At 43.9% G+C, this 70608-nt stretch overlaps 1 long non-coding RNA gene across 3 annotated transcripts; it reads left to right on the top strand.

Moving 5' to 3' along the window:
• Positions 1 to 28793: 28793 nt before the first annotated feature.
• Positions 28794 to 47705, top strand: LOC105260520. 3 transcript variants are annotated; one of them, XR_006597096.1, is made up of 11 exons: positions 28794 to 29139; positions 29649 to 29754; positions 30772 to 30930; positions 31025 to 31158; positions 34536 to 34720; positions 37267 to 37507; positions 43289 to 43422; positions 45327 to 45457; positions 46234 to 46382; positions 46666 to 46772; positions 47278 to 47705. It is a non-coding gene; the product is annotated as an uncharacterized LOC105260520 (long non-coding RNA). The 3 variants fall into 3 exon arrangements; XR_006597095.1 differs by having other exon boundaries at positions 28794 to 29754; positions 46234 to 46378; positions 47278 to 47704; XR_006597094.1 differs by having other exon boundaries at positions 28794 to 29754; positions 47278 to 47704.
• Positions 47706 to 70608: the final 22903 nt, after the last annotated feature.

Genomic DNA, 70608 nt, shown 5'->3' with positions numbered 1-70608 from the left:
CATTTATTTAGTTGTTACTCAACAACCATTTCTCATGTATCAAGTCCTAGGGATACTAATATCACTCATGTTCAGTGAACATTGTGGTAAATCAAATTATGCTTTAGAACTATATTCCTCCCCCTCACCTTCACAGGGGAAGTAGATATTCTCACTGCATTGATGTTAGACTTGACCATGTAACTCTCTTTGACTAACAGGATGTTAACAGACATGATACAGTGGATGCTTGAAATTTGTGTTTAGGGCTTATGCTCTTGACATCTTAGCAATATTGAGTCTTCCAACATGTGGATATGATTACCTCTGTAGTTAGTTAGGTCTTCTTTATACTAATATCTCAGTTATAAAAACTATATTTTATAGTTTTATGTATTTCCATACATTCTGTTAATTTTTTCTAAATATTTCATTTTTTGATACCATACATAGCATTTTTTCTATATCTATTTATAGCTGGTATGTAGAAATGCAATTGACCTTATATTCTGCAACTCTGTAGGTTCCTACACTTTCCTATACAGAAAGTGATGTTATCTGTAAGTAAAGACAATTTTACTTCTTCCTACCCAATTTGGATGCCTTTTATTTGTTTCACTTCTCTTATTTCACTGGCTAGGAATTCCACTACATAATTAAATGGATGTGGTTGATTAGGAAAGATTTTTCCTGCATCTATTGAAATTATCATATACTTATTGCTCACAGACTTTATTTTACTCCACAAGATTCTTAGGACAGTACAACTATTTATCTAAGGTCCTTATTGCTTACATTATCCTCAGGTGTCTTTATCAAAGTGTTCCCTCCCCTGGGGCACCTGGGTGGCTCAGTCAGTTAAGCTTCAGGCTCTTGATTTCAGCTCTGGTTATGATCTCACTGTTTGTGGGATTGAGCCCTACATCGGGCTCTGTGCTAATGGTGTGGAGCCTGCTTGGGATTCTCGTTCTCCCTCCCTCTCTCCCCTACCCTGCCCAGTGCTCTCTCTTTCTCTCAAAATAAGTAAATACGCATTTTAAACAAGTTTCCTCCTCAGATGCTTTATGGCTGGGGTCTCTCTCTCTTTTTTTTAATGTTTATTTATTTATTTTGAGAAGGAGAGAGAGTGTGAACATGAGTGGGGGCAGGCAGAAAGAGAGAGAGAGAGAGAGAGAGAGAGAATCCCAAGCAGGCTCTGAGCTCTCAGTGCAGAGCAGAGCCTGAGGTGGGACTCTATCTCACTAAGTGTGAGATCATGACTTGAGCTGAAATCTAGAGTTGGAAGCTTAACCGACTGAGCCACCCAGGCACTCCAAGTCTTTTTTTGTTCTAAGACTCTTTTATTTTTTTAATTTACTTTATTTTATTTTTTATTAAGTTTTTAATTTTAATTACATTATAGTTAACATACAGTTTATATTAGTTTCAAGTGTACAATATGGTGATTCAACAATTCAACAATGTATTTATTACTCAGTGCTCATCATGATAAGTGTACTCTTAATCCCCTTCAGCTATTTCACCCATCCCCCCCACCTCCCCTCTGATGTGCTTTATTTTAATAGAGTACACACAGTTAAAGCTTTTTTTTTCCAACAAGAATATTTTTTTACTTGAAGCATACTTCAGAATACATGGTTCTAAAAGATATATATAGAACATTCCATCCTTATTCATAATGGATATTGACTTATAGTTTTCTATTCTTGTCATGTCTTTGTCTTAGTTTGTATAAAGGTAATAAAATGGCCTTATATAACGAGTTGGAACATGTTTCCTCCTCCTCTGTATTCTGGAAGAGTTTGTGTAGAACTGGTATTATTTCTCCCTTAAATGTTTGATGTAATTCATCAGTGAAGCCATTTAGGCCTGGAAATTTCTTTGTTGGAAGGTTACAAATAATGAATCAATTTCCATAAATGTAGCTCTTCAAGCTATCTAATTCGTTTTGAGTAAGTTGGCTAGTTTGTGTTTTTAAAGAAATTTGTCCATATCCATTATGAATATATTATAATGTTTATAAATAAATAATAAAGAAAGTTTTTATTACTTTATTACTTTATTACAATATTTTATTACTTTATTACTTTATTACAATATTTTATTACTTTATTACTTTATTACAATAAAGAAAGTTTTTTACTTTATTGGCATGAAGTTGTTGGTAACATTTCTTATTATTTTTTAATATTGTAAGATCTGTAGTGTTGTCTCCTTGTTCATTCATGATATTGATAATTTGTGTCTTTCTTTTTTTTATTGACCAGAGGCTTGTCAATTTTAGGAACAGTTTTGAAAAAAAAATAAGCTTTTGGTTTCATTGCTTATTCTCTAATGTTTGTCCCATTTCTATTTTATTGATTTCTACTCCTTATTACTTCAGGTTTAATTTGCTTTTTCTTTTCTGGTTTCTTAAGATAGAAGCTTAGATAATTTATGTAAGACCTTAATACTTCCTTCTAAGAGTTGTTGTAGATGCATTCTACACGTTTTGGTAAAGTGCAGTATGATATATAATATATAATTCAAAGGATTATCAAAATACAGAGAAAAAAGCTTTTAATCAATCCAAGGAATGTTGCAGAGAAGTGTTTGAATTGGCCTTTGAAAGATCTTTTTCCCCCAGGCAGAGAAGGAGGTAAGAACATTCTAAACCAAAAGAACAATAAGCCAGGATTTATGAATTGACCTTTCCTTTATAAAGTGTGCTCATGAATATTTAATAACTATAATCTACAGATAGAGCATCTCTTTGAAAGACAGGGACAGAGCCAGTCATTCCCATAAACCAAAAATGATGTTGAGGCTGAAAGTTTGGGTCTTGAAGTCATCCTTTTAGTTGATACCATTTCAAATGAGAATAGTATAGGCCCAGTAGAATAAAAAAACAAGTACTGTCATGTGTGAAATTCTTGGGTATTGATCAGAACAAAGGTAAAATGAGGTGGAAATAGGGCAGTGTCTGGTTATAACTCTTAGGTATAGATCATTACAAAACACTCATTTGTCAGAGAGATATTACCTTGGAAATCCCAATTTCTCATCTACTTCTAACAGTCATGAGACCTTTGTCTCTGCCTGATTTCTACCCTCTGCAGCAGATATAGATTGGCTCACTCAACACCTTTCTGTATATTGTTTTTATTGCTTTCTAAAAATACGAATGTTGGAAAACAAAACACTCATTCCCTGGAACCTAGAATTTGGCCATGTGACATGATTCTGGTCAATAAGATGTGAGTATAATTTCTGGGGAGGACTTCCTTATTGCATTAAAAAGGCAAAGATGAGAAAAAGTTTTTGTCTTTCTCACATTGTCCTTCCCACTTCTTCCTTCCTGGAACTTGAAGACACTTCCTAACGTTGTAGCAGCCATCTTTTGACCATGACATTAAAAACCCTAAAAATGGCAGTCCAGGAGACTGCAACAGGTTTCCTGATGACATTCTTCACAGGTGCATTAGCCCTGACCTCTATAATTCCACGTTCTTCTTTTTTTTTTATGCTTTCATGACAAAAAATACATGTTTAAGTGACTATTTCCATGTTTTCCATCACTTGCAATAAATGCACTCATAAGTGATGCAACTTTTTATAACAAGCAAAAATGTTGTGTGGGGACGTCTGTAATTCCAAGTTGTAATATACTTTCTTCACTGGGTTTTCAAGACATCAACCTCTCTTGGTTTTCATCTGGCACTGCTGGTCGGTTTTAATCACTCTTTGCTGATCCTTCTCTTCTCCTGGTCTCTATTTATATTGAAGTGCCCCAGGGCAAATTCTGAACCTCATTTTTTTTCTGGTCTCATCTAAGCTCACGGCTTCACATACCATGTATATGCTGGCAATTCCTAAATGCATATTTCCAACCCAGTCCTCTCTCCTGAACTACAGATTCATGTGTCCAACTGCATGCTCAGCGTATTCATTTGGATGTCAGATAGTTGACCTCTTAACTTCGAAACTTGACCCCCCGCTTCTTCCCTCAAGCTTTGCCCATCTTCAGTCTCCCTCAATTCAATTGATGGCAACCCTAATCTTCCAATTGCTTATGCTCCAAATCTTGGAGTCATCCTTGACAATTCTCTTTCTCTTTCTCACACTCTGCGTTTAATCTGGCAAAGACTTTGGTTCTACCTTAAGCCTAACCAAGTGGATTCAGAATCTGGCCACTTCTCATTAACTCCATTGCTACCTCTGTGCACCAAGTCACCATCACCTTTTGCTTGGATTACTCTTGGGTCTACCTTGCTTTGCTCTTTTCCCTCCCGTAGTACACTATTTTCAATACCACAGCCAGAGTGACCCTTTAGAAATGAAGTCAGATCGCAGTTACCCCCTTGGCTCAAAACCCTGCAACGGCTCTCCATTTTACTCAGAGTAAAACATAAATTGCTGAAAAGAGGTGTCAAGGCCCTTCAAGGTGTGACCTCTGCCACCTCGCTAACTTCTTCTCCTCTAGTTCACTCTCTTCCGACCTCACTGGCCTCGTTGCTAAATCACAAGAACACACTCATGCTATGGCCTTTGAATTGGCTGTTCCCTTTGCCTGGAATCCTCTTCCCCAGCTATGCTTGGATAATTCACTCATTTTCTTCATATGTCTGTTCAATTTCACTTTTTTCCATGAAGCCAAGCCTGACTGCTCTATTTCATATTGACATCGGCACCATCCACCACCTTACTCCCACACTGTCTCTCACCTCCAACACTTCCTTTCCGCCTACCCTCCTCTACTTTTTCTTTTTTCCTCCACTTACGAGCGTCTAATTTACTGTATAATTTATTGTTGTGTTCATTGTTATTTCTGTCTCCTCTGCTGGTATGTAAGCTACATGATTACAGGATTTAAATCTGTTTTCTTTACTGATATATCCCTGGTACCTAGAACAGTGCCTGGTCCAGAGTAAGTGTCTAGTAAATATTTGTTGCAGGATTGAGTGAACCACCTATCCACAGAGAGGGTAGTTACAGGAGGCTTCAGGTCAGCAGAGTAATTGAGAAAGCAACACTCTGCCACAACTCTGGCAATTCTGGAGGCCAAATTCAATGTTGACCCCAAAGCTCCTGCCCGTATGCACCGATCTAAAATGCCTGTCACATAATGGCTATGCTTTTCTCTAGTGAAAAGAGGAACAACAATCATGACAATGAATGTATGGGATGTTTTTAGTAGGACATATTTGCAAAGCGCTGAAAAGTGTCTAAACAGAGCTTCTCTTAAATCCCCCCAAATCACACCTCCTTCTGAATGCCTTCATTTACCATCATAACACATCTTTCAGATTTATGGGAAGAATTACGTTCCTTATTTTGAATAAAACCCAAAGTTCTTAAATAATTGAAGTATAATTGACATCCAATGTTATATTAGTTTCAGGTGTACCACAGTGATTCAATCTTTGTATATGTTGCAAATTGATCACCTCAATAAGTCTAGCTACCATCCATCACCATACAAAGTTACTACAATATTACTGACTATATTCCCTGTGCTATACATTACATTCACATAGCTTACTTATTTTATAACTGAAAGTTTGTACTTCTTGATCCCCTTCACTCATTTCACACCCCAACTCCCGTTCCCTCTGAAACCACCAATCTATTCTCTGTACCTATGAGCCTGAGTTCGTTTATTGTGTTTTTTAGATTCCATGTGTAAGTGAAATCATGCGGTATTTGTCTTTCTCTGTCTGACTTATTTTTCTTAGCATAATACCTTCCAGATCCATCCATGCTATCACAAATGACAAGATTCTATTCATTTTATGGCTAAGTAGTATTCTATTTTGTGTATATATATATATATATATATATATATCACATCTTTATTCATCCATCAATGGATACTTAGGTGTTTCTGTACCTCAGCTATTATAAATAATGTTATAATGAACCTAAGGGTGCATATATCTTTTTGAATTAATGTTTTTGGATAGATACCCAGAAGTGGAGTTGTTGGGTCATATGGCATTTCTATTTTTAATTTTTTGTGGAACCTCCATACTGTTTTCCATGCTGGCTACACAGATTCACATTCCCATCCACAGTGTATGATGGTTTCCTTTTCATCTTCACCAACGGTTGTTATTTCTTGTCTTTTGGTAGTAGCATTCTCACAGATGCGAAGTGATATCTCATAGTGGTATTGACTTGCATTTCTCTGATAATTAGTGATGTTTAGCATGTTTTCATGTGCTTATCGGCCATCTGGATATCTTCTGTGGCTTTCTATACAGATCCTCTGCCCATGTTAAATCAGATTCTTTTTGTTATTGAGCTGTATGAGTTTTTTGTGCATTTTGCACATTAGCTCCTTATCAGATATCTGGTTTGCAAATATCTTCTCCCATTCAGTAGGTTGCCTCTTTTTCATTTTGTTGATGGCTTCTGTTGATGGGCAGAAGCTTTTTAGTTTGCAATCTCACTTATTTCTTTTGCTCTTGTTGCCCTTACTTTTGGAGTCAGATCAAAAAAAAAAAATCTGTAAGACCCATGTCAAGGAGCCTACCACCTATGTTTTCTTCTAGAAGTCTTCCGGTTTCAGGTCTTATAGTCAAGTTTTAATCCATTTCGAGTTAATTTTTATGTTACGGTGCAAGGTAGTGGTCCAGTTTGTTTTTTGGGCCTGTGGCTTTCCAGTTTTCCTGACACCGTTTATAGAAGACCTGTCCTTTCCCCATTACAATGGGGGATTCCTCCTTTGTTGTCGGTTAACCGACCATATATGCGTGGATCAAATAAAACCCAGCACTTTGCCGGAAACCTGTCCCAGCCCGGAGTGAGGCAAAAGGAAGAAAAACCAGAGGTGAAATCCTGAGCACTGTTGGAATTAAGTACATGAGTCGTGTCGAGTGGTGGCTACTTTCATGACAAGCACTTCTTTGTATACGTAGAAGTTGAGGCGAATTTCTCAGAAACACTGACTTTTACCTCACTAAGACGGAGAGTTTGTCCCACTTCCGGTGTGAATAAGCGAACACTGTTTAGTCTCAATTCCTCTTCAAATTCAGGACTCTTAGGTTTTGATGGAGGCTACTTGGCAAAGAACCCAGTCTACCCATAGAGGCATGCTTCAGTGTGGAGGATAGCACACAATAGTCCGCATTATGATTATGCTACAGCTGAGGACTAGCCACTTGATAGAGGTTCTCTATGTTAATGGTGCTAGAAAGGAAATTCTTTATCTGCGGAGCTGTACTGTAGGGTGGGGATCAGGGGGCACTCACAGTCAGAAATCTCAAGTGCCTCCTTAAATTTTGCACCCTTGGCATCTCACTTACCTCACCCTGATCATTGTCCTCATCTGTTCTCATTCTGAACCAAGTGGAGTAAGCATTAAGTGGTCTAGGAAGTCTAGAGTTTCCTCACGCTGAGTTCCCATAAATAGTCACTCGCCATCTTGACTGTGGTACTCTCTGATGAGTCTTGGACAAGCCCTTCCCTGTCAGCATCTTGAAACTCTGGAGGGCTATCTGTGGGAACTTCATTATTTCTTAGAACAACAATAATGCCATTTTGCTTATGGAAAAGACCATTTTCCTTCTATTTACTCCCTTTCCCTCCACAGATTATCTCCCCCTCCTTCCTAAAGCATCATTTATTCCATTTATTGTGTTTGGAACAGCAACAATTAAGAATCTGGTGGGAAGTTTTTATAAACTAGCAATTAGATTTAATAAAGGCTTAATGGTCAAATTCTGTTTAGTTGGACTCCTGAAAAAGTCTAACTAGAATGATCATAAATCCAGCCATCTTTTTATACACTAGGGGAATGCTTTCTCCTGATTTTCCTTTTTTTTAAGGCAGAGTTTTATATATGATACTGCATCATGTAAGTCCAAACAATCCAACTCCTTGTAGCTCTGTAACTGTTGCTTGAATTTATCTGAGTTCTCATAAGATACTCTTCACCTGGACGGGCACGATGCTTCATGAATATGATTCATTGATTATATTGTCAGGGGAAAAAAACATCAGAAGCTGATTTTGCCGGGAAAAGGTACTAACAGATCGGATTTTTGAGGGCTAATTATAAGAATGGACATGTTTATAATGTGCAAAGACTATTATCACATCTTTGAAGTAAGCCTCATGACAATCAGACGAAGTAACTCATTGCTATTATTCCTATATTTTAGTTAAGCAAAAGAAAGTTCAAAGAAGTAGCATGTCTAGAATTACAAAGGAAGAGGTGTGATTATTTTTTCACCTTAATTTATAAAAATAAAGGGGACTGAGTGATGATATGGAGAGGTCAATGCCATTGAAAGAAGATTCTTCTTCCTTACATTTCCTGAGAGGAGGGAGCTCACACCACATCATGCAGGACCACATGGGAAGCATTGGAGTCAGTCAGGAGGCAGATGAAAAGGGGGAAATATGAGTAGTATAGGTTTAAGTTCATTGGGTTTCCAGCCAGGAAGGCAAGGCAGGGCAGGGTAGATGTCTTAGGACTCACTCATTTGAACGAGTCCAGCAGGCTTTGGGGCTTAGGAGCTGTCCCTGGTTGTTTGGGTTGCTTTAGGACGAGGAAATTGACATGGTGTGTGTGAATTAGATAAAGGAGGGGCTGGGGGGTATGAACTTGGGACTGGTTGGGGGGTTTGTAATGCCATTTTTGTGTACCTGTGACATTTGGACTGTAGGGGAGATATAGACAACTCGTTAGTTTGGATCTGTGATTAATGGGTGTCAAAGACAAATACAGCCTCAGAAAATACAGTTAGAACCAGGTGGCATTAAGGCAGGAGCCTTACTCCAAATGCAAGACTCTTGCTACGAAAACCATTTGAAGTTTTCATCAAATTCTCCTTCTTGTGATCTCTATATCCCCCAACTCTTCTCCAAGCCTCCTAAGTTTGCAACATCAGGTATTAGCACTACCAGCTGCTTGGTTGCTTTAGTTAGTAAGCTAAGCCATCTGCTAAGTCCTTCAGTTCTAGTCCCAAGTATCTCTTCAGTGTGTCCTTCTCATTCTTTATGTTTACTACCTTTGCCATGGGTCAGACTCCCTCGGCTTTGCTCTCTCCTCATCCATCTTTTCCTCTGCACCCATGCCCACCCCAGCTTCACCCGGTTTCCAGAATGAGCTTTGGTAAATGCCAGGTGTGGTGACATCACATCCTTGCTGACCTACCACATGTCTCCCTATCTCCTTCAAATTTCTCGGCAGAATATAGAGGGTCTTTCATGATTTGACTCTTGCCTCTCTGCTAGCCGTCTGTCTTACAAAAGATATTGTTGTGCCCATCTATTTACCCAAGCCACAATCATAAGGTTGGTACACAGTAGAAGCTAATTAAATATTTGGAGGATGGAGAGATAGAGATAGCAAATGAGATCAAGAGAGAGCCAGAGGTGGGGAGAGAGATTCTTAACTGAATTGGTTCTCTTAAAAGAATTGAGTTTCACTGGTGTGTAGGAAATAGTGCTAGCTTTATTTTGATTACTGTTAACTTTTTCTTGCAAGGTCTACACGATTCCTGTGCTTGAGACAAGGATTCTAGTGCATTCAAGGTCAAGAGTTGGGAGCTGGAAGGGGTCTGGAACAGAGGCACAGAGCTGCAGATTGTTTCAAGTTCCACAAGGGGATGCTAGAGAGCAATAGAAGTTCTAAAGAAACCTAAATTTCCCCTTCTGTCCACATCCCCATTTACTTAGTTTCATAGAAGTGAGGGGTTTTCTTCCATTCGGGATTATATTTATTTAGCGGATATGGCTCTGCCTGGGTTATTCATATTTGTCTGCTTGTGATACCAGTGTTCTTTTTTTTTTTTTAATTTATTTATTTTGAGAGGGCAGCGGGAGGGGCAGAGAGGAGGGGAAGTGGGGGAGAAGAGAGAGGGAAAGAGAGAATCCCAAGCAGGAGAGTGCAGAGCCCCATGTGGGGCTCAAACCCATGAACCATGAGGTCATGACCTGATCTAAAGTCAGATGCTTAACCAGCTGAGCCACCCAGGTGCCCCAGTACCAGTGTTCTTTAATCCAATCCGTCCAAGTGCCTCATCTGTCTTCTTTGCTGTTTGGAGGGACTGCTAAGATGTTTTCCTATTCCTCAACTTCTTTTAAAAAAATTTTATTTTAGCTTTTAAAAGTTCTAAAAAATTTTATTTATTTTGGGAGAGAAAGAGTGTGCAACAGAGGGGCAGAGAGTGAGGGAGAGAGAGGATCCCAAACAGGTTCTGCTCTGTCAGCGCGGAGCCCGATGTGGGGCTCGATCTCACAGGCCACGAGACCATGACTTGAGCCAAAATCAAGTGTCTGATGCTTCACCGACTGAGCCATCCAGGTGCCCTCCTATTTCTCAACTTCTTAAATGCCATCTAAATAAATGTGGTTTTCAGAGGAAAGGAATAAGGTGGGCCCATGTATCCACAGGGAACCAGCTAATACATCAAACATCTTTGTCTCCATTTCTAAAGGAAGCCTCTTATGGGTGAACAAATGGTCAAAAGTGCCACTGCTTCCTGGCTGACCTGGCCTCACCCCAGGGCAGTCTTTAGGAATTAAATTCAAGCTGGATTTCAGCTCTCACTCATTCCTTTGCTCAGGCAACCTGGAGATAGGATTCTAGAAGAATTAACGAACCAAAGGGAACTGAGAATAGCGTGAGGTGTAAACATATATTACAAAAAAATTCTTGGGGCGCCTGGGTGGCTCAGTCGGTTGGGTGTCCAACTTCGGCTCAGGTCATGATCTCACAGTCCGTGAGTTCGAGCCCCGCATCGGGTTCTGTGCTGACAGCTCAGAGCCTGGAGCCTGTTTCGGATTCTGTGTCTCCCTCTCTCATGACCCTCCCCTGTTCATGCTCTCTCTCTGTCTAAAAAATAAATAAACGTTAAAAAAAACTAAAAAAAAAAATTCTTTTCCAGAAATTTTTCGTGAGGGTGCTTTCTTTGTACAGAATGGATGTGCATCCCAAGCAGCGGAGATGTCACACTATCTAAATGGTGTGAAATATTCTAAACTTTGCAATTATTCAGTTATGGTTGTTAGATCTTACTCACAATGAGCACTCTTTTTGTATTTCGTTTCTGTACACGGAATTAACATTCCTGTGTGATTCAAAGATGTTCGATTGCTAATAGACTCCCAAGGGGAGGAATTTGCCATGATCTACTTTAGCTTTTGCACTGCCAGTTCAAGACATTGTGAGAAATGTGGAAAATTTCCCTGATGATACACGAAAGAGCATTTTGTGCCTTTATGCAGCAGCCTAACATGCTTTATTCTTTCCTGTGCATTCCTACATGATCTTGAATTCACTGTCTTGTCTGATTATCACATGGATGATGTATCGGTTAGATTATGTTTGACTTCATATGCCACAAAATCCACACGCATATCAGTAACTTACACAACATAGAGGCTCATCTTTTATTTCACATCCAAGAAGTCCGGAAATCACCTAGGCTGGAATGGTAGCTCCACAGTCATCAGAGACCCAGAAACTATTTTTCAGTCCATCCCTCCACCCTTCGTTCAAGATTGCCTCATGGTCTAAGATGGCCTCTGGAGCCCCAGCCATCAGGTCCAAGTTCCGGGGAGAAAACGAAGGAAGGCAGAAGAGCGAAAGGACACATCCCTCTTTGTTGAGTCAGCCCCCTTAGGAGGGCTTTGTTAGCAGTCTCAGCCACTTACACCTGTATCCTGCTAGCCATCCCTACCACAACGGATGCTGTTTTCTAGGTGGGAAATACAGTTTTCTAGGTGGACACACTGAGTCTTTTGACAAAACTGGAGTCTGTTACTGAGGCAGAAGAGAGAATGGATGTGGGGTAGGAAACTAACTGCCTTGACTACATATGAGAATTCAATTCTCTGATGCCCAGAAAAATACAGAGATTAAAAGCAAAGTGCAAGAGGAGTTCTGATGCAGAGAGTTGCTGCGCTGTCTTAACACAGTCGCCGAATGCCCGTATATTCAATGGCCGTTAGGTGGAGTCGCTTGGCCTTTCTTATCTTGAACTCGCCTGGCTTCATTTACCATCAATACGTTCTCTATTTCCATTGAGAACTCTCTCTGAGTTCCAAACTCACGTAGCCAATTACTGACTTGATAGCTGTTCATGGAGGACACGTAGGATCCTCAAATTCGGGAGGTCCCCAAAGAAGCCCAGAGACCTGTTCCTCTCCTAGAGTCCATGCACCAGCTGCTCAAGTCCCAGATCTGGCAGTCATTTCTGGCATCTTCTCATACCTCCTTACACTCTCCAAGTTCTGCTTCCTAAGTCACTCCCAAATCTTCCCCCTACTCACCTCCATGACCACCACCAAGGGCAAGCCCACATCACTTTTCACCTGGACGGCCACGGCAGCCTCTTAGCTAGTCTAGCCCTGTCAACCCTTCCCTGCCTCCGATCCATGCTCCCACAGCAGCCAGTGAAATGATTATTTTTTAAACAACGCAAACTCCATTATGTCATTCCATAGCTTCCTACCAATCAATGGCTTCTTACTGCTCTTAGGGAAAAGTCCAGCTCAATGACAAGTACTGAAAGCCCCCGAGTGATCTGGCCCCTGCCCACGTCATGTTGTGTCACTCTCCCTTTTGCTCTGGTTTCCATGATGGTCTTGCTAATGAGCTAAGTTCTTCCCCATCTCAGACCTTGCCATGCTCAGTTCTTGCTGCCTGGAACGCTCTCCCTTGGATCCCTACATCCCTACATCTTTGTTTAGTGACTCTCCATGCAGTCTTTGAGGTATCAGATCCACGCATGCCCAAGCCATGCTGGATTCCTGTCAGCTCCCACAGCACACTGTACTTGTCCTTTGAATTTATCAGTTTTCTAGTTACTTGCTCAGTTGTAAGTTCCTTGAGGGCGAATCTTGTCGCCTTCTGTATTCCCGGTGCCCTCGCTCTTAGCGCCCGTTCATTCGATGACACAATCCTTCATTCATTTACTTATTACCTCAAAAACATTTGTTGATCCCTGTCCTCATTAATGGTGCAGTGGTGGAGAAAGACTTCGTGAAGTAAGTACTCAAATAGTCACCTCATAAGAGTTCTGATTAAGACTGTAAGTAAAAAGATAGGGCATTACGAATGTACACCAAAGAGGGATCTGATCTTGTGTCAGAAGGACAGGGAGAATGGGAAGTTGGTTTTCTATCAAGGACATAAGTAGGCATGTTTTTGCGATCTCCACTCTAACCGTCCTCTGCATCCGCACCCCAGCCTTAAACCTGACCAACAAATATAAACCCAGTGTGAAACGAGTTCACTTGAAACATCTTTTAAGCCATTGGTTACCATAGTGCTATCTTCCTGGAGTTTCTGATTTCAAAGAAAAACAAATCTAGGAATGAGCTGCCGATTCCTCTGCCTCTCTATTCACCATTTTTTCCTGCTCATTTTCCTACCTTCAGACTCTCTCTGCCACCTTAGACTGGTTCTGCTCTGTTGGAACCTACATAGAACAAGGCTCCATGTACCAAGCTAAACATGCCCCCTATTTACCATCCCCTTCGGTCCTGAATTGGGCACCATGGATAAGTGAGGTTGTGGTCCTTATAATCTTGCAGGTTGCGATGGCCCCAGGATAGTGAACAAGAAATGCTTAGAAATGGCAAAGGAGCTGGAAGGGGATCCTGGGTCCTATTGTTTTTTAATTAAAAAAATTTTTTTAATGTTTATTTGCTTTTGAGAGAGAGACAGAGTGTGAGCAGGGGAGGGGAAGAGAGTGAGGGAGACACAGAATCCGAAGCAGGCTCCAGGCTCTGAGCTGTCAGCACAGAACCCGATGTGGGGCTTGAGTCCATAGACTGTGAGATCATGACCTGGGCTGAAGTCAGACACTTAACCCACTGAACCATCCAGGTACCCCAATCCATTTTATATCAATAAAAATAGCAGTTTCAAAAATGCTTTTATTCAAGTTTATATAACATTGAAAGAATATACACATAATGAAAGAATAAAGACACCAAGGAGAGCTGGGAGGCAGCGTTGATGGAGATTGTGGGGTGGCCAGCCACCAACTAAGTCTCCTCCCCCGGCCATCCTTTGGCATCAGCCATTGCTTACAACCTACTGACATCCTCAAGATGTGTTGAGCTTTTGCTGACCGGCAAGAGTTAGCCCTTGAACAACCGTCAAGTTCCCGGCTGGCATTAGGAGGTCAGACACTCCATTTGTGTACTTAATTCGTTGGAGCCTCAGCTTTATTGTGAGCAAACCTCCACCTCCCTTACCCACACGGTAAGGATTTTATGTAAAATCTGTGGGCAGGGAGCTGATGGGGATCCCCCCCAGACCATCAGACTCAGACCCAGGCTTCTGAGTAGGTACATAATCCCTAGCAAGGAAGACCTTTGGAGAGTTCATTACTTCCTGTCCAAAGCAGCAAGTTGGCCACAAGGGGGAAGCATCATACAGAGATAGTGTTCTGGCTGGACCTGCTCTTTGTTCTGGCTTTCCTATTGTCATCCACAAAAGGCAGGCAGGTGAGGCCCACCGCCTGTGGCTGTTGCTCAGCTGTGACCCTGTCCTTCTGTGGTCTTGAACACAGCCGCGCGGCCAATAGACGCTCGATGAATAGTAATTGACATGGATGAATATTCAGGACTTAACTCATTAATGAGAGTAAGCAAATCACCGAAACAGGTAAGTAGAGATGGCAAATTCTTAGATTCCGAAGATTGGTCATATACTGAAAACTGGGAACCAGAAAATCTGGTCCCAGTGCTGGCTTGCAAGGCACTCAGTGTCCCGTGCTTTTAGGCAAATCTCTCCTGGCCGTATCCCTCATATGCTCCCCACGGCCTCTTTCTGTCTATGTTACAGTGCGGACGTGAGGATGAAGCAATAGAACGTGGGGGAAAATGCTTAGGAAAATGGTAAAGCCAGATTAGAAGTTTACCGGCACTACAGTTTAGACAAGCAAAGAAAATGCAGCTTGCTATTTCTCTACAGCGATGTGATCTTTCTGAAGTGGGGAGTGTGTGTGTGTGTGTGTGTGTGTGTGTCTCAATTTAGTGCAACTTGGTTTAAAATCTTAGCTCAAGGTAATCATTTAAACTATCAGCTCTTCAGGCCAAGGTACTGTCTTCATTCACCAGGACTTCCCCAATTTTATTTTTTTTTATTTTTATTTTTTTAAATTTTTTTTTTCAACGTTTATTTATTTTTGGGACAGAGAGAGACAGAGCATGAACAGGGGAGGGGCAGAGAGAGAGGGAGACACAGAATCGGAAACAGGCTCCAGGCTCTGAGCCATCAGCCCAGAGCCCGACGCGGGGCTCGAACTCCCGGACCGTGAGATCGTGACCTAGCTGAAGTCGGACGCTTAACCGACTGCGCCACCCAGGCGCCCCAGGACTTCCCCAATTTTAAACTCAAAGTCCTGTGCTTGAATAGCCCCATCAGTCTGTTTGGGATCATCGCTCAGTCTTTCCAATGTCCCCTGCTCTTTTCTCTTCTGCAAGAAGGCACTGGTTTAAAGGGGAAAGGTGTAGTTCACCTCACTTGCACCAGTAAAGAGGAGCCCAGGTCTTTGGATCCCTGTAAAATTCTCTGGATCCTGTCCACCTACCTGTCTTGGGGGTAGCTTTGGAGGAAGAGCAAGGAGGACTGGGCGGATTTGGACTGCTTGGCTCTTGCTCTGGGCCCACGGCGGGAGTATGGCTCTTGCTTGAGGCCTTTGATCTCAGCGTCTTCACCTACTTCCTCCCCCTAACTGTGCCTTCAGGGCAGGTCACCAGCCCTCAGTGGCCTTGAAGACTGTCTCTCTGGGCGTGGGCACTTCTGAGTCATCCGCTCATCATGGGCTCATTTGATTATTCCCTCTGCCACAGTGTCCATCACTGCTCTTGTCATAGTAGGACAGATAGCCCCATCAGCTGTGGGCTCTTCCCAAAGGCTTGAAACCTTCTCCCAGGATTCAAGGGAAAGTGTGCACTAGCCCGGATGTTTTCCATCTGATTCATATCTGGGTGTTTGTGACTGCCTGTGGTGGGCAGAATTCTAAGATGTCCCCAGAGTCCGGGCCCTTGTGCTCACACCCTTTCCCAGTATTCAGTAGAACACTAGCGTAGGTGCTGCTGTGAAAGGATTTTGCAGATCAGTTGATCGTAAGAGAGACAGATTACCTTTCTCTTGAGCCGGACCCGATCACACGAACTCTTTAATGAGGTCTGGAGGTCAGAGACAGGGTGAGAGGCATTGGAAGTGTGAGACAGCCTATGGAGAGGGACACACAGAAAGGCACTGAGGGCCATCCCTGGGGTGACAGATAGCAAGATAGGGGACCCAGTCCTATACTTGCAAGAATAGGAATTCTGATAACAACTAGAATTGGCTTGGAAGCAGATCTTTCTCTAGTTAATCCCCGGGATAAAAATACAAATACCTTGAGATCTGTCTTGAGAGACCCTGTGTTGAGCTAAGACATGCTGGACTTCTGACCCATGGAAAATGTAAGGGAATAAATTTGTGGGGTTTTAAGCCACTAAATTTGTGCTAATTTGTTACACCGCATGGAAAACAAAGAAACAAAGACAATGTCCCTCTTTAGGGTGAGGGCCCCAAGAGAGGGAGAGGAAGCATGCTTATATCTTCCTCCCTTCTCAACCCTTTTCTCCCTTCTTCCTACAAGTCTTCTGATCGGAAGGGTCAGGCTTTTCTTCCTCCACAGTAGCCAGCCCCGTAGCCTCACTGTCCTGCGGAAAGGATCACATTCTCTATGGTTCTGAGGAAACCTCTGATCTCAAATCCCCACACAGGAAATGACTCTCGCTCCGGATGTTTGAGAACAACTAGAACCGAAGACAGCCAAGGATGAATCTGGTGGTTATCCTGAATAGTGAGCAAAACAATTTATAATCACTATGTTCTGAATAGGTCTTCCAACCTGCTCGAAGTGGCTGGTTCTTTCTTTTCTCTTCCAAGGTAACCAGTTTCACAAATAGCGTCTCAACTCCCTGATACAGTCAGTGCTGTCGGGCCTGAACTACCAGACAGATTTAGTATTGGCAAGTCACCAGTATTTTTGAAACACGGGCCCGTTAGTAGGGAGCACTCAGCAAAGTGTTAGAGTCTGTTAGAAGTCATGGAACCAAAGTAGTGCTTTATACTGGCGAGTCAGTTTTATTTAGAGATTGGGAGAATCAGCTAAGTACTTTGTATAGGTAATTTAAAACTGATTTGTAATATTTAAAAGACACAGTCATTGGTTTTGGAGGGCAACGGAGCATGCACATGAATCTGCAAGATGAACACAAGTTTTCAAGATTTCAAACAATTCATAGGCTTGTTTTAGGCCGTGATGCAGACCTCAGGAGCCATGCGGCCATTCTCTTCCCCTACTGACAACCCATTGGAAGAGGAGTTTAGAAGACCATTGCCCAACCATACAGAGAAAATGGAGAGGGAGGGAGAGAGTAGAGGAGGTGCCCCTCAGGAGTTTATGGGAAGAATGAAAGATTGGGGGTCGTGTGACCCACCACCACGGGAGGATCACTGAGCACCCAGGGCTGTTTGGGTTCAAGTCATAGAATCATAGAATGTTTGAGTAGAAAGCTTTAGTGTATCAGTTAGTTTCTAGATATATAAATGGCACTATCCTTTTCTTGTGTGTGAGTGGGAGGAGACATTATTTCCAAGTATTCAGCCAGAGGCACATCTCCAGAGAGGACCAGGATTTTTATAGTTGGAATACAAGAAGAAATAAAGCGTTGAAGTTGAAGTACTTGCAGCCCAAATAGACTCTTGATGCCTATTTCAGCAATAGTAGCTGGGAAAGCCATAGATTGATTGCCAGAGCCAGGCACTTGAGAGAAAAAAGAATCTATTTCTCCAAATTCCAAAAGCTTTTCTTTAAATATTGAGGACGAGAGCTTGGAAGACCAAACGTAAATTTTTCCCTTTATAAACTAAAGAGAGAAGAGTGTAGCATACGACAAATTCAGTTTCTTACTACACAGAAAGGACATTTCAAACTTTTGAACTGGAAGGAGGAATTGGGGCAAGAGGAGAGAGCCAGACAAAGGACCCTGGGGTAAGGTGGGCCGTGAACACTCCGTAGGTAGGTTTGGGGATGAGAGGATGGAGGAAAGTTCTACCCCGTATCCTGTGGGAAGGGAGCTCATTGAACACCCTGTGCCCATTCAACGATAGAATTACATCTTCAAATTCTGCAAGATATTCCATGAAATTCCATGAAGTTCTATGATTCTAAATCTTCCTATGCAGATTGGGTGGATATTTTAAACATCCAGATTATCATCTTTGCTGGAATGTTCTGAGTTTCTTCTGAGAAATGCTTGTCGTATTGGGATAATCAGAACTACAGGGAGGTTATGAGGTGAGGATCAGAATGCTTCTGCTCACAACTCCCTTTTCTATCATGAACTGTGGTGTGGTTTTTCGGCTTCAGAAGATAACTTCCCCTGACCTCTGTGAGAACTCTGAGCCCCATGAGCCTTTGTATTTCCTTCTTTGCACTTAGAGCATAGTTACAGGAAGTAAAACAGTGACCCGTGGAAAGAAAATCCTGATGAGAAGACCCACAGGAACTCTTGATCACTTCTCACCTGCATTTTTAAAAGATCTTTTTTTTAATGTTTATTTCTTTATTTTGAGAGAGAGAGAGAGAGAGAGAGAGAGAGAGGAAGGGAGAGAATCTCAAGCAGGCTCTGCCCTGTCAGTGCAGAGCCTGACTCAGGGCTTGGGGCTCCAACCCATGAACCACGGTATCATGACCTGAGCTGAGATCGAGAGTAGGGTGCTTAACCAGCTGAGCCACTCAGGATCTCCTAAAAAGAGCTTCATTGAGATACAGTTTACACACCATACAATTCAACCACTTAGAGTTCACAATTCGGTGGTTGTTAGTATATTTACAGGTAGGCACAGTGATTACCACAGTCAGTTTTAGAACATTTGTGTCACCCTAAAAAGAAGCTCTGTATACTTCAGCTTTCATCCCAACTTCCCCACCAGAACCTTCCTCCCTTAGCCCTGGCAAGTACTAATCTGCTGTCACTATAGATTTCCCTGTTCTGGACATGTCATATGTATGGAATCATATGACACGTGGTCTCTTGTGACCACCTTTTTCACTCCTCACAACCCTTCGAGGTTCATCCATGTTGTAGCATGTATCAGAATTTCATTTCATCTTACGATCAAATAATATTCCGTTGTATGGATATGCTATGTCTTGTGTATCCATTTATCAAATGATGGACATTTGGATTGTTTCCACCTACACTTCATGTCGTGGGTCCTGTAGTGTTTGGGGTTCTACTACTAGGCACCTAACAATGAGACCCACTTCCCTTTCCTGAAAACATAGGTAGACTAAAACCTGGTGTATCTGGGATTCAGACAAATCAAGTTCTGTATGTGTTAAAGTGATGTCAAACAGAGAGGCCAGGGGCTCAGGACCTTGTAGTGGAGTGTCAAGATGGCATCCAGGACAGAACCTCAGAGAGGACCAGGCCCTCACGTTCCTTCAGAGACGATCAGGCTCAGGAGACCTGACTCACATTTACCCAACTTATAAGAACTCCTACCCCAAACTGCCTGATGAGCCAAGGATCCAGTTTAGGAATTTACAGTGTCTCCAAACAGACCTGGAGTCCGGAGTTGGCTGGTGTGTACATAACGTCTCTGTAGGAAGGTCTGCATGAGAAGTCAAATTACTATCAGAAGCTTGCCTTGTAAGCACAACTGTGGGCATAGGAAACTGGACAACTTTAAGGAATTGACAGTTAAGCCATAATAGCTGGACGCACTTTGAATATGTGGGCGAATAAACACCCTTCTAGTCAAGATATCCTGTTTCTCGGTAGTGTTGGATAAACACTGATCAACTCTTGCTGTTTTCACGGTCTCCTTCTCATTACGAGTTGACCACCGGCTCTTAATGTACACGGAGGTTTTGTAAGTACTTAGCATAGCAATATCCCAGCTTTATTTTATTGTTCACCCCCATGACTAAAACGTTTTGGCCACTAAAACCACATTTATTTATTTACTTATTTACTTACTTGCTTATTATATACCCATACTGCCATCAATTTGTATGTTAAAATGAAGATCATTGGGGCACCTGGTGACTCAGTCGGTTAAGCAGATGACTTCAGCTCAGGTCATGATCTTGCAGTTCATGAGTTCAAGCCCTGCACTGACAGTGCGAAGCCTGCTTGGGATTCTCTCTCTCCCTCTCGCGCTCAGCGTGATCCCCCACGACAGCGGGATCCCCCACTTGAGCTCTCTCTCTCTCTCTCTCTCTCTCAAAAATACATAAATGAACTTAAAAAAATAAAATGAAGATTTATTTATTTCTATGAATTAAGTTGAATCTAAATTGAAGTGGTCAATTTTTTCTCTACCCCAAATGGTCTTATCCTCCCCATCAAAAGAACACTGTTTTTGTTTTTGCACTAAATCCAACACAGATCTAAAGTTATACTCTAATAATCTGCTCTGTTAGTTGTGTTTACTCTCAACTGCACCATCTTACAAACCTATCTTTTTTTTTTTTGACAATACAGTGATACCTTGATTTATTTTTTTAATATATGAAATTTATTGTCAAACTGGTTTCCATACAACACCCAGTGCTCATCCCAAAAGATGCCTTCTTCAGTGCCCATCACCTACCCTCCCCTCCCTCCCACCCCCCATCAACCCTCAGTTTGTTCTCAGTTTTTTTTTATATATGAAATTTATTGTCAAACTGGTTTCCATACAACACCCAGTGCTCATCCCAAAAGATGCCTTCTTCAGTGCCCATCACCCACCCTCTCCTCCCTCCCACCCCCCATCAACCCTCAGTTTGTTGTCAGTTTTTAAGAGTCTCTTACGCTTTGGCTCTCTCCCACTCTAACCTCTTTTTTTTTTTTTTTCCTTCGTCTCCTCCATGGAGAAACCTATCTTTTAAAGTAGATTATTTAGATGAGATCAGAAAGGCTACTTCAGGTGTTTTTTTAAAATTAATTCTATTACTTCTCATTTCAGCTAAGGTGTCATTTTCTGTTTATTTCCCAAGATTCCAGGGGGCAACCTACTGCAGCCTTCTCACATGGACTAAAACCTTGCAGGGGAGCTAATGTTCTGCACTTTGGCTTCTCAGGCAAGAGGAATGGTGAGAGACGAGTGTCTGAGGGTGTCATTCCTAGCAGGAACGAGAGTGAATGGCACCAAGAAGGGAAATTGGGGTGAGCAGAACTTGGGAATTGGCAAAAATCTTTGAGAACTAAAGCTTGTCAGTGGTTAGCCTCCTGGAAGCAGGCCCTGTACTCTGTCTAATTATGCTCCCTGATGTATACATTGGATTGTGGAGATGCTCCAAGAAATACAAGTGACGTCTGATACCCAGAGCAGAGAACATGACTGTTCCAGAAAATTCTTTGGTCACAATTGGAAGACACCAGTGAATTAGGATTTGAGTACCCTAGAGAGAACACTTTTGGCTCAAAATAAAAGATGGGTTGGGTTCCAGATAAAAGGGAGAAAACTCCATTCTTGGACTATGTCGGTGGTTCTTAACGTTGTTTGCCAACTGCAGTCACCTGAGGGTCTGTTAAAATTCCTGAGGCCTGAGTCTCATCCCTAGAGATTCTGATTTCATTTGTTTGGGATGACGCTTGGCCACTGGGGCTTTTTTTTTAAAAACTTCTGATGTGCACCCAAGGTTGGGAACCATTGGGTTAGAGGGTGGAAGAATGGAGTGACCTTGGAAGTCACAGGAGGAAACTTGGAGGGAAGAGGAAGGGCCTGGAACAGCCTAAGTAATTAGAGAAGTTCGTACTGCAGGGCCTTCTGCGACCCCATCCTCCAGGCTGCCATAAACGCTGTGAAGAGAAGAGCGAGAAAGAGAAGGAAATAGGGAAAGGCTGGGATTTCAGGACGGTGGCGTGGAACTGGGTCACGGAACCTTCTGTTTGGGGGCTGCTGTTGGTCTCGGTTACAACAATAGCTGTGACGCAGCAACTCCCCGGTGAGGCCGGTACAGGAAGCAGAGAACATGCAAATGGCGTCTCTTGTGGGCGTTTTTTTCCTTCTCGCTCCCCTCTGGGCCTCTCTGCACAGGGTAGGCTGCGCCTAACATCTTTTTTCCCTTGCATTCTGCATTTTCCAGGCATGGGAAGGAAGGCAAAGAGAAGGCTTCCTGTGACCGGCAAGTATCTGGCAGAATCTGGTATAATCTGGCCTATGGTCTGCGGAGTGGATACTCTGGAGCTGCATTTTCCCCAGTGCGTTCCTTAGACACTGGCTCCTCCGGGTGTCCTTCCCCGGGGCCACACAAGCTCGGGAAAGGCAGCGAGCCTCAGCGCCCTCACTGACATTCGCAGTGCGTGGTAGTCATGCTCTGAGACCTCCCGCAGAAAGAAACCTGTTTTGTTTTGTTTTGTTTTGTTAACCCTCCTGTCCCTAACTCATCTGGCCGTGGAATTGTGTTGTTTTTTTTTTTTTTCTCCTTAGCACATTAACATCTTGCCTCTTTCTCATGACACACTTTTGGGAAACTGCCCCAGGAACCACGATCAGTGGCTTCATTCACAAGGGACAAAGGCGGCAGCTGCATCCTGCACTCGCGAAACGGGGCAAGAACCCCAGTTGGGCCCTGGCCTCTCACTGTAACTGTGCCCTTCTTCCACCCCTTCTGCGGCTTCCTCCCGGTTGCCATGGCTACGCCCCTGGAGAGTCAGGACCAGGCCTTCTCTTTCTTCCCCACCACCCCTCCTACCCACCCCTTTTGTGTCTCCAAGGGCGCTGAACACTGAGTAGGTGATGTTTTGAAACACTGATTGATTGAGAGTTTGGGATTTCATCTGGGCCATCTGCAGGTGAGCTGGGAAGGAGGAGAAGGCAGTGCCGAGGCTTTGCTTCTATAGATCCGGTAGAAGTGCGGGGCTAGAGGGTGGGAGAGGGCACGTCTGGGAGCTCACACAACCTCCGCGTTGCCTTAAAAAAAAAAACAACAACGCTATGATCACAAATATTTCACCAATTAGGAGTGGCAAAGGGCACCATGGAAAAAGAAAACATTTTGGTTTCTTGGTATGTTTGGTTCAGGGGTGAATTTTTCTTTCAGTAATATTTCTGGTCATGTTTCCTGCTAGGATGTTGTTTTTGTAATAAGTAATTTTCTTTTAAGTTTGAGAAGAAAAGAATGTCCTACTTTCTCCTCCGTCTTTCACTGGCGATCATGTGTTCAAAGCCCCAAACCAGACACATGGCCTGATGCACAGCCTGACAGGGTATTTGAAATAGGGGCTCTGATGAGACAGAGTGGTTGAAATGAAGGTGCCCGTTTGAGAAAATTTGGTCTCCTGGCTGCTGACATTGAGTAGGGTCATTTCTAAATTATAGAGACAGTGAAGCCCATTTTGGTATCCATTGATGAAAACTGGGTGCCCATGTATTTTCTAAATTGATACCCACATTAAAAAGAATCTATTTATTGCTACAATGTCAAGAGCGGCCTTCTCAGAGGGGTGGGGGGAATAGAAATTCTATTCAGTGCCTAAGTGCATGAAAGACCTGGTTATTTCTAGTCTGCTCTCTACCCAAGGCCGGGCTTGGGTGTTTTATGAATGAAAGGTTTGTGGACATCTGTTTCATGCAAACCAAGTGCCTGGGAAAACCTCACACTACTGGTTCTGTCTCCCAGACGGCTGAGAAGGCTTCCCAGGGTCTGAAAGTATCAATTCTTAAGGCGTGAGCACCAGCGGAGGATTATAATTTAAAATAGCTGGTTCTTAATTTCTTAAGTGTGGAAAAAAAGTGGGTGATTAGGAGGATGGGCGTGTGTGTATGTGTGTGTGTGTGTGATGGGTTAACATTTGTGGAGTATCTGCTATGTGCTGAGAATGTTATATATCTATAGTAACATAAACTGATATCTATCTCTCTATAGATTTGTATCTGAAAGACATGTATACTTATATAACTAGTATTTATATATCTGGTATATGTATAATGGCTATATACATATAAATTGATAAAACTGTGTATCACTTTCAGATATATATCTGAACATACGTCAATATATATCCATATATCTGACTATATATCAGTATGTATTGATATATGTCTATATATCTATATCTGTCTATATACATCACTTTATTTTATTTTTACAGCTTTGTTTGATACTGATAAGGAGAAAAGGAGCTAGAGGTCAAAATTGGGCAGATAAATAGGCTTGCCCAGGGTCACACAGTGGAGCCTTATTCTCAGCTCAGGTCTGTCTGACTCCAAAGTATTCTTTCTGCTGCACGTTTTTTTTTTTTTTTTTTTTTTTTTTTTTTTACCATATCAACCTTTATAATCACCAGAAATGTATTCATTAAGACAGAGATGAGGTGGCAAACACGAGCCAACGATTATGCAGTGATCTCAGTCCCCATCTGAAACTCTCCATTTAAAATCCCACTTTCCTGGGGCACCTGGGTGGCTCAGTTGGTCAAGCATCTGACTCTTGATTTGGCCTCAGGTCATGATCTCACGGCTCGTGAGATCGAGCCCCACGTCGGGCTCTGCACTGTCAGGGCAGAGCCTGCTTGGGATTCTCCGTCTGCCTCTCCCCTGCTCTCTCTTTCTCTGTCTCTCTCAAAACAAATACATAAACATTATTTTTAAAAAATCCCACTTCCCTGACATGACTGTCTATTCTTCTGCTGCCTTTTTCAGGCCTTGTCCCTGGAGCTGTTCTTTGACCCCAGCTGTGCCCTCCAGTCCATCAACCTCTCTCTTGTCCCACCGGATTTCTTGCCTTTCCTTAGTGCATCTTTATGGTTCTTCCCTTGCCCACTGAATATGGCCGACCCCGTGTGCTGCCCACTGTCCTTCCTGTCTTCTTGTTCTGGAAGAACCCAGTCCCAACACCTGCCTTCTCTGTGCCTGCCTCCCAGCTGATAGGGGATTTGGGAAAAAATCTCACAGATTGGTATTATTTCAATAATGTTCAACAATCTCGACACTGCCCAGTAATCTTATTGTGTCTTTCTAATTAGCTGGCTGCCCCCCGCTCTGCAAACACCTGACTTCCCCTTCCTCCGGCCCCCTCACTCTGAGCCAGCGACTTCGCTTTCACACTTCTCGGAGAGAGTAGGTACCACCAAGAGGAACGCACCCTCCTTCCCTCTGCCGAATCTGCACGCCTCCCGGTGTTTGCACTTCACTCCCTTTCCTTGGCAAGGTTGGCATCCGCTGCCATGAATCCAGCCAGGGCCAAGGACGAGGGCCTCCGTTCTGCTCCATGGGGGCCTCTCCGTGTGCCCGGCTTCCCAGGGCAGCTCCCAAAAGAAGACACTAATCGGAAGCTGCATCGCCTTTGAGGCCCTACCTCAGAAGTCACGGGGCATCTTTTCCAAAGTGCTCTATTGCTTAAGGCATTCACAGAGACCTGCCCCGGGGGCAAAGGGACGAGACGAGGAGATGCACACTCGGCCACTTGATAGAGGAGTAGCAGGTTCTGGAAGAGCATGTGGGACGGACGCGTGGTCCTGACCCTTTGAGGGAAATACAATCTGTTGCAATTTATCCTTTTCTTTTTTTTTTCTTTTAGAAAGAGAGAGTGAGAGAGCAAAAGCATGGGTGCATGTGTGCATCTGAGCAGGGGAGAGAGGCAGAGAGAGAGAGAGAGAGAGAGAGGGAGAGAATCCCAAGCAGTCTCCACGCTCAGCACCCACGATGCTGGGATCATGACCTGAGCCGAAATCAATAGTTGGACGCTCATCTTACGGAGCCACCCAGGTGTCCCTGCTCTTTTTCTTCTAGTTCTCGTGTAGAGTCTGGGTTCCATGTCACCCATCTGTCTAGATTAGTTGCCCCAGACAAGTCAAGGCATCCCCTTCCCGCCTTTGCGGTTCTTATAAAAATTTTGCATTACACAATTATTCCTGTGGCAGTTTTGTTTACCATCTGTTATCCAGTGTCTTGTCGCTAGTGTAGACTGGGTGCTTTTCAAGGACAGGACTATGTTTTTCCTACTCACCCCTGATCTTCAGCGCCTCCCAGTACCTGGCATGCAACAAGCCCCAAAGAAACACCCACCCATGAATAATCTGACGAGGGGTGAATAAAATCTGCCGCCCCCACCCCCTGAAATAACATGAATTCAGATGGCGTTCGGTCGTGAGTTCATCCTGAACTCACACCTCAAGTGACTGCAAACGGAAAAGGGTGAGATGCAAACTGCAGTTGTAACGTGGTAAACGGCATTGATTCCGCTGGTGTTGGTAGATTGTTCAGCCCAGAAAACCACAGAAGCAAGTAGGCGTTGCTCCAAAGGAGGCACTTTCAAAACCAGGGGCACTTTCAAAACTTCTCTCGGAAGTTTCATCTGAGAGACTGGCTACTACTCAGAGGGCTGATGTTCTTCAGCCAGAGGGGATCTGGCAAAATGCACAGAAAGGAGAACTCCTCTCCCTGACTTTAACCTGTCCGCCTTCAATCAGAGACTCTGGGCTCAAATTAAATAAAAGAATGGTAAGTAATTCATCGAAACTCAGAATTCTAAACTGTTAGAGAGCCAATGGGTGCAGTTTTTTTTTTTTGTTTTCATCTATAACAACATACAAATTCTTATTTTCCTAAGGTAATTGGTAGGAAGGTTCACACTGAACAAATTAAGAAAAGATATGAAAGTCTGGGAGCCTTGGACTGTGTCGATTTCTGAAAGAAGGACTGGTTAGCTCAAAGTAATGAATAATTAATGGGCTTTCAGTGCCCTCCCTCAGGAGTCTAGACTAGGAATGTAATGAAAGCCACAAGTGTGAGTCACATATGTAAATCAAATTGTCTAGTAGCTGCATGAACAGAGTGAAAAGAAAAAGGTGAAATTAATTTTAACAACGTGTTAATTTAACCCCATCTATCTAAAATATTATCACTTTAGGGGCGCCTGGGTGGCGCAGTCGGTTAAGCGTCCGACTTCAGCCAGGTCACGATCTCGCGGTCCGTGAGTTCGAGCCCCGCGTCGGGCTCTGGGCTGACGGCTCCCAGCCTGGAGCCTGTTTCCGATTCTGTGTCTCCCCCTCTCTCTGCCCCTCGCCCGTTCATGCTCTGTCTCTCTCTGTCCCCAAAATAAATAATAAACGTTGAAAAAAAAATTAAAATATTATCACTTTAACTTATAATAAATATGATGTTATTAACGAGATATTTGACATTCCTGTTTTTGGCACCTCATCTTGGAAGCACGGTATATATCTCACACGTACAGCACATCTCAGTTCCAACTAGTCACCTTTCAAGTGCTCATTAACTACAAGTGCCTGGTGGTTACATTTTGGAGATAAGGTTCAGGCCGAAAGCCAGGCCTCTTGTACCAAGACGCCAAGCTGAGAATGTAAAGGAAAAGTTCTCGAAGGGAATTAAAAGTGCTCCTCGAGTGAACCCACAAATGATAAGAAAGCAAGAGTCTTGTTGCTGATACGGAGAAAGTCTGAGTGGTGTGGATAGAAGATCAAAGCAGCCACAACATTCCCTTAAGCCAAAGGCTAATCCAGGGCAAGGCCTTAACTCTCTTCAATTCTGTGAAGGCTCAGAGAGGTGAAGAAAAGTCTGAAGCTAGCAGAGGCCGGTTCGTGAGGTTTCAGGAAAGAAGCCGTCTCCATAACATAAAGTGCAAGGTGAGGCAGCAAGTGCTGACGGAGAAGCTGCAAGTTACAGAAGGTCTCGCTCGGATGATTCAGAAAGGTGGCTACGCTAAACAGACTTTCAATGCAGATGAAACAGGCTCCTATGAGAAGAAGATGCCATCTGGGACTTTCACAGCTGAAGAAAAGTCAAGGCCTGGCTTCAAAGTTTCAAAGGACAGGCTGACTCTTTTCTTGTTAGGGGCTAATGCAGCCGTGACTTCACACTGAAGCTAATGCTAACCATTCTGAAAGTCCTAGGGCCCTTTAGAATTACACTAAATCCACTCTACCTGTATCCTATAAATAGAACAACAAAGCCCGAATGACAGCACATCTGTTGACAACGTGGTTTACTTAATGTTTTAAGCCCACTGTTGAGACCGACTGCTCAGAAAAGATTCCTTTCAAAAGATTACTGCCCGTCGACAATGCTGCTGGTCACCCAAGACCTCTAACGGAGAGGGACAATGAGATTAATGTCATTTGCAGGCGCTCTAATACAATGTCCATTCTGCAGCCAATGGATCAAGGAGTTGTTCTGACTTTCAGGTCTTATCATGTCATAAGGCTATAACTGCCATAGGTCGTGCTTCCTCTTAGATCTGGGCAAAGTAAATTGCAAACCTTCTGGAAAGGATTAGTGATCCAGGATACCATTAAGAACATCCATGATTCATGGGGAGAGATCCAAATATCAATATGAACAAGAGTTTGGAAGAAGTTGATTCCGAGCCTCGTGGATGACTGGGAGGGGTTCAGGACTTCAGTGGAGGAAGTCACTGCAGACGTGGTGGAAATAACAGGAGAACTAGAACGACAAGTGGGGCCTGACGATGTGACGGAATTTCTACAATCTCAGGGCAAAACGTGAACAGATGAAGGGCTGCTTCCCATGGACGAGCAAGAAAGTGGTTTCCTGAGATGGAGTCCACTCCTGGGGAAGATGCTGTGAAGACTGTGGAAATGGCAGCAAAGGAGTTAGAACACAGAATATGACATAAACTTAGGGCAGTAGGGGTGCCCGGGTGGCTCAGTCGGTTAAGCGGGCAGCTCTTGATTTCAGCTCCGGTCATGATCTCACAGTTTGTGAGATCGAGCCCCACCTCGGGCTCTGTGCTGACGGTGTGGAGCCTGCTTGGGATTCTCTCTCTCTCCTCTCTCCGCCCCTCCCCTGCTCACTCTTTCTGTCTCTCTCTCAAAAAAAAAAAAAAAAAAGAAAAGAAAAGATAAGAAAAAGAAAATGAAAAAGCAACAGCAGAGTTTGAGAGAACTGACTTCAATTTGGAAAGACGTTCTGTTGTGGGTAGAATGCTATCAAATAGCATCACATGCTACAGAGAAATGTTCTGTGAAAGCAACGGCCAATCGATGGGACAGGCTTCACTGTTGTCTTATTTGAGGAAATTGCCACAGCCACCACAACCTTCAGCCATCACCACCCCGAGGAGTCAGCAGCCTTCAACATCAAGCCCCCAACCAGCAAAATCATTATGATTCACCGAAAGCTCGGATAAGGGTTAGCATTTTCTAGCAAAAAATTATTTTTCCATCAAGGTATGTACATTGTATTTTTTAGACATAATGCTATTACACATTTAGGCTACAATATAGTGTAAACCAACTTTTAATATGCACTGGAGAACCAAAATATTCATTTGACTTGCTTTATTGCAATATTCCCTTTATTGCCGTGCTCTGGAACCAAACCTACCATATCTCTGAGGTATGTCTGTGTGCCATGATACATGTGCCCATTTATTTGTTTAACTTACGTTTCCCCCTAGAAGACAGAAAGTCTTGCGTAGAAAACATTATTCTAGTCCCTAGATCTAAAGCACTGAACCAGAATTTAAAGTATGTCCCTGCTTGTCTAAGGTTTAATTTGTAGTGGAGGGACACTGAAAATAAACACATGAATGAGCACGTCGGCCATATCATGTATCACATCCTTCCATGGTCTATCATCTCATAAATCACTTAATGAGAAAAGCAATGCAGAAAAACAAAAGAGGTAAGGGAATAAAGAACAATATGGGAGAGGTAAGGTCTCTTGTTTTAAGCAGAATGCTGGGGGAGGAGTTCACTGCTGATGCCTGAACAGACATGAATGAAGTGAAGGAGCGAGCCATGCAGGAATCTGGAGGGAGTGAAGTCTCGGCAAGAAGCATAGTAAGTACTAGGATGTTCATTAACATGGAGAAGTACTTGGAGAAAACTGAGTAGTGGGAGGTGGGAATCAAGATTTCAGTTGGCCCTTTTAAAAATTGAGTTGCCTACCTAGTAGGGGTGATATTAAAACGTATCAACAGATAGGGGCACCTGGGTGGCTCAGTCAGTTAAGCGTCCGACTTCAGCTCAGGTCATGATCTCACGATTCATGAGTTCGAGCCCCGTGTCTGGCTCTGTGCTGACAGCTCAGAGCCTGGAGCCTGCTTCAGAATCTGTGTCTCCCTCTCTCTCTGCCCCTGCCCTACTCATGCTGTGTCTCTCTCTGTCTCTCAAAAATAAATAAAAACATTAAAAAGTATATATCTCAGCAGATGGGACACCAGGCTGGCTCAGTTGGTGCAGCATGTGACTCTTGATCTCACGGTTGTAAGTTCGATCCCCATATTGGGTGCAGAGATTACTTAAAAATAAAATCTTAAAAAAAAAAAAATCAACAGATGTTCAACAGATGCTGGCCAATCAGAAAGGATTCTCCACTATTCAGAGCTGATGACACTTATAAACCAATGATAATACCATAGTGAAACTTGCCAGTGAGTGTTAGCTCTGCCTATGAGATGTCCAAGTGGAGACATGTGATTCTGGAGTTCAGGAGAGGATCAGGGCTGGTGATGAGTGGTTTAAGACCATGGGATTATGGGAGGTGACGGGGAGGGGAAAGTGGGTGACGGACATTGAGGAGGGCACCTGTCGGGATGAGCACTGAGTGTTGTATGGAAACCAATTTGACAATAAATTTCATATTAAAAAAAAAAAGACCATGGGATTGATGAGATCATCAACTGAGTGGGTGTAGAGACATACAAATGAAAAGGTCAAGCACTGAGAAAGATAGCCTGCAAAGGTGAGAAGTGACCATTGAGGTAGAGGAAAACCAAGTAGGGGTGGTGTCCTAGGAGCCAAAGGGAGAATGTATTTCAAGGAGAGAGCAATCTATGGTGACAAGTGCTGTTGCAGGGTTAAGAAAATCACCGAAGACCCATCGTTGGATTGGAAACGTGGAGGTCATTGGCTTTGACCAGGACGGTTTTAGTGGAGTCGCTGGGATAGAAGCCTGCTTGGAATGCGATCAAGAGATGACCAGAGCTGGAAAGCCTGCTTAACTCTTTGAAGACGGTGTGCTGTAAAGGCGAGCCGAGACATGGGGCTGGAGCAGGACAGGGATGTAGGGACGACCAAGATATGTCCGTTATTTGTTTCTTTGTTCCAGATGAGAGAAATTACGGTGTTTGCTTACTGATGGAAACGATCCGGCATAGAAGGCATCGCTGAGAAGCTACTGCAGAGCAAATCTTTGAGCAGGTGGAAGGAAATTGAATGGAGCGCAGAATAGAACATAGACAGGTACATAGTTCATCCTTTGCACCAGGGAAGGCAGAGTTTGTGGGCATGGATGTGGGGTTGGTAGGGTTGGTGGGGGAGAACGTAGAAGTTCTCTTCTTCTTGCTTCCACGCGCTCAGGGAGATACAAAACAAGATCAGTGTATTTGGAAGGCACTGCTCCAAGATGCTAGAAGTGTTCCGCTCTCATACGTGGAATTAGGGGCATTTTAAACGATCTCTTTGCCTTTTGTAGTTTTGATTCCGATCCAGTGTGTAATATTATACATTTTTTCTGAGTAACATGTGTCTTCTCCCACTGTCCTCCTTTTCTGCCGCTCAGAAAGATGATCCTGACCATCCTGCCACTCACCAGTTGTATGTCCTTGAACTCGTTACTGACATTTCTTTGTGTCTTAATTTCTTTATTAGCAACGTGGAAGATGATAATGTCTGTGCTATTTAGTCTGCTGGGTTGGAAGAGTATTAAATGAGAAAATGCATGCAAAAATAATTTTAAAAAGAATCAGCATGGATATAAAATGTTCCTAGTGTGGTTATTTCTGGTCTGTGTAGGGAAGTCTGAGGCAGGGGCGGAATCTAAGAATAGGCCGATCATCCGACCACCTCTTACGAGCTAAGTCCTGAGAGCAAAAACTACTTTTCTGATTCCAACAGCGCTGCCTCCTTTTATCAAGCGTCTAATTAAGATTAAAAGCTTTGTGCCGACTCTAGAAAACAAAATAGGGAGCATGTTTCCTTTGCTGTTACGTTAAGTTAACTTTATTACTTGGCACTCTAAGTGAAAATGTTTCCTACTGGGCCAGGTTTCTCTAGTTGGCTTCAGATACATTAATGGTGACATTTACCACAATTTTTGCATTTGTATTCAAAACCACCCAGAGAATATATGGCCCTGATTATCCTTTTGTTATTTTTTTTCTCAAATTACCGTCATCTCATTGTGAGATATGCTTCAGCACATGGGTCCTGCCGGCTTGTCATCATTAGACACATTCATAGAAATCTATAAATAAAAAAAAAATCACAAGATGAAGATAAAACCACTTATTTAAGACACTTTGTATGAATTAAGTAATGATAGTGGGGTCGCATAACTCTTCTGCAAGTGCAATCCTGAAGTGCTTTTGTGTTTCTTGGCATTTGAATATTTCATTGTGAGCCTCGAAGATTATAAAATGGAAAGACAAGGACTGGGTGGTTGTTGTTGTACCGTGTGGACACGATTGAAGATAAATGCTCATTAATCTTTGCTTTCAACTTATTTACATCCTCTCCGTTTTTACTGTAAGACAGTATAACCCCAGCATTAAAGAACGTTTTGAAAAATAAGAAAAACACCACCGTCTATCTCATCATCTGAATGTAACAATTTTCCCTTTTGTGTATTCTTTTTTTTTGTTTGTTTAAAAAAAATTTTTTTTTTAGCGTTTATTCATTTCTGAGAGGCAGAGTACAAGCGGGGAAGGGGCAGAGAGAGAGGGAGACACAGAATCCGAAGCAGGGTCCAGGCTCTGAGCTGTCAGCACAGAGCCTGATGCGGGGCTCAAACTCACGAACTGCGATACCATGACCTGAGCCGAAGTCGGATGCTCAACCGACTGAGCCACCCAGGCGCCCCACCCCTTTTGTGTATTCTTGGCGCATCTTTGTTCTTCCACGTACATAGCTTTTCATGGTTGCAATCATAGTATGTATGCAGTTTTGAGTATAAATTTCTAGTGTTGCATTTATTTATTTATTTATTTAAGTTTATTTATTTTGAGAGGGAGAGAGAGTGGGTGAGGAGTAGAGAGAGGGAGAGAGAGAGAATCCCACACTGTCAGCATGGAGCCCAACGTGGGGCTCGAACTCATGAACCACGAGATCATAACTGATGAGGTTTTGGGGGGGTGATAGTGGGTTCATGGAGTCCAGAGCCAATGATCAAGAAATAATTTTTGAAGATGTCTTTGGTGCAAAAAGGTGATTTTGTTGAAGCATAGGGACAAGACCATGAGGAGAAACTGGGTCTATACTATGGGGGTGGGGGAGGTAAAGTCCAGGGGAAGTTTCTAGTGAGATTTTTATATGCTAAAGAAGAGTCACAGGATCCTGGAGGCCTAGCCATTGTCAAGCTAGGATTGTTTTTCCCTCTAGCAAAGTGTTAACATTAAGACAGTAAGGAGTTCCTGGAGAAACACTTTACTCTGCCAGCCTCAAATATTTGCCAACAGGCTACAGGTTGTAAGGAAATTTAGTTCTATCTGCCATTTCCTTCTGCCTCTGTTTCCCGCATCACTATGGAGGGGTGATGGAGACTTAGGTCCTGCCTGACTCTGCTCTCTATCAGTTAACCATTTGTTTCCCCCCTTTCTTTGTTCTTGGGCAGCCAGGAGTGCCTGAGGAATATCACACATATCCCACCTGGTTTGGGGGGGGTGGGTGTTTGTGGCCTGTGAGCTTGCCTTATACTCCCTCGTCAATAACCTGAACCAAAATCAAGAGTCGAATGCCTAACTGACTGAGCCCCGAGGTGCCCCTAGGATCGCATTTAAAAGAGGGTGTTCTGGGGTACAGAAAAATTGCCCAAGTTATGTTTCTACCTTCTGTTAAAACTAGACTGTAGTAGAAAAACCCTGAGGTCAGACCTTACAGAGAGAGGAAAACCCTCTTGGTGGGGGGGGGGGGGGTGGTTGGAACACAAACTGGCTGGTTATGGCTGATGTCTTCTCAGGCGGTCCTTGATTAAAATTTTGAGTACTTTTGGCTTTGATGTTGATGAAGATCTTATGGTTTATACTGTCTCAGAACAAATTTCAACAATGAAATATATTTCACAATTGCCGTCTCTAATTTCACAGACCATCATGCTTCACGATTGTGTATGGTAGATTGATTGCAAATGTGGGGCCAAATTTTCATCCCTCCTTGGACCCACATCCTTGCCACATGACTTTGCCGCCATTCCCTGGAATGTGGGTGGGCTTCTATTATGCTTTGGCCCATGGAATGCAGTGGAAGGTGATGGAATGTCAGTTCTGAGCTTAGGACTCAGAGCGTGTGCGCACATCCACTCCAGCCTGGGCTAGCCTGATGGAATTTAAGAGACCGAGTGGATCAGGGCCAAGGGAGCCCAATGGAGGCTCAGCCCCGGCCAACCACAGCTGCCCACAGAGGCATGGGTGAGCCCCATCAAGGTGAGCCGATCTCGCCCAGCTGAGCAGAACCACCCAGCGGAGAAGTCATCCCAGGCTGTTGCTTTTTTTCAGCCACTAAGCTGTGGGCGATTTATTGTACGGCCTTAGTTGGGTAATATGTAACCGATAAAAAGTTCTATCACATATTGACCTTTCAGACAACTCTAATTTCTCCCCTTGGGTTTCTGCTGTAACATTAAGTTGCAGAATTGGAGTGGAAGAACACGCCCTATTGCCATTGCCATCACCCTTCTTCCACAAAAGGCTAAAGATTTGTGAAGACTGTAGATTGACTGAAAAGGACTTCGACTCTCCATTGAATGCTTGCGCTCAGACGATCTACCCGAGGGCTTGTGTCCTGCTTTCTTCAATGAGGTGAATGGGAGGTAAGACTGCTTTTATTTTATTTTATTTTCTCTCTTTTTATCCAATCTATCAAGCCTACAATCTGTCCTCGATAGATTTTCAAGCGAGCAGGAAACTAGAAAAGATAAAGGTTTGAGTGGTATTGTTACAGGAGAAATGGTCTGGATGGCCGCAAGGTAGCATCTAATTAACCTCAGATGCTGGCCCCGAGGCTCCTGATAATAGAAGTGCCCAATGCACAAAGAACTAACAAACTGCCTGAAATTCAAGCAATTCACCTTTTTGTAGGGGCGATCCTGCGGCTGTTGTTATTTATTTTCATTCCAATATTAAATGATTTAGGATATAAATGTGGCTTTATTCCCATGCGGTGTTTCTCAACACAGCAGCGGGTATAAGAAATTCCTCCTATGAAATTATGCTGTTGCACGGGCTCGGGCAGCTCACAGGTCAGGCGAGTTCCCAGGGAAAGCAACAATCCTTCAGCAAACAGCAAGAGTGACATAGCCAGTCTTGTCCCCTCTGTGGTACTGAGTTCCTGATTTCTTCTTCTTCTTTTTTTTTTTTTAATTTTTTTTAAAATTTACATCCCAATTAGTTAGCATATAGTGCAACAATGATTTCAGGAGTAGATTTCTTGCCCATTTAGCCCATGCCCCCCTCCCACAACCCCTCCAGCAACCCTCTGTTCTCTATATTTATGAGTCTCTTCTGCTTTGTCCCCCTCCCTGTTTTTATATGATTTTTGCTTCTCTTCCCTTATGTTCAGCTGTTTTGTATCTTAAAGTCCTCATATGAGTGAAGTCATATGATATTTGTCTTTCTCTGACTAATTTCGCTTAGCATAATAGCCTCCGGTTCCATCCACGTAGTTGCAAATGGCAAGAGTTCATTCTTTTTGATTGCCGAGTAATACTCCATTGTATGTGTGTGTGTGTGTGTGTGTGTGTGTGTGTGTGTGTGTGTATATATATATATATATATACCACATCTTCTTTATCCATTCATCCATCGGTGGACATATTTGGGCTCTTTCCATACTTTGGCTATTGTTGGCTATTGTTGATAGTGCTGCTATAAACATGGGGGTGCATGTGTCCCTTCGAAAGAGCATACCTTTATCCCTTGGATAAATACCCAGTAGTGCAATTGATTTCTTCTTAATACACCCTGATGAGGAGGATGATTAAGTTATTCAAGGAAGAGGAAGAATGGACTTAATCTTCTCTTCCTTCAGTTTTAAACATTCATTTTATATGTTCCATTACAAAAATACACACAATTATTTCTAGAAAATTGCAAAATACAGAAAAAATAGGTAGAAAAGTAGTCCCTCAAAATCCGATGAGTAACTTTGGGATATTCTTTTCCAGTGTTTTAAATTATTTTTTCTTTTTAAAAAAATTTTTGATGTTTATTTATTTTTGAGAGGAAGACAGAGCATGAGTAGAGGAGGGGCAGAGAGAGAGAGAGAGAGAGAGAGAGAGAGACAGAATCCGAAGCAGGTTCCACGGTCTGAGCTGTCAGCACAGAGCCCCACAAAGGGTTCCAACCCACGAATCATGAGATCATGACCTAATGCTGAAGTCGGACGTTTAACCGACTGAGCCCCCTAGGTGTCCCTCCAGTGTTTAATTTTCTATAAATGATTGCAAATGCAAATAAATAAACAGAAGATACTCATAAATAAGGGTAAGAGCAAAGTCAGAAATTCTAGTGGATTTGGAAGACAAGTACAGGGCCATTCCTTCCTCTAAAGAGTAAGGGCAAGGGGTGCCTGGGTGGCTCAGTCATCTAAGCATTCAACTTTGGCTCAGGTCATGATCCCACGATTCGTGGGTTCCAGCCCCGTATTGCACTCTGTGCTGACAGCTCAGAGCCTGGAGCCTTCAAATTCTGTGTCTCCCTCTCTCTCTGCCCCTCCCCACTCACACTCTCTCTGTCTCTCTTTCTCTCTCTCTCAAAAAATAACTAAACATTAAAAAAAATTTTTTTTTAATGAAGAGTAAGGGTAATCATGATATCATGAGGTGGGGAGGAGGGGAAAGTACAATGAAGACTTAGGCTGGTACCTGGCAGTAAAATTCACTATTAATCACAATAAATGGAGCAAACAAACATCAATCTGGAGCTTTGTAAGTGCCAGGCACCGTTCTAATCGCTTTCTCTATATTAACTCATTTAAACTTGGCAACAACCCGGCCATTCAGGTGTCACTATCATCCTCACTTACACAGGAGGATTTGTTAGCTGGCTTGCCCAAGCGGGGAACTGCGATCCAAATTCACATAGCCTGTTTAAGGTGTCCTTGCTCTTAAAGGCTATGCGATTATCTTATTATTTTCTTTATTATAATTATCAATCTGGACTCCCCAGAGGACTCCAACACCTTGACCATTCAGAAGGGGCCCATTTGGCACAGCTTTGGAGAATTTCATGTCACCATTGCAATCATTTATTGGCTTAAAAGCATGTTCCTTTGAAACTGAAATCTGAGTGTCATTCGTCACCATTCATTTGCGCTATAGCCTGTCAGTACCTTTTCTTTTTGCCACTTTTCTTTCAGGACACAATAAATTATATTCAAATGGCAGCCATGGAGGAAACTTCCCTTTCCTTCCTCATCCACCAAGCTGATCGATGGGCGCTAAAGCCCCGGGGAAGCAGCATCTGTTGTAACTCAAGGATCCCTGCTCGAGCTGAGTATGAAATTAACAGACACAGAGCAGTTAGCAGCTCAACATTTGTTCAAGTCTGGCACATGCACACATCATTAGCAACTATATTTGAGGAGCAAGATCAAGGAGGTGAGGAAGAGGGTGTATCTGATTAAAGGGATATTCAGGAAAGAGGAAATTCAGAGCATTTAGGTAAAGCTTCATGGCTAAAATAAATGAACTGGAGAGCAGAGCAAACAGCCAGGGACATGGGATAATTTTGCCTGTGCAACTTCCCAAACAAAGTCATTTCACGCAGTGGATCCCCCAGAGTGGCTGGCTGCCTCGTTTACTTCAGCTCCATGGGCTGTCTCTCCATTAAAATTCGAGGGCAAAGATTTTGCTGTCCTGTTCACTGCTGTAATCTGGGCTCTTAGTAGATAAAATTAAATATTCATGGAATAAGTTAACGTATACTTGCTCAAAGCCTGCCTTGACCTGAGCTAGGCAAATAAAGCCTGAGATGTTCGGCAGGAATCCAAGGCAACGTGCGTGCCGGAAGAATGGCATCTTCCAACCAAAACTTGAGTGTTAATTAAAGTGTACAGAATTAGCCGGGAAATATTATGGGACTGCCTCTCACGTGCCCAACATTACTCTAGGCCCCGGAGGAGATACAGTAGAAGCACAATCACAAGGAACAGTGAATATTTGCTGAGGGCTTGCTATCGGCCAGGCATATGCTAAGCTCATTCCTCCCATTAGCGTGCCCAATTCTCCCAGTACCACCTACGGGGCAGGTGGGCAGCAGGCGATCATCTCCAGCGGGTATTCAAGGCAACTGGTGCCAGGTCAATTTCATAATGCGCCCAGGGTCCTACAGCGAGTAAGCGGGGGGGGGGGGGGGGGGGGGGGGGGGGGAGCTGGGAGTCCCTTTGCTGTGCTCTCCACCTCCATTCCCTGGGGCCCTTTAGGAACCTGCCCCTAATCTGAGGACACGAAAGGGGCATGTGTGAACAACGAAGCCTTAGCCTCGGTGGCCCTGGCAACCGAACGTGGGGGAGTCAGTGTAGACTTTGACACAGAGCTCCCGGAAGGAGGCTGTACTTGGATCCGTCTTGAATTTCATCATGGGTTTGTTTGTATGCCCGTCTCTCTGTTCTCCATCTACTCCTCGGCTCATCCTCCCTCCCACCCACCCAACAAACATGTCCTGGGTTCCACTGTGCACCAGACGCCGAGCGCCGAAGAGGAATTTGTGCTGAGGTAGTCGCATGGGAGCCGCGTGTGCTCCTTGGCACGAGAGGGCCAAGATTAACCCCCACACACACGCCAGCAGAGGGGCTTCCCCAGCACGGGCGGTTTGGTGCTGTAAACACTGGGAATGCTCATACCCTTGACCCAGCAATCTGATCTGCTGGAGTTGGCCCAGAGGGAAATGATCCGTGCCAAAGTCACTCCCTATAGCGCTGTTTGTAACGAGCACGTATTGGAAATAGCCACGTGTTCGTCCAGAGGGAACTGCTGAGAAAAACAAAACAAAAAACTCCCCAGTACCCCCCAAAAGATTACTAAGCAGCTGTGAAAAGGAGTGAAGAGGCGTAATGAAGTGATCTTTAAGACATTTGAGTGAAAAACGCAAGGAACATACGAACGGTAGGCTACCGTTTGGGTCAAAGGTGGGAAATAGGAACACGCTGGGTAGGCTATCTAGAAAATACCGCTGGAAGGATACACCAGGCACTGATGATGGTCTGTGGGTTTCAGTGGAAGGCACAGGGACTTGAATGGCAAGAGGAGCAGGAGGGATGTTTGATGAAATACCCTTTTGTGTGTTTTGAATTTTGAAACTTGCACGCGTGTTATCTATATTCCCCTCTAAAAAGTAAACAAAAAATCATGGGCAAAGACCAAGTTACCAGTGGTTTATCTATGAGTGATGGAGTTTTAATTTTGGTCCTCCACATCTCTCAAGGCACTCAAGAGGGGAATCCTGTGTGCCAGGATGGGTCGGCAATCTGGAACCCTCCCTGCCTGACTCACGCCTGAAGTGCTGTGACATTTGCTTTCTGTCCTTGGCTGGACCGGGTACCTTTCCCAGGGTTCTCTTCCTTAGCAAGGGAGCTTATCCCCAGACCTGGTGTTTGCGGTTTGGAAGAGGGTGGTCAGGGTGGGCTTCACGGAGAAGGTGACATCCGTGCAGAGCTTGAAGTAGGTGAAGGAATGGTTCCCCTAAGGGCATTCAGGGGAAGGGAATTCCAGAAATACAGAAGAGCAAAGTCAAAGAATGTGAAGTCATAGGGTGTTGGGCTGGGCAGCAGACCTTCCAAGAATGGAGTATACAAAAGGCAGAGAAGACACAAGACAAAGGCATAGTCCACAGTTGGTGTGTGGGTGAGGAAGGTGGGGATCATAGACAGCCTTCTACCCCTTTCCTGGAGATTCCACATCCAGACATCTGCCCATTTCTTGACTCTGATCTCATGTTCCAGGTCTACTGACTGGCCTGCTCCTGGGTCCCTGAGACCCGGTCCGTTGCTGTTGGCATCCCGGCCTTAAGCCCTCTTTCTGTAACCATCTTTGTGATCTGGTCTCTCCTGGCTGCCACCAAGGAATGGGGACCTGAATTCCATTCTGGGATGGAGACTGCTGCCAGTTCAGTCCCTGTGGGGACCACGGGCATTGTGAGGAGGGGAGACAGGAGTAGGGAATCCGTCTTTCAATCCCTGCTCTCACCGGTCTTCCTGCTACTTCAAAAACGGCACACCTTTTCTTCAGGTGCCTTTGAGCTCCCGAGTCCTCATCCTCAAACACTCCTCCCCTACTTCGTGTGACAAACTAGTTCTCTTGTTTCACTCAGAAAATGAGTGGTCCTCAAATGTCCTCTTTGGAGAAACGTTCCCTGACCTCCTGATGGAAGATGGCTGCCTCTGCCCCTCTATTCCTTTACCCAGTTGAACGTCTTCACCCCGTATATGGACGTGTTTAGTCTCTGTCTCTCCTCTCTTAAATACAAGCTTGAGGATAGTAAGAACTTTATCCAGAATCCCAACCCTGGCAGATGGTTGGGCCTCCTGGAACTTGCCTCGGTGAATGGGTCTGGTTCCAGATTTTGGTCCCTCCAAGTCAACTGTGTCCCACTAGAGAGCCAGACTCTGCCTGTCGGGGGGGATGGAGATTCCTAGGAGTTAGGAGGAGATGTGTGGGTGAATAGAATGGCATTATGGGCAGGCACCCCAGGAACACCGTTCCCCATCCTGAAGCAGAGGGTTGCGGAGGCAAGGGCAGCGTTTGCCAACATTTTACATGAAAAAAAAAGAAAAAATACAGGGACCTTTTACCTTCTCAGAATCATGCTTCTCTTGGTCTTATCAGCTTTTTTTTTTTAATTTTTTTTTCAACGTTTATTTATTTTTGGGACAGAGAGAGACAGAGCATGAACGGGGGAGGGGCAGAGAGAGAGGGAGACACAGAATCGGAAACAGGCTCCAGGCTCCGAGCCATCAGCCCAGAGCCCGACGCGGGGCTCGAACTCACAGACCGCGAGATCTGACCTGGCTGAAGTCGGACGCTTAACCGACTGCGCCACCCAGGCGCCCCGGTCTTATCAGCTTTAAGGTGAGCGTAAAGTGCTCATAATTTTAAGGTTCACAACCGTTGTAAGGTGGCAATCTACTTTTTTTAAAAATGTTTATTTATTTTTGAGAGAGAGAGAGAGACAGAGCATGAGCGGGGGAGGGGCAGAGAGAGAGAGAGGGAGACACAGAATCTGAAGCAGGCTCCGGGCTCCGAGCCGTCAGCACAGAGCCCGATGCGGGGCTCGAACTCACGGAGTGTGAGATCGTGACCTGAGCCGAAGCCGAACGCTCAACCGACTGAGCCACCCAGGCGCCCCTGTGGCAGTCTACTTTTAATCTTACTGATTCTTCATTCTTTTTTTTTTTTTTTTTTAATTTTTTTTTCCAACATTTATTTATTTTTGGGACAGAGAGAGACAGAGCATGAACGGGGGAGGGGCAGAGAGAGAGGGAGACACAGAATCGGAACCAGGCTCCAGGCTCCGAGCCGTCAGCCCAGAGCCCGACGCGGGGCTCGAACTCCCGGACCGCGAGATCGGGACCTGGCTGACGTCGGACGCTTAACCGACTGCGCCACCCAGGCGCCCCTGATTCTTCATTCTTGAGAAGCAGCTTCGACACCAGTAGACTGGGTTTCAAATTTGGGCTCTGACGTATGGTGACTTTGGGCAGATCAAACCTTTCTGAGCTCATTTCCTCATCTAACACAAGGTGGGGGGAGTGGGAATGGGGGACCTATATTTACTTCCCATCGTTGGCAGGACATAAAGTATGGAGTCTTCGGTACACAGTAAGAGCTTAATTAATGTTCCACCATTTCCTCCGTCCTCAGCCCTTCTCCACATCTCCTATCACGAAAGATCTTTTCCATGTACTCTGTGGTCCAAGAGATTAATACTCGCCTGTAAGCCGTGAGGACTGAGAAAAGGAAGCACACGATCTTTGAGATCATCAAAGATGATCTTTGAAGCGCAATGCCCTGGCCACAGGTCTGAGAGCTATGAAAGCTGATAAAGTCAAAACAATTTCTTTGCTGGTGGAGTCGTACTACATTTCAGGCATATTTTCACAAATGCACAGGTGTGGCTTAGCTGATATAACAAAAATACCCCCAAATACAGAAGCTTACGTACGCTAGGAGCTTGTGTCTTTCTTATACAATAATAATAATTTGGAATATTATATAATAATAATAAATTCTATAATAATTCTATAATATATAATAATAATTATTATTATATATGGCTGCGAGGGTGCTGGGAAGATTTTATTTCTACCTCCATGGCCACAGGCTCTGCTGATGCTTGGTACGTGGGGGTCTACTGCTAGAAGAAGAAGAAGAGAGTGGGTGTGAGGGGACGGTGATCTCCTCAACACTGCTGGTGTGAAGGCGAGAGTGCAGCTGACTGGCTTGGGGGGAGCTCACACCCACTGGAGTGAAGCAGCTGCCGAAAGGTGCCTTTTTACCTGCAGATGGTGGGTTTTAAATAAATGGGGAGCATGCATCTTTCTCCCTCCCATTTAAAAAAATAGGTGTTGGGGCGCCTGGGTGGCGCAGTCGGTTAAGCGTCCGATTTCAGCCAGGTCACGATCTCGCGGTCCGTGAGCTCGAGCCCCGCGTCGGGCTCTGGGCTGATGGCTCGGAGCCTGGAGCCTGTTTCCGATTCTGTGTCTCCCTCTCTCTCTGCCCCTCCCCCGTTCATGCTCTGTCTCTCTCTGTCCCAAAAACAAATAAACGTTGAAAAAAAAAATTTTAAAAAAATAGGTGTCATCCAACAAAACCAAACCTAAGCAGCTTCATGCCCACATTGTATTTTTAACGGATCCGTACCATTCTGAGCAGTTCTCGTTGTTTCGGAAGCCAACTGAGGGGGTTTGTTTTGAAACTCAGAATCAAGGGTTTACCTCAGCTCCTGGAGGTTTTGTGACCCGTGGGGATCCTTAGGGTCAGTGCAGAACCTGGGCAGCTGGTGTGGCCCACGGTCATGCTGGAAGCTGGGTGGTCGCGGTCACAGCGTCTCCACTGGGATGTCAGGGCTTGTGACTTGAACTGCACTTCCCTCAGCGTCCACGCTTTGGTTTCCATTTCCGCTAACAAGAGCCAGAAGAAGCAGAATGCTACAGGATTTGGGGGAGAGAATCCCTCTTAACACTGATTATTAAGTTCTCTGCCAATGTCAACTGCAGCTGCATGGTCATGGCTTCACCCCTAGGATCTTTAGACACAGAGGCTCGTAAAATTAGCTCACATTTTTATTGTTGAGTGAGTTGAAAGAACAACTGTATACCCTTTCTCTCTTTTGGCCCTCTCATTTGAGGGGGATTCATATTTTCTTCTTGTTATTATTACCAGTTTACAGATGAGGAAACTGAGATACAAAGAGCTGATGGGTATTATTCAAGGACACAAAGCTGGCATGTGGTTCTCTGTTATTAAATGAGATCGATTTTAAAAATTACATCAAGGCGTGTTTGTTGTATGAATGGGTAAGTATTGGTAAAAAGTATGATCGTATCAGAAACTGTTAGACTCTGTCATAGAAAAGAGAATTCTTGGGGGCAGTTGAATGGACTTTGTGCCTACTCCTGCTTTGTACCTCAACCTAGTAATGACATTGGCACAACGGAACAGGGTTTTGGGGCAGATTTTCACCTCTATTATCTCTCTAGTTCATGGAGCAGATTCACAAAGATCAACAGGTCTGTAGGCTAAGTATGGTTAGGACCTAAGTCTTATTTATTTTTGTAGTCACTGTGGTGTTTTGCACGTAGTAGGTGCCTTCTAAAATTTTTTTTTTAATGTTTATTTATTTTTGAGACAGAGAGAGACAGAGCATGAATGCGGGAGGGTCAGAGAGAGAGGGAGACACAGAATCCGAAGCAGGCTCCAGGCTCCGAGCTGTCAGCACAGAGCCCGACGCGGGGCTCGAACTCACGGACGTGAGATCATGACCTGGGCCGAAGTCGGACGCTCAACCGACTGAGCCACCCAGGCGCCCCAAAACTTCCATGGGATAAATGCTCTCATTTGGTCCTCAGGACAGCTGAGGACAGTAAAGACAGATGGTCTCCCCATGGAAAAGACTTGGCCCCTGAGGCTCAGGGAGGCTGGAGTGACAGGCTGTGTGTCACAGAGCTAAGAAGTATGGTAGTAGGGAATGGGCCAGTAGTTTCCAGGTTTCCTGCCCCAGCGATCCTGGTGTCATCCCACAGCATGCTCAGGCCTTTAGCTACTTTATCTCTGAATCCAAAGCATGCACTCATAGGCACTCCAGAGGTCCATGTAAGTAACATTTTTCTCTCCGAAGAAGCCTGTCTTTTTTCTTCAAGGAATAAATTCAGAGCTTGAGACAATTGGTCTGGTTCTTTCTCTCTTTCAGTAAACGTGGAAATGCATCCTTTAAAACATGCACCTCCCGCCCTTGAAAATACAAGTGTGCTTTCTTCCCCTGTAACCCTGCAACAGAGAATTTGGTCACAGGTCTATTTTATCACTTGATTTTTCTAAAAAAAAAATGAACAGGACTGGGAAAACTTCCTTCAGAGTCCCCAGTGGCCTAACCTGATCCTTTGTCCCCCAGACCTAACTCTCTCTTTACACAGTTGGACTGAAGTCAATTCTAAACTTCTTGGGAGACAACCTTCTGTTCGGATTCCCACTGACCCTAAGATTTACTACACCACTCTTTTCCCCTCAAACCCGATTCTCCTGTTCTTCAATTCCTTCTTTTGATCAATGGTACCATTTATAAGTAAAAGTCTGAGGAATGACCCCTCCTTCTTCCTCCCATAGCAGGCAGACTATAAAATGACCCCCAATGATCCTCACCTCCTGATGTTCCCACTCTGGTATAATCCCCTCCTGTGAGTGTGGGCAGGACTTGTGATTTGTTTCTAACCCATGGGATATAGCACAGGTGATGGAATGTCACTGCTATGATTCGGGTCCATATGATTGTGACTTCTGTCTTGCTAGAAGGCTTTCTCCTTCTTACTGACTTAGATAAAGCAAGCTGCTATGGTGGGGAGGCCCAGACGGAGAGATGCTGAGGGCACCCACTGACTAGCAGCTGGCAAGGAATTGAGGCCCTCAGCGCAACTGAATTCTGATAACCAATGACCATGTGAGCTTGGAAGTGGATGCTTCTCCAGTTGAGCCTTCAGATAAGATCTGAGCCCTGGCTGGTAAGCTGAGAGCTCTTGTGTCTCTATGTTTTTCTGCACTCCTTCTGCCTCTGCTTTGTGTCAGTCCTCATTTGGATAAAACAACTGCCCCCATATCAATCAGGGTCCCAGCAGGGAGCCAACAGGTACTCCCAAAGGATTTAACTGAGGAGCGGTATGGACAGGGTTGAAGGACTGGTAACAACAGGACACCATTATCATCCCAGGCCTAAAAGGGCAGGAGGAGTGAATCGTGATGCCAGAGGTTGATGAAAGCAGGAATACAAAAAGAGTTGTCTGGCCAGAGCTGTGACTTTAGGTGGAGAAAGAACACAGCTGCTGTCTGAACTGCGGACAGGTAAATAAATACCTTAACCTCTTTCTCCTTTTGTCCTCCAATCCCTTGCTATGGCTTCCACTGGGCAAACTCATTCAGAAGCCAGATTAGTGTCCTGCCCTTGGGCTGGGATTTACACCGTGGTCTGTCCCGGTTGTCAGGCCTTCTGACTTAGACTGGAACTATACCACTGGCTTTCTTGGGGCTCTTTCTCGCAGATGGCAGAGCATGGAACTTCTCGGTCTCCATAATTGTGTAAACCAATTCCTCATAAGAAATCAATGTCCTTCTCTCTGTATTTGTATCAGTATCAGTATCTGTATCAGTATCTGCATCTGTATCTATAGTATCTATATCCAGGAGACCCAGCACTGCTGATTTGGTTCCAGTGTATATGATTGCTTTGACCACCTCCTTTTCCTCTCAAGAGCAGAGACTTTGGTTTATTTACCTTTTTATCCCTAGGGTCCAACGCAAACAAAAAAGCACAGTTAATGTAGGTTTGAATGAGGTTTTTCCTTTGCTAGCCAGTGTCTTAGCTTGGATTCCTCTCAAGGCAGACCCTGAGACAAGACTTGGGCACAGGTATTTTATTTGGGAGATGATCCCAGGAAGCAAAGCCAGGGTGTAGAGAAAGTAGGAGTGAAGAGAGAAAAGCCAATGAGTTGCTGCTGTGGGCAGGGGACCCAGTCACGCTGAGGGTCCTGAGAAAGCACAGGGAGCCATCACAGGGCCATCCACCACACTACAGGGAGGTGGGGGCGAATCCACTGACTCCTGTTTCCTGTTGGTTGAAGGTTGTCTCCCAGGGGAGTTAATTTGCCCACACGGCTGGTTGTTCCGGCATCAGAGCAAGCCCCGTGGAGTGAGAAAGTCCCCAGGAGGAGCAGCAAAGAGTGACAGGCACCTGAGTTGTCACAAGCTGAAGCTGTCTTCCCAGCTGTAGGTGAATGCAGGTGGTGCTGGTGGGGGTGGGAGGGGATGTGGTGGGGGTCCCGGAATCCAGTCTCCTGGATCGGAGAGGAAGGGAACATGAAATCGTTGTTTCCCATTTATAAACACCTGCTTCTAGATCAGTCTGCTTCTTTAAAGCAGGCTTGTGAAATACTTTTAGAAGGTTACAGGAAAAGTCAGTTTTTTCGTTATTAGTTTTAGTAATTATTGATGACACTTCCTCTTCAAAAGAGTTCTGCTTTGGATAATAAATTAATTTGTCATCCAACCCTTAGAAAATAGCTGTGGCACTACCCACCCCCTACTGCCATCATTAAGAGCACATGGGCTCCGTGTCTACCTCTGTCCTGAGCCAATGTTCAGGACGACGTCCAGGACTGTGGTATGTTGGGATTCCCTCTCTTCCCCATTTGCACAGGGGAACTGGACATTTAGAGGGTGGGGGATGGAATGGACCTCTCTTTCCACTCAATGGTCTTCAGCTTGCCTGCCTCCCCGCCCTTGAAGAACGTCTGGTTTGTCCACTTGTCTGGTTTTCAGTTCATCCTCACTTCCTGGTTGCATTCCAAATTCCTCTGCCGCAGAGGGTACCCCAGATCTCCACTAAGCTGGGACCCTGACCTCCTCACCTTCTTCCAACCCCTATTTCCTGGGGCTGGACCCAGCTTCCTGATCCTTTCTGACCTACAACAGTCATGACACACTCAAATTTTTGCCAAGAGGCCCACTCCCTGCCCCACATGCTTGGCTTAGACCTTGAGTCCCAGAACTGCCCTGGTCTGGAGTTCACCATGCCCCCTGGCCTGGGGGCTGAGCTGCTAGACCTTCTCGGAAAAGGTTTGCCCTTTGCTGTCTCAGCTGATTTTCTCTCATTTCCATCTGAGCAGGCCCTGGAATTTCCAATGTACTCTGGGACCAAGATTGTCTGGATTATAACAAATTTTGGCACAAGTGTGTTGAAAACACATGAGAGAAAACCAAAGGGATAAAAATGGTGAGTTCCGTACAATTCATTCATTTGTTCATTCATTCATTCATTCACTCATTCATAAATTTACTCAAATATTACTGATCTAGCAACACAGTTCTAGACTCACGGTAGGTCCTTAGTGTTTGTGGGATTGCCCAGACAGGGACAGGTACAGAAGCATGTCCCCCAGGGCTACTGAGAGCCAGGTGGGGAAGACTGGTGTACTCCACCCTTATTTTCCTCCCACTCAACTCAAGGTGCAGACTCCTCTCATGGCTCGGGATGGATGGAGTTCAGTTGGGAAAAGCGCATTCTTTTTTTTTTTTTTTAATTTTTAAAAATGTTTTATTTTATGTTTGAGAGACAGGGAGAGAGAGCGTGAGCAGGGGAGGGGCAGAGAGAGAGGGAGACACAGAATCCACAGGCTCTGAATCGTCAGCACAGAACCTGACGTGGGGCTCAAATTCGTGAACCGAGAGATCAAGACCTGAACCAAAGATGGAAGCTTAACCACCTGAGCCACCCAGGCAACCCAGGAAAAGTGCATTCTAGTGTATCAGCTACATGACCCTAGGGCTAATAATAATGTTGAGATCTTTTTTTGCTCTGGGTTCAAGTTTCCATGAAGCAGGTGATCCTGGCCTCTTTCTGTTCCCTATTACTCCTTCCCTGACCTCCATATCTGGCTGCTCACGGAAAGACCATATTCAGCTCTGCTCTAAGCTTTATGGGGCCAGGCTTCTGGGGGTAATTCTGTGCTGACCTGGTGCTATGTGGGACTAGAAGGTGAGTCCGATTCTGGGGTGCAGAATTAGGAAGCCTAAACCCTAAGCCATGTTCTCCCTCATCGACTATATACAGTAAGAACATTTTGATCTCTATTTTCCAAATACCCATGTCTGTCTCCCAATTAGTTCTTCGCTCCAGTGGGAAACAACGATGGAAGTTACTGGGCCTCATCAAAACCCACCATGTAGTTCCAATTCATGCGGTTGGTGAGGATTAAATGAATATTTAGAATAGGACCTGGCACTTAGTGAGAGCTGTTGTTATCGTTGGTAGGAATAATAGTAAGAGCAACCCGATTCCTCACCCCACCTAGTTGAGGAAAACAAAAGGAACACTATTAAGTATGTAGTTCAAGCATGGGCAAATAATGTTTTGGACAAGGGAAGGAGAAGTGGGTGGAAATGCACACAGCAAGGTGGGGATTGTGAGAAGAGGAACGTGTGATGTGGGATCAGTCACACCCAAATCTCCACAGGCCCAGACAGCTTCCCTGAAAGCAGGCTCAGAACTGGCCTCCCCAGGGGAGCCTGGGCAGCCTTGGATTGCTGGTAGGCTCCACCAGAGGCAAATCCTGAAAAGGATCACTCTACCATGGCCCTGGGCAGGAATGCCGCACCCTTCTTGCCTTTGTTCCATTTCTTGATCGCGGGGTGGGGGTGGGGGAGTGGAGAGAAGGAGAATGCGAAGCAGAAATATCAGACCATATTAAGTTGAGGCTGCCTGAGTCTGAGGGGGTGGGCCATCAATGCAGATACCTTCATTTGCTTATTCAAAGTCCTGTTGATGAGCAGGTTAGTCTTTTCTCATTACTTATAATTAAATTATTGACTGGATAGCTACCACATATCTATTTCAACTCACTGTGTTTATTTTGGGTGTTAACTGGCCCAGGGAATACCTCGAGGAAGATGCCAATAACTCTTTAGCAGCTTATATAGGATCCTTTTTCTTTTCTTCCAAGTTATTTTACATTTATTTCTTTTTGAGAGACAGAGAGAGACACAGCTCAAGCGGGGGGAGGGGCAGAGAGAGAGGGAGACACAGAATCCGAAGCAGGCTCCGGGCTCCGAGCTGTCCGCACAGAGCCCGACGCGGGGCTCGAACCCTCGAACCGCGAAATCATGACCTGAGCTGAAGTCGGACGCTCAACCGACTGAGCCACCCAGGAGCCCCTCTTCCAAGTTATTTTAAAATGCAACAGTTGGGAGAGCTATCCAGCATTTTTAAAGTTATTACTGGGTGTTTCTTACAACTTGCCTGAGGTGGTAACGAGTAGGGGGATCTCCCTAATTTCCGATGGCTCCCTGAATGCACACTAGTACTTCCATTGTCATTTTGAAGGAACAAATGTGATGACCTTACGTGGGGTGCAAATGGTGGAGAGGTGGATATCCTGCAAATGTAAATGTTCCATTTTACATTAATAATGAAGACAGCTAAAGAGCCATTCTGGCAGCGAACACACCTTTTTGAGTGTCTTAAGTATGTCGGTGCCAAGAGCAGTGAATGAAGGGAGAGTGGGTGTCCCTGCCCCTCTACTAGTCCATTCCCAGGACATCCCAGCCTCACACGTGGTCCCAAGTAATCCAAGATGGAGCAGGGTGAGAGGGGATCTCTTTCTTGCCCTTAGTTGCTCTGATCACCTGACTTTTCCAGCCCCTTGAACAAGATGGCTGAGGTAGGTCAGAGGACTGACTCCAACAGCCAAATGACCCAGGTTTGGGGACCAGGGCTCTAGGAGTGTGGCCGGGTTGAGTTGGAGCGGGAGAGTCCAACAAGCCTGATAGTACATATTGGACCCCTAAGTGCATCAGCACTGCCTCATTTATGAGGATTGTTGCCACTGACTTAAACTAGCCTCTTCTATTATGGTGAACCTCCCAGACTTGGTTGCCGTTGACCTCTTTCATGAGATGATTTCCTCAAGGTGGGTATTTAGTTTCTTGAATGCGAAACCTTTAAAGTTCAAATAATTTGTTAACAGTTTTCCATTGGAGCCACCATAAAAAAATTCTCTAAATTGGATAGCAGCTAACATTACCTTGATTCCAAAACCAGACAAAGACCCCACTAAAAAGGAGAACTACAGACCAATTTCCCTGATGAACATGGATACAAATTTCCCTGATGAACATCATCAATTTCCCCGATGAACATGGATACAAATACAGACCAATTTCCCTGATGAGCATGGATCAGCACACCGGATCCCACAATATATTAAAAGAATTATTCACCACAATCAAGTGGGATTTATTCCTGGGATGCAGGGTTGGTTCAAACTCTGCAAAATCAATCAATGTGAGAAATCACATTAATAAAAGAAAGGATAAGAATCACATGAGCCTCTCAATAGATGCTGAAAAAGCATTTGACAAAATACAGCATCCTTTCTTGATAAAAACCCTCAAGAAAGTTAAGGAGAGAAGGAACATACCTCAAGATCATAAAGTCCATATATGAAAGACCCACAGCTAATATCATCCTTAATGAGGAAAAACTGACAGCTTTCCCCCTAAGGTCAGGAAGACGACAAAGATGTCTCTCACCACTGTTGTTCAACATAGCGTTGGAAGTCCTAGCCTCAGCAATCAGACAACATAAAGAAATAAAAGACATCCAAATTGGCCAGGAGAAAGTGAAACTTTCACTCTTTGCAGACAACATGATACTCCATGTGGAAAACACAAAAGACTCTACCAAACAAACTGCTGGAACTGATCCATGAATTCAGCAAACTCACAGGATATAAAATCAATGCACAGAAATCAGTTGCATTTCTATATACCAATAATGATGCAGCAGAAAGAGAAATCAAGGAGTTGATCCCATTTACAATTGCACCAAAACCCATAAAATACCTAGGAATAAAGCTAACCAAAGAGGTGAAATATCTATACACTGAAAACTATAGAAACCTCATGAAAGAAATTGAAGAAGACACAAAAAGATGGAAAATGATTCCATGCTCCTGGATAGGAAGAACAAATATTGTTAAAATGCTGATACTACCCACGGAAATCTACATATTAAGTGCAATCCCTATCAAAATAACACCAGAATTCTTCACAGAGCTAGAGCAAACAATCCTAAAATTCATAAAGAACCAGAAAAGACTCTGAATAGCCAAAACAATCCTGAAAAAAAAAAAACAAAACAAAAAACACCAAAGCTGGAAGCATCACAATCCCGGACTTCAAGCTGTATTACAAAGCTGTAATCATCAAGACAGTATGGTACTGGCACAAGAACAGACACTCAGATCAATGGAACAGAATAGAAATCCTGGAAATAGAGCCACCAATGTATGGCCAACTAATCTTTGACAAAGCAGGAAAGAATATCCAGTGGAATAAAGACAGTCTCTTCAGCAAGTGGTGCTGGGAAAACTGGACAGTGACATGCAGAAAAATGAACCTGGACCACTTTCTTACACCATACACAAAAATAAACTCAAAATGGATGAAAGACGTCAATGTAAGACAGGAAGCCATCAAAATCCTCGAGGACAAAGCAGGCAAAAACCTCTTTGACCTCAGCCACAGCAACTTCTTACTTGACACGTCTCCAGAGTCAAGGGAAACAAAAGCAAAACTGAACTATTGGGACCTCGTCAAGATAAAAAGCTTCTGCACAGCAAAGGAAACAATCAGCAAAACTGAAAGGCAATCGACAGAATGGCAGAAGATATTTGCAAATGACATATCAGATAAAGGGTTAGTATCCAAAATCTACAAAGAACTTCTCAAACTCAACACCCAAAAAAATAAATAATCCAGTGAAGAAATGGGCAAAAGACATGAATAAACACTTCTCCAAAGAAGACATCCAGATGGCCAACCAATACATGAAAAAATACTCAACATCATTCATCGTCAGGGAAAATCAAATCAAAACCACAATGAGAACCACTTCACACCTGTCAGAATGGCTCACATTACAACCCAGGCAACAACAGATGTTGGCGAGGATGCGGAGAAAGAGAGACCTTTATGCACTGCTGGTGGGAATGCAAACTGGTACAGCCACTCTGGAAGACAGTATGGAGGTTCCTCAAAAAATTAAAAATAGAACTACCCTACCACCCAGCAATTGCACTACTAGGTATTTATCCAAAGGATACAGGAATACTGTTTCAAAGGGGCACATGCACCCCAATGTTTATAGCAGCACTATCGACAATAGCCAAAGTATGGAAAGAGCCCAAATGTCCATCGACAGATGAATAGATAAAGGAGATGTGGTATATGTAGACAATGGAATATTACTTGGCCAATAAAATAGAATGAAATCTTACCATTTGCAGCAACATGGATGGAACTAGAGTGTATTATGCTAAGCGAAATAAGTCAGTCAGAGAAAGACAAATATCATACGACTTCACTCCTATGTGGACTTTAAGATACAAAACAGATGAACCTAAGGGAAGGGAAGAAAAAATAATATAATAACAGAGAGGGAGACAAACCATAAGAGACTTAAATACAGAGAACAAACTGAGGGTTGCTGGTGGGGTGTTGGGTGAGGGGAAGGGCTAAAGGGGCGAGGGGCATTAAGGAGGACACTTGTTGGGATGAGCACTGGGTGTGATACATGAGTGATGAATCACTAAGTTCTACTCCTGAAATTATCATTACCCTATATACTAACTAATTTGGATTTAAATTTAAAAACATTGAATAAATCAAAATAAATAAAGTGGCTAGCAAAAGCCTTCACTATTTGCCCCAGTATTTCTACCTCAAGGACATAAGTAAGTACCTGGGGAAAGACTCCAACTAGGGTGCTTATCCACACTGACAGAGGGGAAAAAAAAAATCAGGATCAACCTAGTTATTCATCAATAGGGGATTGGGTTAAATAAGTTATGATGTAGCCATATGATGAAATACCGTGGAGCCACTGAAAATGTCAGAGGGTTATACTCGCGGATACACAAGTATGGTCAGAAATACTAAGTGAAAAAAAAACCAAGCAAGATGCAAAACAGCACATACAGTCTGACAATAAAAGCCCCCATTTATGGAGTGCTTCCTGTGTGCCAGGCATTGTGCCAGCTGCTTTTCCTGCATTATCCTAAATAATCCTTATAACACTTCAGTGAAGCTGGAGGTATGCTCTTCATCTCCCAAGACGAGAAAACTGAGGCTTGAGCAAGTGAAATCGCTTGCTGCTATGGACTGAATGTTTGTGTCTCCTAAAATTCAGATGTCGGAACCTATTTGGGGGTGGAGCCTTTGGAGAGTGGCTAGATTATGAGGGCAGAGCCCCTGTGCAAAAGAGCAGCGCCCTTATAAGAGATCCCAGAGAGCTGCCCTGTCCCTTCCGCCACGTGAGGACAGAGCAGGAAGACATCTATGACCCAGGAAGGGGGCTCTCAGCAGACACTGAATCTGCTGGAGCGTTGATCTGGGACTGCCCGGCGTCTAGAACCATGAGAAAGAAATGCCTGTTGTTGAAGCCACCCAGTCTGTGGTTTTCTGTGGTAACAGCCTGAATTGACTGAGATGCTTGTTCAAGGTCACATGCAAAGCTGGGATTCAAGCTCTGATTCTCACAGTCTGTTTTTTGGCTTAAAATACACACATGCTCAAAAGAGACAGAGGGACATCTGAAAGATACATAATGCGGTGTTCGTGGTAGTTAATTCAGGATGGTGGGATCACAGATGATTTTAATTTTCTTCTTCTTCTTCTTCTTTTTTTTTTGCCTATTTGTATATTCTAATTTATCTTTAGTGAGCAGGTATTCTTTCTTTCCCTTCCTCCCTCCCTCCCTCCTTTTTCTCTCTTTCTTTTTCTTCCTTCCTTTCTTTCTTCTTTCTTTCTTTCTTTCTTTCTCTCTCTCTCTTTTTCTTTCTTTCTTTCTTCTTTCTTTCTTTCTTTCTTTCTTTCTTTCTTTCTTTCTTTCTTTCTTTCTTTCTTTCTTTCTTTCTTCTTTCATTCCACAAATATTTATGGAAAGCTCCCTGCATTCCAGGTACTGGTTTAGCCCTGGAAATAGAGAGGGAACAGAATAAACAAAAACCCTTGCTCTCATGGGGCTTCCCTTCTAATGGAGGGAGGCAGGCAATTAACCAAATAAATACACAGTGAATTTGAAGGCGAGAAGTGCAGTGGGAAAAATAAAACCGGAAAGGGACATGGGGAGTGCAGGACAGCAGACTGTGATTGTGACCTTGAGCAGAGTGGACCAGTGTTGGCTTGGCTGAGGATGTCACACTTGAGCTGAAAGCTGAGGGCCGCCCCCGGGGGGTTGGCCACGCAGAGAAGCGGGAGAGAGCTGGAGGAGGTCAGGGTGCGGCCGTGACCGCTGGCCGGCAGTGGGCAGCGAGCGGGAGGCTCCCCACCCCTCCCCGTTCTCACACATCTGCCCTGCCCACCATTCCCAGGTGGGAGCTGTAGCAAGGACAGAGCTTTGAGAGAGCGAGGAGTTGAAAACACCTGCACGGTAGATGAGACTGAACCTCTTAAGGCCTCCGTGGAAACCTTTAAGATTCTGGTGAGCGGACGCGTAGAGCTGCTCCTGCGGCGCCCAGGATAAGCCTGTCAAGTGAGTTCCCCCCATCTTTAGCTGCCCCCAACCTGGACTGGCTGCCTCTTGCGTGGGCCTCTCCTTGCCCTCCGCGCCCCGGGCCAGTTTCAGATTTCACCCAGAAAGCACCTGAGTTTATGAAGCAACACAAGGGTTCTAGGCAGCGGGAGGGAGAGCAGGGCCTCCAGACAGGAATCTACCTGGAGGTGTCGAGGAGTAAACCCGGAGGCTAGGGTGCCTGGGGTGCAGGGAGGAAGGTGGGAGGAGAGGAGGTCAGAGATGTAGCAGGGGCCACAAGAACTTTCCCTCGTTGGGGAGACTTGGATTTTTGTGAGCAAGACGGAGAGTAGAGTGAGTGTTTTCGGCGGAGAGGCGACATGATCTGACTTATTTTAACAGGATAACTCTGGCTGCTGTGTGGGGAATAGCTATGGGGGAGGAGGCCAGAATAGAATCAGATAGAACAGTTAAGAGGCTGCTGAAATCATCTGGGCAAGAGAGATAGTGGTGTGGTCTAGGGCAAGGCTTCTCCGGCACAACACTAACTGATATTTTAGGGATGTTAAATCTCTTTTTTTTTTAAGTTTTTATTTTAATTCCAGTTAGGTAGCATACAGTGTTGTTAGTTTCAGGTGTACGATATAGTGATTCCACAATCCATACATACGGGTGGTAATTCTTTGTTGTGGGGGGCTGTCCTGTGCATTGTAGGATGATTGGCAGGATCCCTGGTCTCTACCCACTAGATGCCGGTAGTGCCCTCTCCGTTGTGACAATCCAAAGTGCCTGTGGATATCGCCAAAGGTTCACTGGGAGGTGAAATTGACAAATGTGGTTGCAACTCACAGAAGAACCAGGTTGAGAGCAGTGGAGATGTGAGAAGTGGTCGGATGCAGGATTTGTGGACTTTACATGTGGCCAATGAGAGAGAGAAGAGTCAAGGCTGACGCCAAGGTTTTTGACCCGAACAACTGGAAGAGGGGATCTGCCATTGACTGACATGGGAAAGTCTACTGGTGAAACAAGTCGAAGGGCAGGGCTGCCTGGAACTCACAGGAGAGGTCTGGACTCAAGTGCATGTAGTATTGATTGCTTATGTAATCTTGGAAGAGGCAGGAAGGAGTTGAGATCACCGAGGTATTAAATGGTGTTACAGTGACCATACAGAAAGGAAGTATTGCCAAGAGGTCTAAAGACCTTGAGACGGAAGTCATGCATTCTCAGGAACTAATGCATTCTCAGGTTTGAGGCTTAAGGTCAAGAGTACCTTACCTCAGTGAGGGCAGATGGTTACTCAACACTTTGGATTTTTCTGTTAGGAGAGGACACCAGGCTATCTCTAGACCTTTAGAACCGAAGCAGTGGGCTAGAGCTAAGCCTCTGATCTCCATAGCCTTGAGTCAATATTGAATTATTTACTGTCGTTCATTGCTTCAATTATTCGGTGTTTGATTTCACCCCACCAGAGAGGAAGGCGTGGTTCAGGGAAGAGCCTGTCACCCGAATACCTTGCATACTTGATTTACCAAACTGAGAAGAAAAAAAAATTCTCTGGTTGCAAAAATTCCGTTGCGCTTTACCTACAGTTCTTTGGCTATAGCTGGAGCTGAAAAGTATTTTGCTACAGCACAGCTATATATAGAAATTTCTCATCTGTCTGAACATATAAACAACTGCAGGAAGTTTGGAATCTGTTGCTAAGACTGTTCTCTTGGCTTCTTTGTCACAGATTGTCTTGCCATTCTGTAGGGGATGCGTTGCTTTCTTTCAGTTTGGTGGGTTGTCTTCCCTACTCCTCTCTCCTTAAACTTTTGGCAGAAGCTCTTACTTCGCTGTTGAAGAATTTGCCTAAAAGAAAATGGCGCCCTGTTTTCCAACTGAATGAGCAGATCCCTCAATGTCTGGGAAGACAGTAAAATCTCTCTAATTCAGAATGGAGGTGGCAGGGGAGAAGGGTCTGGAGGGAGGGAGAGGAAAAGCCCTGACTTTAAATTAATGAAAATTCTGAGCTGAAGAATTTTGTTTTTACTTTATTTCTCTTAAGTAAATACAATGACAAGGAGTAAGTTAGTAAAAATTCTTTAAGCAGAAGTCCTACCGGAACACACTTTAATGAGTATAAGAGATACATAACGTGTGAACATTATTGCTAAAGTGCTTCTTTAAAAATAGCCTGAAAAGAGACTTTCCTGAAGAGTTTCCATATTATTAACTAAATTGGTACAGTTGAAAAATTGCGGTTTTATAAAGTCTGCCTTGGTGGGTAACAGTGAGGATGATGTTCCCTTGGCGTTATAGGGCTTGCCCACTTGTCTGATGAATGCGATCCCGGTGGCAGGTTGATGATGTCTAAGCAGAAGTTAGGGTTAAGAATAATAGAAATAATGAATCATAAAGGGTTGTGGTTTTTTTGGTGTTTTTTTGGGGTTGCATTTTTCTCAAATTTATGCTGTAGGTGCATGAACTCATAAGATGTTACCTTCGTAAATTCAGATAAACTAAGCATCTCTCTGTTATTGTTTTTTGCAACTGATCTTAAAGAAACACAAGTAGAATTGCCTGCAGCATATTCAAGGTCTACCAACTGGAGTCTTCACTTTCTTCACATCCTTAGCAAAATCACCATGGAACATTTCCCTATTTCCCCAACACTAAATGTTTATGGGCATTTAGGAGGCTTCTAGAATCTGTCCAATAGAACTTTCTGCAGTGATGGAAATGTTCTATATTTGCTTTGTCCAATCTGGTGGCATTAGCCATATGTGGCTTTTGAGCACTTGAAATATGACTAATGCTGATGAACTGAATTTTAAATTAATTTTAATTTTAATTTTTTTAATGTTTGTTTTTGAGAGAGAGAGAGAGAGAGAGAGAGAGAGAGAGAGGGACAGAGCGCAAGCTGGGGAGGGGCAGAGAGAGAGGGAGGCACAGAATCCGAAGCAGGCTCCAGGCTCTGAGCTGTCAGCACAGAGCCCGACGCGGGGCTCGAACCCACGAACCACGAGATCATGACCTGAGCTGAAGTCAGCGCTCAACCGACTGAGCCACCCAGGCTCCCCTTAAATTAATTTTCATTTTAACAGCCACATGTGGATAGTGACTACCACCTTGAACAGTTCAGCTCTAGACATATTGCACAGCTTCAGATATAGAATTCTGTATAACCTAAGACCCTCCCTTACTTCTCTCCTCTCCATCTCCGTCCTCCTTCCCTTCTCTCCTTCCTTCTATGAAACATGCTCTGAGTACCTACTGCATGCGGGCTCTGTGGTTGGTACCAGAGAGTAAAGATTAAAGACATGCCTCTGCCCTCCAGGAATTAAAAAGGTTGAAATGACAGTGACAGGTTGTGAGAAGAGCAGTTGTGTGGTCAGGGCCCAATGAGCATGGACGTATGGATCTCTTCCTCAAATATATCCATGTGGCAGGTACTCATTTTTGCTAAACCTCATTTTTTTACATGTTGAATATTCATCAAAATATTTATCAAAAGTAGCCCAGTGGGATTTATCAAGAAAGCTAAATGAAATATGCATGACTTTGGTATCCTGGGGATGTGGATTGAGGAAAGACATAAACAGAAAAATGGGAATAAGAGAACTGGGGGTTAGTCGGGGAGGGAAAGAGAAAGGGAGGTTCTGGCAAAAGGCGTAATGTGGTAGTTTCCAAAGAGCGAGGATGGCGAAGGCCAGGGAAGAGCTGGTGTGAGAAGGCCTTGGAGCGTGAAGATGGGGGGATCTGGAGGGAGGGAGGAGTGCCTGGGTCACTGTTAGTCTCAGCTTAGGATTTGGGCTTAGAAAAATAGCGAGGAAGGATTTTGGCTTTTTTGTATATATAGTTTTTTGTATATATAGTTGCCAAGAGAAGGTTCTGGTTAGACCCTGCACAGCTGGGAAATAAAATAGAGGAAATAAAATAGTTGGCCACAAAGCAGAAGGAAGCCTGGATCATGTTCATTATTATCCCTGAAACATACTTCTAGCTCTAATTATGATTAACTGTCTAACTTCTACCTCTCTGTTTGAACGTCTCCACTTCTCACTCACTCTGTGCTTTCCCACACCACTCTTCTTTCAGATTCTCAGAGCTCTAAATTCCTTTTCACTTATGAGCTTCCACACATGATACATGTTATATATCCAATAGGTTCTAACTGAGCACCATATATATATATATATATATATATATATATATATATATATGCCCTACCTGAGGATTCCAGTGCTGTCCTTGTTCCTTACATGCCAGTGACGGAGTGTGGTGCTTCCAGTGGGTCATCTCTGAAGGAAACTAGTCAACTAGTCTGCCTTGGGGCACACGTTTATGGAATGAGGGAATAAAAAGAAAAGAACTGGGTTCCTGTGACTAAGTAAAAGCAGGCATTGCACAGTACTTGAGCAATGACAATGAAAGACGCGGGAAGTCCAGACAACCGATGTCATGCTGCAGTTTTCTAATCATCATTCATGCATTCTATCCTTGCATTCACCTATTGCGTCAACTGATAAATGTTTAAGAACTTAAGATGCAAGCAATAGGGACACAATAGGGAAAAAGACTTATGATACACTGGAGGAGATAAATGTTAAGCAGATAATTGTAAAAAAAACACAAAATAGGGGCGCCTGGGTGGCGCAGTCGGTTAAGCATCTGACTTCAGCCAGGTCACGATCTCGCGGTCCGTGAGTTCGAGCCCCGCGTCGGGCTCTGGGCTGATGGCTCGGAGCCTGGAGCCTGTTTCCGATTCTGTGTCTCCCTCTCTCTGCCCCTCCCCTGTTCACGCTCTGTCTCTCTCTCTGTCCCAAAAATAAATAAATGTTGAAAAAAAAAATTAAAAAAAAAAAACCACAAAATAATTTAAATTTTTGATGTAAGCTCTGAAGGGAAGTTACAGGGCACAATTATAGAGAATTTCACCTAAGCTAGGAATCGTGGAAGGATTCTCTGAAGAGGTGACATGGTAGCTGAATAGTTGGAGAAGAATATTTTTTAAGTAGAGGAAACAGCGTATAGCACTCTTCCTTGCTGGCCCCCTTTGCAACAGGCGTTATGTAGCCATTTATTTCATTGTATTTACTAGTCCTTCTCTCTATCTGACCATCTGCCCTAAGAGATCAGGAGTTGTCTTGGTCTTGATTCCTGTAGCACAGTCAATATTCAGCCCAATTCCTGCCACATATCGGGTACTCAACAAAAACCTGTTGGAGCTAGAACATGTAGAACATGCAGAAGCTCAGAGGTGAAAAGGATCTTGGAGCTCTGAGACTCTGAAAGGAGCCTGGGGTGGGAAAGCATAGAGTGAGGGATGGAGAATTGCAAATAGAGATGTAGAAGTTATCCTGGGCCTTGTGGGCTACATGGAGGAATTTGGGCTCTGTCCTAAAAGCAATGGGAAACTATTGGAAGATATTAAATAAAGAAGTGATGGAACTTGTGGTGAGCAGAGCATACTGTATAATCTTGTTCAATCACCGTGTTGTACACCTGAAACTAAAGTAACATCGTTTGTCAAATACAGTCAGATAGGTAAAAACAAAAGAAGTGATGAAATCAGATTTTCAGTTTAAAAATATTATTCTGGCTGCTGTACAAAAAGCATATTGGAGGGGCGCCTGGGTGGCTCAGTTGGTTAAGCGGCCGACTTCAGCTCAGGTCATGATCTCACGGTCCCTGAGGGCTGTGAGTTCGAGCCCCGCGTCGGGCTCTGTGCTGACAGCTCAGAGCCTGGAACCTGTTTCGGATTCTGTGTCTCCCTCTCTCTGACCCTCCCCTGTTCATGCTCTGTCTCTCTCTGTCTCAAAAATAAATAAATGTTAAAAAAAAAAATTAAAAAAAAACCAAAAAACAAAAAACAAAAAGCATATTGGAGGGGTACCTGGGCGATTCAGTCCGTTAAGCGTCCGACTCCTGATCTCAGCTCAGGTCTTGATCTCAGGTTCATGACTTCAAGCCCTGTATTGGGCTCTGTGCTGGGTGTGATCTACTTAAAATAATAATAATAAAAAGCATATTGGAGGGGAGCAAGAATGGACACAGGAAGGCCAATTAGGATGCTTATGTAGTGTTCTAGGTGAAATATGTTGTTGACTTAGGGAGATGGGGAGAAGTGGATGGATAAAAGAAGTCAACTAAAAGACAAATAACCCAGTTGAAAAATGGTCAAAAGATCTGAAGAGATATTTCTTCAAAGAAAGGAGGCAAATGGTTAATAAACACATGAAAAGATGCCCCATATCATTAGCCATCAGGGATATGCAAATCAAAACTACAATGAGATACCACTTCACAATTGCTAGGATGGCTCGAATAAAAAAGAGATAATAACAAGTGTTCATGATTATATGGAGAAATTGGAAACCTCATGCAGTGCTGATGAGAATGTGAAATGGTGCAGCCACTTTCGAAGCTGGCATTTCCTCAAAAGGTTAAGCATAGAGTTACAATATCACTCAGAAATTCTACCCCTAAGTAGAGACTCAAGAGAAATGATAACGCATGTTCACACAAAAAGTTGTACACAAATGTTTATAACTACACTATCCGTAATAGTCAAAAGTGGTAACAACTCAAATGTCTATCAGTTGATGAATGGATAAATAAAATATAAGGAGTAATCCTCATGGTAAAATAAGAACTTTATACTGTTTTGCTTCCAAAGAACCCTGATTTTAGCAAATACCTACGAGAGGGAGGCTTTGTGGAAGTCCAGAAGCCCAACAGAGAAGTTCTAGCATACCTGATGCAAAGATCGTTCAACATTCACAAATCATTACATGTGATACAACACATTAATCCAATGAAGGACAAAAATCATACGGTCATCTCAATAGATGGAGAAAAAAGTTTTTGAAAAATTCACTTCATGTTAAAAACTTGAATGGTGACTACAGTTAACACTATATTGTATATCTGAAAGTTGCAAAGAGGGCAGATCATAAAAGTTCTCATCCTAAGAAAAGCAAATTATAATTATGTGTTGTGATGGATGTTAACTAGACTCATTGTGGTGATCATTTCACAATATATACATATATCAAAATCATTATTTTGTATACTTGAAATGAATATAATGTTATATGTCAATTATATCTCAATAAAACTCTTAAAATATTGGGTATAAAATGTATATAATAAAGGTCACATGTGATAAACTCATAGCTAACATCGTACGCAATGGCAAAAGGTTGAAAGCCTTTCCTTTAAGATCCAGAACAAGACAAATGTGCCCACTCTCACCTCCTACTCAGTGGAGTACTGGAAATTCCAACCAAAGCAATTAGGCAAGAAAAAGCAATAAAAGCCATCCAAATCAGAAAGGAAGAAGTAAAATTGTCTCTGTTTGCAGATGATATTATCTTATATAGAGAAGACCCTAAATATTACACACACACACACACACACACACACACACACATGAACCTATTAGAGCTATTCAACAAATTCAATAAAGTTGCAGGATATAAAACATACAAAAGTCAGTTGCATTTTTATCACTAACAACAAAATATTGGAAAAGGAAATAAGACAATTCCATTTACAGCAGCTTCAAGGACAATTAAATACTTAGAAATAAATTTAACCAAGGAAGTAAAAGATACATACACTGAAAACTATTAGACTTTGATAAAAATGAATAAGACACAAATAAATGGAAAGATAACCTCATGTTCATGGATCAAAGAATCAATACCATTAAAATGTCTATACTACCCAAAGCAATCTATACATTCAATCCAATTCTTATCAAAATTCCAATGGCATTTTTCACAGAAATAGAAAAAGCAATCATAACATTCATGTGGAGTCACAGAAGGTCCCAAAGAACCAAAGCAATCCTGAGAAAGAAAAACAAAGCTGGAGACAATACACTTTCTGATTTCAAACTACGTTACAAAGCTGTAGTAATCAAAACAGTATGGCACTGGCATGAAAATAGACACATAGACCCATTCGGCAAAATTTAGAACCCAGAAATCAACCCGTGTGTATGTAATCAACAAATATTTGACAAGGAAGCCAAGAATCTTCAATAGGGAAAGGTAGTGTCTTCAATTCATGGCGTTGGGAAAACTGGGTATCTACGTACAAAAGAAAAAGAAATTAGACCCCTATGTTATATCACTCACCAAAAGTAACTAAAAAATGGATTAAAGACTTAAATGCAAGAACTAAAAACCATAAAACTTCTAGAAAAAAAATAGGGGATAAATCTCCTTGATATTGGTCTTGGCAATGATTTTTTGGTTATGAAACCAAAAACACAGCAACAAAAGCAAAACTCAGCAAGTAGCACTCCATCAAGCTAAAAGGCTTCTGCATGGCAAAAGAAACAATCAATAAAATGAAAGACAACCTGTGGAATGAGAGAAAATATTTGCAAACCATCTATCTGATGAAGGGTTGATATCCAAAATATATAAAGAACTCCTACAACTTAATAGCAAAAAACAAATAATCCAATGTCAATATGGGAAAAGGACCCGATAGACCTTTTTTTCTAAAGAAGATGTATACACAGGCAACAGGCCCATGAAAAGATGTTCAACATCACTAATTATCAGGGAAATACAAATCAAGACTACAATGAAGTATCACCTAACACCTGTTGAAATAGCTATAATAAAAAAGATAAGAGATGATGAGTGTTGGCCAGACCATGGAGAAGAGGGAACCCTGATGCATTAGGTTGGGGATGTAAATAGGTGCAGCCACAATGAAAAATAGTATGGAGTGTCCTCAAAAAAATTAAAAATAGAACTATCATATCATCCAGCAACCCCACTTCTGGATATATATCCAAAGGAAATGAAGTCACTATCTGGGAGAGACACCTGCATCGCCGTGTTCATTGGAACATTATTCACAATAACCGAGACATGGAAACAACCTACGTGTTCATTGATGGATGAATGGATAAAGAAAATGTGGTCTATGTGGGTGTATGGAATACTATTCAGCCATAGAAAGAAGCGAATTCTGCCGTTTTCCACAATATGGATGAGCCTTGAGGGCATTATGCCAGGTGAAATGAGTCAGGCAAAGAAAGGCAAGAACTGTATGATTTCACTTATATGTAGAATCTGAGAAAGAAAATGGCAACAGGAGAGAGGGGCACAGGAAGCAGAGATGGGAAGCTGTGGAAGAGAAAATGCAAGTAGTAAATCTGAATGCTCTGCAAGTTTGTCTCTCAGAGCCCCGGTAAAGGTGTTCCCCACATGCAGCCTCTAAATTGGGCACGGAAGTTCGAGGTTGTGAGGAAACCCCTTTAATAGCTACAGCTTAGTTATGTAAGCCACTGTCCATGGAGGGGAGCAATTCTGAACTTTCCTGGAAGCCCTTCAACTTGAAAGACCCTCTTATCTGCCATGTCATTAGGGGGCCAGCATGGTAGCCATTAGATTAATTTAATAGACTTTTATATAGCATTTATCAACATTCACATAGCAGAGATACCATACAGAAATGCCAGCAGGGGATATACGAAGCATGTAACTAGTGAGAATGAAATCTGTGGGAAGCATCATGGACTCAAAGGCTCCTGATATGTGTTAAATAATAATGGCTTCCCCCAGGGTTCCAATGATATGCAAATGAAAGGATCTTTAAAGTTTGACTGTCCCCCTGGAGAAGCTGGCCGGTTTGGTCCCCAGAGTGAACAATCATAAAAGGGACAAGTAGTTTTAGGCAGACTCGAGGATTAAAGAGAAATGCCTTAAGGAAGTGCCTTTCCGTGAATGGCAGGTGTGATAAACTTGTTCTGGTTCATTCCTTTTCTGTCCTGAGGCTTGGGGATGCGCTGTGATGTTTACATGACTTGGGAGGGGTTGGGGAAAAGTTAGGGGCTCCCACAGTGGAGCAGCAGGAATTAAAAGTCCTGGGACTTCAGTTTAAGGGGTCCAAGCCCATGTTCGTTGTAGCATTATTCACAATAGCCAAGACACGGAAACAACCTAAGTGCCCGAAGACGGGTGAATAGACAAGGAAAATGTGGAATCTGTATGGCCGAGATGTGTGCAGGCACCAGTGGTGGGTGGAAGGAGAAGAAAGGCCAGGAGGAGCCAACAAAGGTGAGTGAGGCTAACTTAGGATGAGATGGCCCGCAGCGGGAGTTAGAGGTGAAACACGTGAAGCCTTGTGAATGAAGGTCAATTGCATGGGACCCTTCAGAGCTTTAGGACCTGCTTGGCGAGACGTTGAGACCAAAAGCTAGTTTAGCAAAACAGAAAAGGTCTATTCCCTCGGCAGCCACAGAACCACTGGTTCTTAAAGATGTCTCAGGGAACTTGAGGTCCATGGAGGTGACATGTTCCAGAACTATCGGTGGCAGGAATCCAGGTCTGGGTCACAGCTCTGCTTGCTCTTATCCTGGGGTAGAGCAAGGGACAGCGCTTATCCGGATGAGTAACTGTGGAACTCAAGGGCGAGTCAACAGCAGGCCCGCCTGACTATAGACTCGGGCCGTACGTTCCAACAGCTCTGCTGGTGATAAGGGTGGTGTATCTGAACGTGGAGTGGGAAGGTGGGCGTTATTTCTTGGGCGCCCTAACATGCTAATATTTGTATTGACAAGGATGACCATTTGAAGAGCCAAATAGCACGGGGAAAGTGGGGCTTCTGAAGTCGTCTTGCTTTTGGATAAGCCATAGGCTCAGTAAGAGTGGGGCCCGTGGGGTACCTCTCTGGGTGGGATGTTGCTCCGATGGAAATTACTCACAGGGAGCGGCTGGTTTTGTTGTGTCACGGGTCTCAGTGAACACACGCTTTGTCAGTCCCAGTATGCCTGCCGAGCGCTGCCACCTGAAACTTCACAGGTCCTGCTTGGCATGGGCACTGCTTTGCAGGCAAGGTTGTGTCGGAGATTAGATCGTTGGAGGCATGAGCGGGCAGGACAATATTTGCTGCCTTTATTGTGTTTCTCAGCTGCGTCTGCCGGCAGAGACTTCAACCTGGAAAAAAAAGAAAAGAAACGAAAAAATATGTTCCGTGCATGCTGCTTATGAGATTATAAATTGTTAGTGTCAGACCTAGGAGACACTGTGACATAAGACACCCCCAAATCTGCTCCCTGCCTGCAGGGCCCCAAGAGGGAATTGGAGAAATTACGCACAGTTACCTGGCTTGTCTGTTGATTCCTAATACATGGTTTCATATTGACTCTGGATTCTCTGATTATATAAGCTCTGACCATGGCTGTAGATGGCTTCGTCCACATAAGATGATAAACAGAGACTCCCCCCCCACCCCCAAGAAGAACCCTTATAAAGGGAATGTGTCATGCTCTTGAGACAAGGCAGAGAAGCAATTATATAACATTCTTACGTACTCTTTGTCCAAGAGAACTATTACAAGGGCCCGTATACTTTCTGGGCCATATACTGCCTGGAACTTTCTGTCTCTAAAAATTAGATTGCTCTGGACATCAAGGAAAAACTAGAGTAGCGTGAAAAAGATGCTTCATTCTCACCAGGACAGGAATCCAGGAAGAATGAACATGAGATACAGGACAGTAGGCTGATCAAGCTGGAGGAAGAGAAAGTTTTCCTTAAGAGAAAGGTTGACATATTTTCAGAGGAAGATAGAGAAGCCTGAGGTAGAGAAACGGAAAGAGGAGGTGCATGCAGGTAATGACTGAAGCGAGTTAGGGAAGGGGAGGTGTTCTAGTTGTCATAAGATCTGAAAATAATGGATTGGGGATCAGCGAAATCTAACAGATGAAGAGAGGCCAGAGAAGTGACCAGAATGGCTTCGCCAGGAGGGGCTAAGATCCGGAAAAGCTGGGAGAAGCAGCCCTTAGAGACACTGATAGAGTCCACAATGAGAGCCATTAGGGAGCCCCCCTTGGAGACTGAGTTAACTGTCAAAGTCATTCCATAATATGGGGATAGATTTGACAAGGGCTGAGTAGAAAAAAATCAGCATAAAACCCCGTCATATTGGGGTACATTAATGATTAAGGTAAGGAAGCTTATAGGTTTTGCCCATTATCTGGGGATTCCTGACCAGTAAATTTATAGAATTATGACATTAAAGGAAGACCGAGTGGGGCGCCTGGGTGGCTCAGTTGGTTAAGCATCCGACTTCGGCTCAGGTCATGATCCTGCGGTTTGTGAGTTCGAGCCCTGTGTGGGGCTCTGTGTTGACAGCTTGGAGCCTGGAACCTGCTTCAGATTCTCTGTCTCCATCTTTCTCTCTGCCCCTCCCCTGCTCTCTCTCTCTCTCTCTCTCTCTCTCTCTCTCTCAAGGATAAATAAACATTTAAAAAATTAAAAAAAAAAAAAAAAAAGGAAGACCAAGCAAAGATGCCATCTACCAGGCAGAGGCAGGCAGGCCTGGGTTAGATGTTAGTCTGATGGGAGAATATCTCCTAGGGGATTACCCTACTCAGAGAGTGACATTGAACAAGACTTTGAACAATGCTTAGGTTTGTTAGTCTTACAATTCATTGACTTTATGTCTCCTACTATGGAAGAACAAGTGTGAGGAATATGTTGGCAAAAATAACAGTTGCCATGGGAGAGAGAAGGAAGGGAAGAAGGGCATTTGATTCCAGCAAATGTGTTAGGTCTTTGCAGGAGAGAGGAAAGGGGATCGGCTCTAGAAGGAGATTCAACTGTTAGAAACTCACTTCTATGAGGGGCACCTGGGCGACTCAGTCCATTAAGCATCCAACTTTTGGTTTTGGCTCAGGTCATGATGTCGGGGCTCTTGAGATTGAGCCCCATGTCGGGCTCTGCGCTGACAGCATGGAGATTCTGTGTCTCCCTCGGTCTCTGCCCCTCCCCCACTCGAGCTGGCTCTCTCTCTTTCAAAATAAATAAATATTAAAAAAAAAAAAAAGCGCGCGCTTCTCTGAGAGGCGCAGGGCAATAGCAGAAGAAATGGAACACTGGTGTATGTCTCCCTGCTGAAAGTAAAGACAGACCAGAGAGCACCGGTCTTTGCAGCCTGGAACCATCCACACCTGAGGAAAACTGCATTTTGAGAAGCACATGGCAGAGGTTTGAGTCCTCACTGGCTGCCCCAGGACATAGGCTCTGGACTCAGCAACGCCATGTTCACTTCAGGGACCTGTCAAGAGTGGTTCTTCCCAGATGTGAAGGCAAGGGAGGGGGTAGTTCCCCAAGAGGCAAGTTCTACGCACGGACCTCCTGATTGCCCTTGAGACGGTCAAAGCACCACTGTGGCTCAGTACTCTCTATTCGCAGTTCCAAGAGGGTCTGGGGGCCAGTGTCCCTAACAGCTTCCGCTCTGTTCATGACTGAGATGTCAGACACACAGGACTCAAAGAGCAATGGACGCTCAAAAGTTTGCCTATGCTTCAAGGAGCGGAAAGACCTCGCATAAAATCTGATGTCTGAGAAGGTCAATCGCATTTCTGAGGAAGTCCCTACTCAGAGTGGAGACATTGTCACCCTAGATATGGCATATAAATTGCGTCACAATTAAGGCCTGCATGGAGGAGTTTCCCAGCTGGACTTACGTTCCAGCTCTGGGCATCTGGGAAGACTCATTCTGCATTTTCTGTTTTCTCCCCGGATAACAAGCTTCTGCTATGGTCCTTGGCAACCTCACACCCTAATTCTAGGAACCTGATTTTTTTCTGGAATAGCTGACTGTGCTTTTTGTTTCTCAAATGTGTGGGTATGAAGCTAGCACTATAATAATTATATGTGTTATATTAAATTGTTGGACTCTCTAAAAAGATGACATTCGTGAGAGACTTTGAGGCTTAAAGAAAATATATCCATCCCAATGAGAGGACAGCGGATGTTGCAGGAAGAATTCCCCTGTGAAATCCAATTCCACTCTCCCCACCCCCCCTTTTTTTTTTGCATCAAGAACTCTCTGATTTAAAAACTTGAAAACTTTAGGGGCGCCTGGGTGGCGCAGTCGGTTAAGCGTCCGACTTCAGCCAGGTCACGATCTCACAGTCCGTGAGTTCGAGCCCCGCGTCGGGCTCTGGGCTGACGGCTCGGAGCCTGGAGCCTGTTTCCGATTCTGTGTCTCCCTCTCTCTCTGCCCCTCGCCCGTTCATGCTCTGTCTCTCTCTGTCCCAAAAATAAATAAATTAAAAAAAAAAAAACTTGAAAACTTTGGATTTTAGACTCACAAGGGCAACGTGTTTCGCTTTAGAAGTTTGAGTCCTCTGGACTTTAATTTGCAAGAGGATTTAATCCGTGGACCTAAATTCCCCCCCCCCCCCCCCCCCCCCCACCGCAAGAATTTGACAACACAGAGACATTTTTATGATTGGAGTATGTTTATGTTCTTAGTCCATCTAATTTCAGAGCCTCGGATGATCTCTATCGGAAGCTGTCTTTCGGCATGGGAAATAGAAGAGGGGGCATTTTCGGCCTTAGTTGAATGTACCACTTGATCTTGATTAACGTGTTGGCTAGATTCATTGGTGAACTTTCTGGTGGCTAAGTCGATGCTTCCATCTGTGGACTCAGGAGGGTCCATAAAGGAAGAGTGATGGGTGGTGTCAGGGGAGGCCTCGTGGAAACAAGACTTCCTACAGAACACTGCATTCTTCCTGCCAGTGTCTGTAGGGGAAACTTCCACTGGAGTGACATTCATAGCTCCTTTCTGTCTTGTGTGGGTAGTAACCTTGGGAGCATCCTCAGCTTTCTCCAGATTCTCTCTCTTGGGCACTGCCTGCCCGCAGAGAAGACACTTTCTGGAATGGGTGCTCTGCCACAAACTCAGCGTAACAGGGCAGCCCCTGTCCATGCAGGGGATGCAGTGTGGTCCAGCATGATCTATGGCCGGTGGGTTAGTTGAGTTCAAGAAGTAGAATGAGCTGGCCCATTAGGCCAGACGTTGGGGCCGTATCCTCCAACATAGTTTCTGATCAGTGATCTCCATCTGTCTGATTGTGTAGACGTCTATGTTTTAGTTCTCTTTTCTATAGAAAAATGATAGGTGTATACTGCACCATTGACCTTCACATGCTTGGCTCTGATTCGCTAAAAGGAGAGGGCCATGGAGATTAGGGCAAGGGAGACATTCCCAAGGATGTGCCAGCATAGCACCCAGTGGGTTCTTGGTGGCACTAGAGACAAACCCAATGACTACAAGAAATCCCAGACTCATTGCAGAACATGTACTTGTAAGACATGTATGACACTGTGATTTATAATAAGAAATATATGGGGCGACTGGGTGGCTCAGGGAGTTAAGTGTCTGACTTTGGCTCAGGTCATGGTCTCACAGTTCGTGAGTTCGAGCCCCACATCGGGCTCTGTGCTGACAGCTCTGATCCTGGAACCTGTTCAGATTCTGTGTCTCCATCTCTCTCTCTCTGCCCCTTCCCTGCTTGCTCATGCTGTCTCTCTCCCACTCTCACTCTCTCTCAAAAATAAGTAAACATTAAAAAAAAAAAAAAGAAATATATATTTGGTTGGTCTTGGGTTCCTCTTTCTGGCAGAGCTCCTAAAGCCCTTGGAATTTCTTGTGAAGAGAATGATAAAGGTCCCTTTTGTTATGTTAATGAGACAACTTTTAGAAAGCACTTAAGGGTGGGAGCTGGTTGCCAGGGGAAACAACCTGGGATTAGAGCCTTGGAATTTTCTGTCCCATCCCCCTGACCTCTGGGAAGGGAGAGGGGCTGAAGATTGAGTTCAATAGTCAATGGTTGATGATTTAATCAACTATGTCTATGTAATGAAGCCTCCATAAAAATCCCAAAGGATGGGGTTTGGAGAGCTTCCGGGTTGGTGAACGCATGGAGATTCTGGGAAAATTGCGTCCTCTGAGGGCACAGAAACTCTGGGTCTTTTTCCTGTACCTTGCCTTCTGCATCTCTTCTATCTGGCTGTTCCTGAGTTATACCCTTTTATAAGAGACTGGTCATCTAGTAAGTAAAATGTTTCCCTGAGTTCTGTGAACCATTGTAGCAAGTTAGTCAAATCTTAGGAGGGAG

Source organism: Felis catus, chromosome B1, assembly GCF_018350175.1.
Source record: "Felis catus isolate Fca126 chromosome B1, F.catus_Fca126_mat1.0, whole genome shotgun sequence".
NCBI lineage: Eukaryota > Metazoa > Chordata > Mammalia > Carnivora > Felidae > Felis > Felis catus.
The sequence above is the reverse complement of the archived record's forward strand: the minus strand, read 5'-3'. Positions and strand labels throughout refer to the sequence as shown.